Below are 72,089 nucleotides of genomic sequence, written 5' to 3' on the forward strand. Positions count from 1 at the left end.
ACCCCGACTCTGAAAATCCTGGATCTGAAGCACAACCGGCTGGATGTCCTTCCAGAACACGCACTCCGCTATCTGCCCAACCTGACCTATTTAGATCTATCCTCAAATCAGCTTACCATCATATCCAGGGATGTCTTCTACAACTGGCCTGTCTACCAGAGAAGCCAGAGGACAGAGGGGCAGATAGAAGCTATTTCCAATGCTGTTCTGGCCCTCCACGACAACCCCTGGATTTGCGACTGTCGCCTGCGGGGATTTGTCCAGTTTATCAAGTCGGTTGGCCCACCTATTATTCTGATGAATTCCTATTTAACGTGCTCAAGCCCAAAATTCAGGACAGGGAAGTTTTTTCATGAAGTGGAGCTTAACAGCTGCATGAAGCCCCTGACCTCAGCCCTTGACACCAATCTGACAGTCCCAGCGGGGCTAAACATCACCCTGACCTGCTTTGTGGAAGCCAGCCCATCCCCTGCTGTCTGGTGGACCTATGCACTCAAACTTTTAAGGGCATTTAATGGTAAGCAAAGCTTTTCTTCTTTTTTCCTTTTTCTTCTTCATTAAAAATTTATGGTCTGCTATTCTACTTACATAGGTCTGCAGGCCAACTCAGTCACCACAGCAACTCTCAGCCCCTTTAGAGCACCACAGTTATTGTGGTGGCAATAATCCAAACAATCTTAATCATCCTATGCATCTGAGCACGTCTGACCAGCATAAGAAGAGCTGCTTCATGCAGGATATCAGTCAAAGATGAAAAGAGCATGGCCTCATTTTCACACAATTATCTTATGTGTGGATTTTCAGTAGTAGTTCTTTCCTCGTGACACATGATGTAGGAACTATTAATACTATATCAGCTGTACATATTTAATAAATATGTAGTTATCTAACTATACATGTATATTTACAGTATATATTATATACTACATATATATATGCACATACTCTATATAATTGTATTTGTATGTACACGTGTATCAGCCCACACACATATACATAGGCTTGTATGTTCCTATACTATTTCCATATATTTTCTCAAGAAATACCACACAAACCACAAAACAATGCAGCTCTGTTGCCTGTCTATGTCCATGCATGTTCTACCAACTGAAACAGAGGTGGTTGTTCTCCCTAAGTGTTGTTTATTCATACTCTTTAGCGATGGCCTCATAAAATGAAAGCTTTTCCTCTTCCTCCCAATCCGTCCTCCCTCACATTTATTTTTACTAAGAGTCTTCAATAGGACAAGTTGCTATTTTCATCAGGTAAGATAATAGGCATACAGGCACTGCACAGGCTCTGTGTGTTCCTAATAAGCCAGCTAGCTAAATAGGATAGCATTAGCCCTTAATCCTGGGCTGATATTTGCTTCAATTGCAGCACTGTAGCAGCACCTGTATGCCTTTGCATAAGCACATGCTGAATTAATTACATGCAGCTTTTTCCTAACCTACACCCCTGTTTGGGTAGCTGACAGGGTTTCATACTGTTCTTAAAACTCCATCTCACTTCTAGCCCAACACTTCCTTGCTCCCTCCACTTCTTTTTGGCCTGAACCTTTTCAGTCTGATGTTTTTCCATACTCAATCCTAACAGAGGATGGAGCACGTGTCCAAAACGTATCTGTGCCTCCTCAGTGACTCTCCCTGGTTTCCCCTGACCTAAGAATGCTGATTGCACATGGCACATGGGCCTCTGCCCACATCAGCCTCCCCAGCAACTTGTGCTGGGGCAGGGGTTGGGTGCACTCCATGTCTCCTGTGCTTGGGTGTCCCAGTGTATTTATTGCCTTTCAGACAGACAACACTTTCCTGATGTGCTCTGTGTGGTTTGGCACACTGCTGTTGCCCCTCTTCCTTTTTCCCTGGGAAGGCAGGTCCTGCCAGAGCCCCATCCCACACTTGTCTCAGGGCTGCCCCAAGGGCATGGTGGTTCCCTGCTGCCACAGACAAAAGGGGCCCTACCTGTTGACACAACTTCCCTCTGCCTCTCTGCAGTGACCACTGAGCCCATCAGCGAGGAAACTGTCCGCTCTGAGCTGCTGATCCCAGCGGCACGGCCAGCAGACGCCGGCAACTACACCTGTACAGCCGCCAACTTCTTGGGTAACACCTCAGTGTCCATCAACCTCCGTGTGGTGGCCCCGTGGGCGTCCACCACTCCCCGGGGCTGGGCCCCCATCGCCCCCGCTGAGCCGGGCGCCCACGTGGAAGTGCGCATTGCCAAGCAGACGGTCTACGGCATCACCCTGGAGTGGTTTGCAGCAGCGGCGGCAGCAGCAGAGCCGGGGGAGACCTGGTACACCCTCCTGGTGGGCCGCTATGACGCCGCCCAGAAGGACACCATCTACATTGGCCCTGGGGTCAACACCTACTCGGTGACTGACCTGCTGCCCGCCACCAAATATGAGGTCTGCGTGGCCGTGCGCAACCAGGCTCCCCGCAAGGGCCAGTGTGTCGTCTTTGTCACGGGCAGCGACGTCAGCCAGATGGAGCAGCGTGAGAAGCTCATCCACATCGTGGTCATCGTGTGCGCCATGGTGCTGGCCGTGCCGGCCGGCATGTACGCCTGCACCGCTGAGGCCCTGCCCGGCTGCCTGGCCCGCTGCCCCAGAGCCTGCCCCCGCCGCCGCCGCGGGGGCCAGGCACAGGCTGCTGGCAGCAAGGAGAGCACACTGGACAGCATTCCCGCCGGCAGCGAGGACGGGCTCTGCCGCCCCGAGGACATCCGCGGCACCCGGCGGCCCCCAGCCCGTGAGGAGCCTGGCAAGACCCGTCCGCCCCACAGGAACAGCGCCGACCTCTACTAGCACAGCCCCTGCCCGCCCTGCGAGCGCGGCCACAGCAGCACCTTTCACAGACCACCTTGAGCCACAGCACGTGCTGGTTTTCTCGAAGGACCATGCGAGGGCGGCTCTGTGCTGCAAGGACTCGGGGCACAGTGGGACGCATGACTGTTGTTTGCAGCGGGCTTGGGGAGCCCTGGGAATGGAGGTGCCCGGCGTGTCCGGCCGCAGGTGTGGAGGTGTGCCTCCACAGCCCTGGGCTGCCCCTGCAGCACTGTCATGGAGCAACGCACACTGACACACCAAGAAAACCGGCATTGACAAAAAAACAACCCCCAAACCAGTATCAGTGCTTCTGGACAAAGGTCAAAGGTCTCCCCTCACTCACTCACACAGGCACGTCTTTAATTATTTGTTCTTCTTGCTCACAGCTCTGCCTAGCGCCAGGTGCCAGCTTCTCCTGTGTGCCACCTCCTGGGAATGGACAGGGGAGCTGAGCAGCGCTGTGGCCATAGCCAGCAATGAGTGGTGCAGAGGACTGGGTGAACACGATGGAGAAATTTTTTCTACTTGGAGAAAAATTTTTTTATTTTGACCAGAGGTGTTGGGTTTGGAGGTGGGTTTTTTTGTTCTGCTTTGTTTTGTGGTCTTCTTTCTTACTCCTCCTTAAGGTTTATGCAGCCCTAGGAGATTCACAGCTTTGGTTGTACCACAAACAGGAAAACTGCAAGTGCTTACCGAACACCCCAGTGTAATACAGCCACAGCACAGGATTTCGTGGGTTTTGAGTTATTTTGGTTTTGGGGTTTTTTTGTATTAGAGAGAAGGGGCGGGCTTTTTACTTGTGTCCAAACATATCTTAGAGGACTGTTTTAGCTTCAGACTAACTAGTGCACACACACACACACACACACACACACACACACACACTTGTGCCTATTGCTACACAAGTGTTGCTAATAAATTCTTTAAAGTTAGGAACCAGAGCCGGTGAAAAATGAACAATTTGTCTTTCAGAGGCAAACACTGAACTGCTGTTTCCCCTCCCACACACCCCATCACTTGCACCCTTTTTCCCAGGATAGTGCTGTGGCTGCAGGGGGTGATGGGGATGCTCAGCCTGAACAGGCTGGTGAGGCAAGTGGACAGAGGCAGAGAACATGGTGGAGCAGGGGTTTGGGAGCTGAAGGTGCAAGCCAGGCACTTTCCCTAAATGCAGACAGGTGCCTGCCCATCCCACTGCTTTGAAGCCAAAGCTTGCATCCTTGGTAGAGGCAAAAAAGCCCTAATAAGCACCTAAAAGAAACAGCTTCCTGCTTGCAGAGCAGCTTACCGCTGTGATTCTCAGGGGTCTGAGGACATGTGACCTATTATTTTTCTTGGTTTGAACTCACGCTTTCCAGCACAACCAAAGCATGTGGCCCACAGACCCACAGCCATTGTCATATGTGTTGTTATAGATTGTCTGAAAAATAAAAATCTACAGTAGGCACCCCAGCTGTAAGCAGCGATAGAACCTAATGTGAGCTTCATGCTGTGGTAGTTTGGATTTCTAGTTGTATTTTGTTTTTTGGTGTGTGTTTTCCATGCTGTGTCTCCTCAGGCCCCATGTTTCCTCTCCCAGCACCTCCTTCTACTGTAACATGCTGCACAGCTTTTGAACAGAGACCTGTTTTGTCACTGCGGACTCTTGGTGTGAATACTTCACAGGACTTCCTAGTCTTGTCAGTCTTTTAGTGTCAAAGCAATAAACACGACAGATTTTCAGAATACACAGATGTCCTCTGCTTCCTTCTAGCCTTTTACAGTTACAAGTTGCAAAGAAACCCGAATGCCAAGGAGCTCTGGGGTTTGGCTGCAGGGATGGAGGAGACCAGGCAGTTGCAGCACATGTCACAGGGGGTCTGGAGTGGTGAGGAAGGGGCAGAAGCAGCCAGCCAAGCAGGGAAACCTTGACCTGGAAAAGCTATCTGTGTAGACAGTGCATACAGAGTAAGGCATGAGCTGATGCTGGTTGAGGACCAGCGTGGGGCTGTGGATGAAGGGGAGTGAAAAACAAAGCACTGTCTGTAATGACTGGCCTTCCATCACAGTTGACACAGAGAAACACTAGTACACACTAGAGATTGGAGAGAGCTGCTGAATCACAGCGAGGGAACAGCCAAAGACAAAACATCCCATCACCAAATGTAGAAAGTTCGTAACAAATCACATACCCACTGGCATAAGGCTGAATCTGCTGCCTTGTGAGGAGCCTTCCTGCCCCCAGGGCCATGCTGCAGTGGGCTGCAGAACACTATGGGATCCTGCCCATCCCCTGTGCCACATGGCATCCTGCTTCTCACACCTCCTCTCCTTTCCAGCCTGGTGTTGTCCAAAAACCGCATAGCCCTTCTCTTGACTTGCAGCCCACAAAAGGGTCCATTTGCCCATCCTAGAAAGCCGCCTGGCTGCCCGTGCCCTTTTGGTCATGCAACAGGCAACGACAAGGCATCGTTGCAAGCAGAAGCACACCATGCACAGAAGCACCTTTTGTAGGTTTTTTTTTTTAATTTATTAACAAAAACCTTTGAAGTTGAAATACAGAGTAACTTGGAAAGAGTCTTACAACATAGTAATAAAACATCTTTATTGCCTCTTAAATATAATCTCTAAGACTATAAGCCTGTAATTCCTATTAAATCTCACTTAATTGAATGGTCTTTATAGGCTTTCCTCATTAGAGAATGCACACTGAATACTGGCTTTAAAACAACATCAGGAAGACAGTAGTATGGGGAATAAACAACAAACTTTTGGAACCTCAGGAAACATTGCAGACCCTGGGAGAGACACAACCAGCAGAAGGCGTGTGCTTGCACAGGGCAGCAAGAGAGGGGTTGGGGGCTGCATGTCCCCTCCCTCTGACCAGCTCACAGTCAGGGGATGAGGACAAGGTGACTGCACACAACACCAGAGCCTTGGCCTCAGGCCACACTGCCCCAGGGGTGGGGGATAAGCAAGAAAACAGTGGAGAAAAGGAGAGACATGACAGGAGAGGTTCTGGGTGCAGTGCTGCTGTTATGGCCCCCAGCTGGGACCCTGCTGTACCTCTTGGCTACAGCTGCTGGCTCAGCCCATGGGTAACATGAGCCACGGTCACCCTCTGGCTTCTAGGTGGATTGAAATTAAAAAATACAGGATTTTTCCTGTAAGTGGGTAACTTCTTATTCAACCATCTATCCCCTAAACTGGTGAAGTCCTACTGCAAAAAAAGGGAATTTTTCCAGCTAGTGGAGTAAGAGGAGATCTGGAGTGCCAGGTCTGCTGGTTCAACTGAAATGACAGCTGGAGAACTCTCAGGAACCCTTTGAATTAACACAGTGTCCTGTCCTGTTGACTTTGTTCCCCATCTTGATGTTCCCAGTGTCAATCCATGACAGCACAGCTTCTCTGCAGGGCCAGGGCTCAGGCAGAAGGTGCAGAGTGCCCAGCTCAGGCAGAGGGTGCAGGGTGCCCAGCCAGCCCAGTCCATTCTGCCTTCTTCCCAGCCTGACGCCCAGCTGAAAAACATCTCCTCAGAAACAAACATGAGGGAGAAACCGTGGGGTAGATCCAGTGAAAAAAGTGCTCTGCCCTCAGGGGCTTTTTACTGTCACATAACAGAAAAAAAGTGACAGCTACCTTCCCACCCTCCCCCCCTTCCCATTAACTACTGCATAATTCACTCAAAAATACTGATAGGACAAACCAGAATATTTTACGGAAACCTCATTTTGCACTCACCAGTCCCTGGAACAAGCCAGGAGAGGTGATGAAATATATTCCTTGACACCTTCTGCTAGCAGTGTACAGCACCACATGATCTTTCCAGACACTTCCCTGACCAACATATGTGACTTTCCAGCACTTGTCTATGTTTTTCACTTATCATTTGACTCTCAGTTTTACCTTGTCTTCCCTGTGGATTTATCCATGTCCTTCTCCTGCTGGATTCCTCCTTTTTTGGGGCTCAGTGTCAGAAGGAGGTAGTACTGAGAGTGCTGCTACTGAGCTTCTGTGCTCCAATCTTGCCTCAGCTGGTCTAGGGAAGGCTGAAAAGCCCCTCCTCTCTCCTCCTCAGCAGCCAAGTCCGGAGCAGAAGCAAAGCGCAGCATCATGTCAATGCACTCTGGCAAAACCCAGCATAAGCTGCAGGAAAATGAAGAACTTCTCCAAGTCTGCCCGCTTACCTTTTGGGAATGAAGGTACTCAGGCCGTGAGCACATCACTCCGCCAGCTGTTGCAAAGCTTGTTACACCCTGAGGACAGGGCAGTGTCACTGCTGTAGGAGACCTGTGCATTGACTTGGTGCTCATGCCACAGCCTTCAAAAGTCAGTCTGGGATTTGAAGTGATGGGATTTTGGACACCTCAAACCCACCTGCCAGACCAGCTCAGAAGCAGCATCTTCCAGGGCCTTGGCTGCAGAGCATCTTGTTTGAAAACCCAGGCTCTGGGTAAAGACCTCCAAACTGGGGGCAACCTGAATCCCTGTTCACTTGGGGAGACTGTGGCTGGTGTACTCAGCACTGTGGTCAGACAGCTGCAGGGAGGGAGCAGCAGTGGGACACGGGCTGAAGGAATTGCAGTCGCGACTGGACACAGACCACAGCACTTCTGTGGGTGGGGTGACTCTGGAGCATGTGGTCCTTGTGGAAGGTGAGGGGTGGCTATTGCATTGAGGAGCTGCTCTCGGTTTACAGGGTGCTGACAGACAGGGGGAGGAGCACAGCACGTAAATACATCCATGCACAGCCACAGTCTGCAGTCTCTGGGGGCTGCTGAGAGCACCTAGACGTGGGGCTCCCCGGTAGCTGCGTTCCTCTTCTCAAACCTCATTTTGAGCTCTGACACGAGGGCATTGTGGGTGCTGCTATGACCTTTCTTCTTTGGTGGCTTGATTATATGCTTGGGAGTGAGGGAGCCGGACACGGTTGGCACCCGCCACCCTGGGGCATCGCTCCTGGGAGCCAGGGCAGGGGGTGGCGGGGGCAAGGGGGCTGATGGTGGCACGGGGGTAACTTGGATGTTGTTGTTGCTGTTCTCATTGTTCTCAGGTAGGCTCTTGACATCATCCTCAACGACAAACTTCTCCGCAGCATTGCTGGGCCTCTTGAACTTCAGCCACTCCATCCTGACTGTCCGGGATGGCGGGATCTGTCTCTTTTTTATGATCCTTCTTACCGGCATGATTTTGCTGGATCGCTTGTTGCGCCAGAACATGGCAGTAGAGATCATGATAGTTATCAGCACCATTATGCCCATGACACCAGCTAGCACTCCTAAGGCTTTCATGGGGTTATCTTTAGTTTGCATCAAAAAGGCGGCCATAGGCCCTTTGTGAAGAGTCTGTAAAGGAGTACAAAGAAAACACATGACTTACTCTAGGGGACAGACAATGACCCAGAAATTTCATTTGTCCAAAATATGTAACAAGCAGGGCTGATTGAAGTTGTCTCTAAGAAACATGAGAGTCAAAGAGCCAGTCCAAGGGTGGAGAATTTAGACAGGGCTGGAGACTGGGCAAATTAATACTGTGAGGTAGATGACTGTTGAACACAAAAGCTTACAGAAGTATTGCCACTAAATTAGGACAGATTCCTGCATGTCACCATAGTGCTTGTTTAACTTGCAAGAACGGAGCACAAAAATAATTGGCTCAATTACTGAGCATGGCATTGAAAAGAATATGAGAAAACTTCGTTTTATAAAATGGCAGTGTACAAATGAATAGTTAGCAGGTATGTGCTGCATTCTGTTTTCACGTACTCTTTTACAGACATAACAAAACTCTTTGAGGTAGGGGAGATGAGTAGAGCTAAAGAGCTTTGTTTTCAGAAAGAAAAGAAATAAGAAATGACATACGCTACATATGGCATATTAAGGACAAATGAATGGTCAGTTCACTTCCCAGGTTAGCACACTGTACGTCTCGGAGGTCCCCGTATAATTTTGCGGATTTTGCCCTGCGGGTGGAGCCTGGATCTTTTCACACTTTTCCAGTACATGATGGTGGAGATCACCATTGTAACAGAAATGGTGGAAAGGACGCCACTCATGCATATTCCAAATATTGTCCATGGACGCTTCTTGAGGCCTAAAATATAGGATTTTACCCTGGACTTGATCTGGAAATATCAAAAATAAGAGAAATGGTCAACCCTCACATGGTTATATATGAAAGAGGCCAGTATCTATTATAAATACAGCTGGGGAACTAGACCGAAATGTGTATAGGATTGAGAGCCTATAAAATAAAGGCTAAGTGTTGAACTAGGCACAGGAGAAGAGGCAGTTGCAAAGATGTTGAACTGAATCCAGAAATACTAAAAGAAGTTAGGAAGCACATATAAACACCTGGCTGATTGGGGAATAAAGGGTAGCAGCATGGCACATAGATTAGGAATTGATCTGACCTAGAAACCAAAAGCAGAGCAGCCCATGACTTTGGTGGAGCTTAGATTCACATCAGCTTTGCGGATCTGCATTTCACGGATTTTTTTGTACTTAAATCCCATCAGATGACAGAAATTCTACCCTGGTTTACTTAACTTCACATGAAAGTCAGATGAATTAAGTGTCAGATAAAACCTTGTTAAGTACATGGCCTCAAATCAGTCCACTTGTTATGAGTGTTGTCAAGATTTATTTTGTAGCGAGGCACTGATGGCTGAAAAGCATAGGACCAACACAAGGAGAAAGATGAAATATATTTAAGAAGATGCTGTATCTCACTGATAATTATTCACTAGGTATTTGAAACCCTTGAATAAATGGTATGAGACAGAAGTACATGTTGCTAGTGTACTACAGTTGCAGGGGTAAAAACTGATGAAACTTGTAGGGGCAGTTTCAGCATTTGGCTTCTTTCAACCCCCTGGTCTCAGCAAGTTTGTCACCTGTTCAGAGCTTCCAGTGATGAAGAGATAATTAATACCAAAACTAAAACTATTAACAGTTAGCTGGTTCAGCCTCTCTTCTAGTTACTGGACCTGTACTATACAAAGCTTTGTCTAGAATTATCCTTGAATAACAACTCTTTTGTAATGTCTGCATAAAAACATCAGGCATTTTGTAAGCACACAGTGGGAGAATTCCTACTTGTCATGGTCGTGACACTCACAGGATAAATAGGATGAATAAGCCAGGAATTTCATCATCTTAGCCAGCCTTCAGAGAGGCTTATGGGAAGTGCATTTGTCACCAAAAAAACTGCGTTCTTGTCTGTGTCATCACTGTGGCCCAGTCAGTTAATACCTAGAACAGCTCTGAGAAAGGTCTGAGTACATTCTAATAGTGAAAGTCTGAGAGCATTTGGACAAGTCAGTTGAAGCAGGTTGGCCCTGAGCACTACCCTGTACGTTTAAAACACCTTCAGATCCTTTTGTCAATTACCAGCAGTTCCACAGGGCTGGGTCAACAAATAGTGTCACTTTGTAACTGCTGAAGCTGTTGTTTTTTCATGAGAGGCATGCTGTATTTTGAAGAGTATATACAAAAGAGCACATATAAAACAAAAGCAGATACATAATGAAATGAAAGCTGCCATATCTCTGTGGGGCAGAAGCTGAAAGAAACATTTTCTTTCTTAACAGGCATCACGAGAGTTAAAATACCACTGCTTACAGAATGCTCTGCTGGTTTTTTGATGTGGCAGCTTCTCCAGAACCTTTCCTAATGCACGAGTTGCAGTGAGCAGAGCAAGCGGGCCATGTATCCAAAAGCTGGACCCAACAGGAGTGCATGGTTGAGCTGTTCAACCTCAAGACCAGCTAAGGCTCACCAGCTATATTTAAAAGTCTAAGTAAGTAGACGAAGCTGTTAAGAGATCAAGCTATTGCAGATTATTGTACATGTGGCACTTAGGGACATGGTTTAGTGGTGGACTTGGCAGAGCTGGGTTAACAGTTGGACTTGATGATCTTAAAGGCCTTTACGAACCTAAACATGTCTATGATTCTATTACTGACAACTCAGGCTGCGTGGACTTGAGCAAGTGGATCTGTACAATGAACCAACTGGTTCTGAGGACCTCACATCCACATATTCAGCATTTCTGGGGTTTTGCTCCAGCCTTGTTGCAGGGATGGACTGCCTATTAGTGCCAAGGCACACTAAGTGTGTCCCCAAATACATTTTCATCTGAAAGAAGTCCACTTTGTGTACTTGGAGCTATCTGAGACACAGGCCATCCCACAGCATGTAGGGATGATGAGCAGATTTGCTTCAGAAGTGACTCCTGATCCGAGGTAGAACACAAGCTGCCCCTACAGTGCTTATCCCAAAGTGCAGTGCTATCACCATATATGAAAGCTGTGTTTACATCACTTTGTAATACAAACACCAGCATGGGGCAAGACTTCTCAAACCAAAGCAATCTTTTTTCAAGTCCATGGAACTGTGGAAAGAAGAGCCTAACAGCTCTGCAAATGTGGTGAAGGCTGTTTAGTTTCATCAACCATAGTTCCCATGGCTGCAGAGTCAGGATTAGAGGAGGACATCTCCGTGTTAACTCACAGAAGATTTTTGTTGAACCTTTCAATTAGGACAATCTAAAACTGAGACTCACCAGCTATATTTAGAAGTCTAAATGAGTGGCCAAAGCTATTAAGAACTACAGATTATGCTGTCTAAATATGGACTTAAGCCTCAGTACATGAACAGGTGTAAATAAACGCCCCCCTATATTTGCAGAACCTCAGTGGAGTCAAGAGGCAGAGGGATGCCCTCATGAGGCCAACCTTCAGGATCAGGAGCGGGAATCAGCTCCAGGTTTCTGAGTAAGACATAAGGATGAAAAGAGAGTGGCTTTTCCAGTAGATGTTTTTTAATCTGTTGAGAAAGAATAGAAAATAACCAGATGCCACTCAATACCAATTTCCATAAAATCAGACTCAGTTAAATTAAAAGGCCTCTGGATTTTTTTGTCACTGCATTATTCCAGGAGAAAAAGGTCCTTTTGGTGTGCATTACTGCTGAACGTAGCCACAAGGCATCCATCTCAAAGGGCACAGTCTTGTGCTAATTGCAATGGTAAATGTTAATTAGAAAATATGCCCGTTTAATTACTTACTGTGATAAACACTGCAGGAAACCTCTAGAGGGCGCATTCAAAAATACCCTCCTTATCCAAAATCAGTAATATATAAATGCCCACCAAAGAGCAAAATAAGAGCCTTTGTACAGCTGGAGCACAGGGGGATGAAATGTACATTTGTAAGAGCCTCAGAGAAAGAGAGTGTGTGTGTGCAATATCCCTATACTAACAGATGGTTTTCTTCACAAAGTGTTAGCAGTGACTGGGACACACTGTCCCTGGGACACAGGGAATGAGCAAGGGTTTTGTACACTGGCACTGCATCTCACACGCATGAAAACTGAAACCTGTTTCTGCAAAAGGATGTGATGCTGTTGGATAAAACCAAACCAAACCAAGCGAAAACAACACAAATCATTGCAAGCAATGGAAGAAGTAATGGAGACGTACAAAAGCTTAAGGAGGATGTGACATCAGATTAGTAGTCCAGATCCTGCTGAGGAGACCTACTCAAAGAAAGAAGATGCTGTTGCTATCTCAGGCTCTGTGTTGGGACTTGGCATCAAGAACATGGGAAGAAAGGAAAAACTGTATATGAAAAGAATCCATGTCTTCCCAGCCCTCTCTGCTTCCCTTTAGACTTTATCAGGAGAGGCGCTCCCTCACTTCCTGCCAAAACTGTACCTCTGGAGGGGAGAAGAGGAAGCATAGAGGGGGCTTCATATAAGACACATTCTTTCATCAGGTGCTGCTGTTGCTTCAAGCGCTAGAAGGAAATCCAGGAAGCTCTTTATCCCAAAGTATCAGCTTTGCCACCTTCTCCCCCAGCAGAGGAGGCGTGGGGCACCCTCTCTGCACTCCACACCCATCAGCTCTGTACCTTAGCCCCACAAATTAATGGAGAGGTTACCAGCTCATCCAGGAGGGCAGGAAAGGCTGAAGGTCAACAGCAGAGACAGTGCCTGGGTCCACCTGGTGCCACGCACTCCTGAAATGTGCACCCTGAGAAGCCGGGAAGCAAGGCAGGAAGGGCAAGTGCTCCCACTGCTGGCTGCGGGCGGCAGTTCTTATTTGTTATATAAACCCCACCACAACTTATGTTTCCGTGAGAAATCAAAGTGTTAAGCAGTTTTTTTCCTTTACATATGTAGGAATGGCTAAATCTCTAGACTTGTCACAGAGACCCAGCATACACAGCCCCCCAGCTCCACGTGGCAGAGCCTTGCAGTGACATGCTCTGCCCATGCCGAGCTCTGTCACCTGCAACAGGGCTGGCTGGCCCCAACAGGCAGCCCCTGCTAGGGCAGACCCAAGTCCTCTGGCAGTCCTGGTGGGACAGGCACTGACATCAGGGACCAGGAGATACTCCTGTGTTGCTGGTGGCCAAGTTTATCTTGCTGATGAGTGCAAGTGATCTCTGCAGACACCTTTTACCTTGCAGCAGGCTCTGAACTGTATACAAGAACAATCATATGAATGTGGTTCATAAGGAGTAACAGCAGAATAAGAGGAGATGGAGAAAACAGAGGAAGATTGTAACAGAGAAAGGAGCAGTGGGAGCACTGTGACCAAACAAAGAGATGGCCAGCTGCTATCTGTAGGATGAGATTAGCATCTTTGCCCAGTATGTGTGTGGTCCAGAGACTGTCAGGCTAATGATGTGTTTCTCATCTACTTTAAAGCCCATTTCCTCCCTGCTGGTACCTACTTAAAGGCATGGCAAGGCAGTTACAATAAGTAAAACTCATGCAAGCATGCGCTGCACACCATAAATCGCTGCTCGTTCTTTGGCTGACACGAAAGTTGGACTAAAAGGAGACTCTCAACCTACACAGTCTATCTTTTAGAGTCTTCTTTTTTCATCTGCTAATAATACTTCAGTTATTAAACTCACATCTGAAATTCTAAGTACTTTAAAGCATTTCTATAAGGTTTTTTTTAATTTTTCCTATGTCATTTATGTTGACTTGCACAACTACTCTGATTTATTTCATTCTGGTCCCAGCTACTTTCCACTCATTTTTGTAAGGAAAATGATTTTTTTCTTCTCCTGAATGAAAAAAAACCCCAAAAATTTAGCAGTTAGGGTTTACCTTTACTCTCAGGAGTCTATAGTCCTTAGTTTACATCTATCTCTAACAATCAGATACAAGAAACTCATCTTCCAATCACATTATGCTCCTACCTTTGTACCTTTACAATATTTCTGATCAAAATATCTTTTACATTTGTGGCTGTAGAATCCAAATTCACCACAAGGTTCTAGAAACACTCTACAAAACAGAGCTAGCAACAAAGTCTCAGACAGGGAGCAAGCAATGCCTGCTCTTTGGTGCCTCTCAAGGATTGTCTCACATGAGGATTTTTCTAAAACATTTGCTTACCTCCTCTGTGATATCGATCTTCAGAACTGCCGTGGTACTGAAGGACGGGGAGCCTCGGTCTTTGGCCTGTACCACCAATGACCATATGCAGTCTTTGTTTTTTGTGATGTTGTGGATGATGTCCAGGGAACGAATATAGGATTTCAGCTTGATTTCCCCAGTGCTTTGGTCTATATCAAACACGTTGGCTGGGTCTGCTTGCATGATGGAATAATCCACGATGTTGTTGGGTTCTTCTGCATCTTGATCTATAGCCTGGGAGGGGAAGTGTGAAAAACAAAGGTGTTATTATTTGTATCTTTGCCTGAGGACAAAAAGCTTCTGAGCATTCACTTCTGATAATATCCGTGCCATGACTGGGCTGGTTTTATTTTATCTTGGAAGCTATGCTATATTTTCTAGTGCAAAACAGCAGGACTAGAGTTCTTTTTGTATAAGTGATTTCTATTTGAGATTAAATAAAATCAGAGGAAAAACTGAACCATAACCTATCTGTAGAATGCAAATGGTCCACTGCTGGGGAACTTCTTACACAGCATGGGGGACAAATGTGAAGTGATAGAGAGCAATGGAATTAGCTCCATGCCATAAACTATAGCTGCCTTAATTTTTGAGCTGTGGTATTTATCCTACTAACATTATCTGTTGTGCAATCAGGCTTCACGATATGCATTCAAATATGTGTAACATAGGATGTTCTGCTCCTTTGCCTGTGAATTGTTATTGCAATTTTTTACCTTCTGTTCCACACTGGATCAATGAATACATTTCTACAAAGCAAAGGGAAATAAGTCGTGTGGTTGAGCACAAAGGGTGTCAGGAAGGTTAAGTATTCAAAACCCTGTACTTTCATTCACTCATCTTATTTGGACTTCTTATGATCACTATATAGTCCTCCACCAGCTGATGGTTCAAATACTATAACAGAATTTTATATTTTGCCTATAGAATTTATTTCTCCTTCTCAGCAGCCTGTAAATACTATAATTCACACTTTAATCCATTTGTTACATCCAAATGGATGTGCAAAATAAAGCTGCAGGAAAAGCCAGCTTTCAGGCATTCATCATGACCCCTCAGAATAAACAGCAGAGCTGGGGCTTTTCCAAAGAACTCTGCTCGGTGACACACAGTGCTGCCCCTCACCTCTATCTTCACCGGTGACCCAATGATCATCGTCTTTTCCTGGATGTTTTCATTGAACTCTGGAGAGTGGTCATTGACATCTAGCACAGTGATAAACACTTCTGCCAAGCTGTATTTTCCATCTGTGTCCTCTGCTTTCACATAGAAATTATACTTCGAGTTCACTTCAGCATCTAACACAGCCCAGGGCTGGGTGTAAATTATGCCTGTTGATGGGTGGATTAGGAACCTGGAAAAGAAGCAAGAAAAGACTTTTGGGTTTTTTGGTCACTTAATGCATGCTTAGAGCCCAACTTTGCCTCAGGCTGTAAACACTGAAATACTGTGCCCAAAGACTGGTTCTCTTCACCTAACTCCTGTCTGGCTGATCTTTCCAAATCCATTGCTCTACCTATTTTTTGTCTAGTTCCTTTGGGTTTGAAAATCAGAGAACTATCAGTGTCTTATGTGTTTCTATCTGTTGTGCATTAGCCACTTTAGCGGCACTTTCTGTTAAAAGTCTTTGTCCTCAGTAAATGCTCGGTGTGATGGCCTTCTCCCAGAGTGATTTCCTTGCATTAAAACATTAAGCCTATTTTTACTTTTTTTTCCCCCCAGTTTAAGAGTACAATGTATTAGATCGTGTCCTGCATAAATTAAGATTTATTATATCACCTGGATAGCTAAGGGAAGTGTGTTTCATATCATAGTTAAGCTCTTCTCAGAATGGGTAAGAAAAATGTCTGCTCTCAAATCACCCAAACTGCAGGGCAAATTATCTTCTCCAAAAATAATCACTTTTCCATAGACTGGCACTGGGATGGAGTGGGTGTTCAAATTTATCTGTTTCAAGTTCAATTCTACACATTTGTAATTACTGAGACACTGTCAAAAGTGTCAGCCCAAAGCTTGGATTTATAGAGAGGATACCAATGCAGTGCCTTTTTAAAATGGACTGCTGATGTAGGCTCCAAGCAGTAGGGCTTTTAACAGATGAAAGCTTTTATATACCCTTTGATTAATGTACAGGATAACAAAATATTTTCTGTATTCCCACTGTGAATCCAATTGAAAGTGATTATAAAAGGGGCACTTAGTAATCCAGAATCTTCAGTTATTCTCATTACCCTATTAAATATAGACACAAATTTTGATGAGAGCCAAGACCTGGAGGTGGAAATAGCTGTGCAAACTCTAGGTAGGAGACAGTGCCTGTGCTAAGTGCCTCCTTAGCACCCGACCCAGTCTAACCATGCAGAGAGTACTCTCATCACTCCCATTTTAGTGGAAAAATAGAAACACTCCCACTGCCAGCTTGGATTACCAAGATAAAATTATCAGCATAATGTTTTTATCTTCAACAGTTAACACTATTTATCTTACTCTAGTACAATTCATTTTTCTGCCTGTGTAACTGCACATCCACTGATGTAACACCCAAGACATAAAACATCATACCTCTAATTGAAATTCTCAAATTTGCATCAAACTGTGCGTTCAGTAGATCTGGAGATGCTAGAACTAGAAAATCAATCCAGCCTTTCAGAGCTATGCCATTCTGGCACAAGAAAATTAAAAAATACTTTAGAAGGAAAAAAAAAAGGGTCTTCACATTATGATTTCCTCATTCAACAGCATAAGAACAGCAAGTCTGAGCATCCCCATAATGCCAATCAAAATAAAGTTGCACTTATATTTTTTCTCCTAAATCCTTTGTCAACAACCTTCACAAGCTTCTTTGCACCAGCTGCTACATTCTAAACCTAAGAGGTCTGCCTGCATGACATGACCTTTTCTTGCTTGTCTCTCTGCAGTTAGCAGCTAGCTTAAAGACTTAGTGAAGAGGCTGAAAATAATCCATCGTGGAAATGCTCCTATATGTGTATCCTTCTGGCTACAGAAGAGGTTCACCCTTAACATCTTGGATTTTGGACTTTGATTGTGTCTCCTAAACAGCTTTCACCTTTACAAGAAGAGTTCAGCTTTAGCTCCACATGGATAACGTGCAGAGAAAAACGGATTCTGGGGATGAGTGCCTGAAAGGCTCATTCATTTCCAGTGTTCTACCCTGAAGCCCCACCACGTCCAGGAGCTGCAGGATCCAGCAGTAATATCTGTGACAGCCATGTCACTGATGCCAGCCATGTCTGGGAGCCCCAGCCAATGGGCCAGATGCTGGGATGGACCATGCTGGGATGGACACAGCGACAGAGATGTTCTCCCCCAGAACTGTCCCCCCAAAGACAGTGAGAGAGTGGTAGGCATCATTACCAAATCATGTAGGCATCAGATTTTTTTCTTCCCTGATGCAGGACTATTAGGTTTAAATATAACATCCAAAACAGTTGACCTCCAAAGCTGAAGTTTATATTCTTGAATGTCCTGTCTTCTTTGATTTATTTTGATAAGAGTTGAAACTGAACTATTTGTACAGCCATATGGACAGGGAAGAGGAAAGAACAAGGGATTTTTTTTTTCCAGAACTGACTTTTCGCAATTAGGCCAAAACCCTCCTCTTTCTCTTACAGGCGTTTTTCAAATAGTGATTGAAAAAATCCTGTATGTAGATACTTCAGCTGTCTTATGTGTCTTTGGGGGTTTGTGGATAAAATTCCTTGGGTTCACGAAGCAGATGTTTAATGATCACATTAGTTCTTCTGTTGTTGTTTTCAGAGAACTCACAAAGAACATGGCATAAATGTCCTTGGAAATGAGCAGGTCAAGAATAAGCATGTTAGTTTTTCCTAAAATTCCTTAAAACCTCTGCTTAGAGATTATGTATTTTCATTTATTTACATATTACTTACAGATCTGCTCCTGTTCCATAGATAGAGTACTTGATTTCTCCCCAAAGCCCTGAATCTGGATCTGTAGCCTTAAGAAAAGGAAAACAGAGTCATCCTTTACTGAAATGCAAAACCAAATGTTTCATTTCCCTTTTAACAACAGGCCATGAAAAACCCAAATGCTTTTCCCTCTTTTTGTCATCACACTTTTAGTGGGAAATCGCATGAGCAAATATGCACAATCTAACACTAGGAAATGTCACTGCCAGTCCCAGGAATGCTGTTCAGATGCCGCCTGTCCTTGGTGCCTGGGGGCTCTGGCAGGGAGAGCAACGCTAGATGGCCCCATCCATCCACAGTTACCTCATTCTCCTTCGATAGAGATGGAGATAATCTCAATGATGTGAACACACTGCCCGCTCTCAAGCCTTCCTAATTATCAGTTAAACATTAATGAATATTCCCTAGGCAAAATTATTTACTTTATATAGAGTATTTTTAAGCTTCTGCTTGTTTAATTGATTCAATTTAAAGTAATGCATAACAAATGTTTCAATCTATACACAATATTTCAGCTTTGTTTATGTTTTAATCACTCTTGTGCCTGTGTGACTTTTAGTAACGCAAATACTATGCCAGATGATATCTTTGTTTCATACTCTTGTTGGCTTCCTCTCTTAGCTCAGGATTAGGAAAGCTATTGATTTGGTAGCAGCTATTTCCATAAGCTCTTGCCTCTGATAGCTCTGAGAAGGTGTTATATTATACTGTTGTATCTGGCCATCAAAACTCACGGTGGCAGTGGCTGATTCATTCATCTTCCTGTTTAAATATTTGAAAACTGGAACAATGTCTTTGATTCCTGCATGGTTAACATAACACACCTGCATCCCTACTGATAGGGGTTGTTTTGTTCTTTGGCACAAGCTTGTCAGATTCTCTCACCTCACCATTTTGACCACAGCTGACTTTAGTACTGTCTAACTTTTCCTAAAACATTTGCATACTTGGGGCTTCTTCCAGAATTGCCATTCTGCGTACTTGGAGCATCTTAGTTTTTCAAGTATATTTGTGAATCTGGGTCAGGTTGACAGCACATGACTAAATTTTACACAGACTGCTCAGCTACGTTGTCCTGTGAACTTTGGCTCAGAATGGCTAGTTTTGTTGTTTCTGCAAACATTTTTTAAATTGTTTTTTTTGCTGCCCACCTCCTAGAATTTTTTATTCCTCTTACCTCTAAGATAGTGATGTTTAGGAGTCTCTGTTTTCTAAAGCTTTCCTATTAGTTTCCTCTAATAATATTTTCTGCACTGTTTATGTCCAACTTCTTTTTTGATTCTTCCATCCCTAAAATTTGACTTCAGCACTTCGTTATTCCGATTATTTAATTTTCTTTCTTACTTGTAGCCAGCCTGTGCTGGAGATCTCTGGCAACCTTCCTCCACCATCCTTACCCATGAGACCTGTGCAAGGTGACTTGCATCACCCATTGAGCCCCCAGTGGCCAGCAGCTTTTTTGGCTGTGTGACATGAGGTCTGCTTCCAGTCCCAGCAGCTGCAATAAAGAGATACAGCCCACACTGACAGCTGGAAATGTTCCTCCACCGCACAGGGCCCATGTAACACCCTGACTTTCTTTCTATGAAAATGTGAGAGAACTGGAAAATCTATAGGCATATTTTTCCCACTATGAGAAGATACATACGTATCATATGTTTGTCCCAGCCCTAAACATTTTAATGTTATGTTCCTGCCTTCATTAACTGTTTAATTATGCATTTAGCAGCCAGATTTCTCCCAGGAGGAGGAGACTAATACCTACTAAGCAGCCATGTTGTTTTCTTTTTACTCCTACTTAAGCAAGCAAATCCAGTAAATCCAATTCTGCTTAGCCGTAACTGAATCTTCCCGCTGGACACTGATTTGACTGGGGCTTTCTTAATACTCACAGGCCATGTGATTTGTCTTAAAAGCAGATGGTCTTTAATTAAAAACCAAAGTAAATTTGTTGTTCTGGAAAACGTTTGCCTAAAACCTTATTTTTTCCAGAAGTGGGGTTTTTTTTTGTGTGTGTGTATTCTGGAAAGGAATTGGAGTTCAGTCTAGAAGCTGAATAGCGAGTAGGATTTACCACTTGCCTCTGTCCACTATTTTTAAGGTACTTGAACAGTCTTCACAGAAACACAGAAAAGAGAGCATTTCTTAAGGGGTGAATGAAACTTACTGTAACAGCAACCACATTTGAGCCCCCTGGAGAGTTCTCAGGGATCCTGGCAATGTAGTAGTCAGAGGAGAACTTAGGGACGTTGTCGTTGGTGTCCAGCAAGCGAATCACTATATCAGCCGTCGAGCTGAATTTCTCCGGCGTGTTCACCTCTATCGCAAGAAGCTAAGGAGAGAAAACCAGGAAGTCAGTACAAAGCAGCTACTGTTTTTTTACTTAAGGAGCTTCCTCTGCCACCCATGGCTCACTGGTGCCTTTTAGCCTGGTTGGACCAGACAGCTCAAACCCAGGGAGATGATGAGCTAGGTCAGCATATGGCCTAGGCGTATTAGATTTCATGTGACAGATGTGACTGGTCATAACTAACCAACACAGCTGGAAAAGCCATAACAGAAGCAAACACCCATCCCTGGGCAGTTCCTAGAAATTAGGGAGACATAAGCACTGAATTATTTTGAATAATCACATAAATTTCATAACCATCCCTTGCAGAAGAAGCACAAGTTTTTCCTCAGGAAAGAAGTCAGGACAATAAACCGCACCAAACAGGGTAAAGAGATGAGAGAACCAGTGCTCTGGGATGTCTGGAAGCAGCATTCCCCCTACCCCAAATGCTAGATGGTCAAGCATCAGGCAGAATCCCACTTCCCAAGGTTTGTGAGAACTCCTACTTATCAAACTTCTTGGGACTTCTACCCTTGCTCATGCTGATTAGGACTGTATCAGATACCCACGGGGGCTTTTGAATTGCTTCTCCGTCTCTGAGGAGAACAGAGAACTCTGGCATCCCACATTCCCCTAACTCTGCTCATCTGACTGGACAGGCAACCACATACAGCTAAACGAGGGATGGGGAGAAGCCAGCAGCATGGATGTTCTGGCTGGCTGTCAGCAGAGCTTAATGCTAGTGACAGGCCTAACTGATCCTCAGCTGAGGGTAGCTGGCACTGTTTGGTTAGCAACTTGGGTTCTCACATTGCCCCTTAACGCACGGCTAATTGATGCAGGGAAGAGCAGCCACCAGAGAGAAGGAAGAGGATAACCCAGGCATCTGGTATGTGGTATTTCTCAGTAAGTTGAGCTCTCACATCCCCAGTTGAGAAGAGACCCAAGCAAGTGTTTGGTGAGTCACTTCCAAAGCCACAGATAAGCACTTTTTCATAGGACTTCAGCTACTTAGCACAGAATGTTTTGTCCCCTGTTCTTAGTTTAACACAAAAACCATGACTATTTACTCCTTACTGAGCAAAATCTGCTAGATGTGGGGAATGCCAGTAAGACACCTGAGCTGGTAGAGCATCAAGCTCAGGTGGTGTGTGGTTGAGCAAGGAAGAGCAGCTTCAGCAACAGATAGACACCAGGACCTTCACAGCCTCTGCCCCAGGTGTCTGTCCCTGTCGGGTGTGTGCATCACACAGAGTCAGGACTAGGACATCAGTCCTGGGCTCTGTCCTGGCTGCATCCAAATGACTAACACCATGAACCATGGTCTAATGTTTGGTTTCCATGACTGGGCAGAGACCTAGTTAACACAAAGCATGTGGGCTCTAGGACCCTACTGGGGACAGCACACCAGTAACAGATTGGTGAGCAGGACACTAACTGAGACATGACAGGCTCAGCTGAAAAATCTGGCTGCACAGGTTTTAATCACTCGCCGGGCCCTCAGACTCTCTCACCATGGCACAGCTCCATATGATGCTCAACAGCAGTGGCACTGCTGACTGGCCTGGGGAGGTACACACTGTGCTCCAGTCCCTGCTCTGCCAGACTCGTATGCCTCTGTATCACCTCGAGGTGACAGGGAGAGTGGGGAGCAGTTTAAGTAGACAGGGAAAAGGCTATCTCAGTATCATCTCCTAGGGCTGCTCCTGCTGTGCGAACACTTATAGTGGTTGGAAATAAAGTGTGAAAGGGTACTTGAAGAAATTAATCTCGAAGGATTGCTTGAGATTACTCAGGACACATCTGCTCTAAAAGGCGAGCCTGGTCACTGCATCTCTGTGCTAACTTTTGTGTTTAGGAGTCTCAGGTGGTGCCACAGCAAAAGAAATCTTTGAAGGGACAGTTATACACACATCAGCAAAAATCTCCTCATGAGCAATCTCAGCTCCTAAAGCAGGACAGAAATAAAATCTTAGTGCTTATTGTGCATGTGGAGCTATATCTAAATTATAATATCTGCAGTGAAATAATCTTTGCTGCTGGGATCAGCCCATCTTAGAATACCTTATGAGAGCTTAGTATTTTTACTTTGTTTTCTACACTAATTTTTATTTCCTCTCCTTTTAGTAGCCACAGTCCAGCTATGTCAACATGCTGAAAACATCTTCCTTCAGGGAGGAATTTTTGTCAGCTTACTTGCCTGCAGTATCGCATGCAGATCTGTGTTGTTTGTTTTATGCAGAGAGGAAAAAAAATAGCATAGAACTATTACTCTGCAGGACTACATATCAACTTTTAACTCAATATCCAGAAGAGCAAACTGACATGCAATCTTAAAAGTGACAGGTAAATTTTTAAATAGAGTTTGATTTGGCAATTGGAGATAACGGCAGCCTCATCTGGTCCCTCTCTGCAGGAGATGTGAGTGTCTGCAGAATATCCAGGCTCCTGCCAAGGCACAATGTACTCTAAGCTGAAGGAGGTGGAGGCAGGAGGTCTGGCCCACAAAGCATGTCAGCTCATGACAAGATGGGACAGCAATATCTGGCCCCCATGACAGAGGAACTTGAGATCTAAGAGGCCAGGCTGGAGGCATATGAATTACCATAGCTGCCATACTGCTTGAGCTCTTAGACAGCTGAAAATGAAGGAAGTCCTGACTACTAATTACATGTAAGAGCCAGCCCTAAATGGAAGATAGATTTCTCTAGTAGCCTTTGCTTAGGAAGTTTTTCAGTGCATCTCCCACTTGAATTAGCTTTAATTCCACTCTGGCATTTTACTCTTCAGAAACAAACCAGAGGAGAGGGATCATTGCTTACAGGAAAAAAACCCCTGAAAATAACTTCTCAAAGCTGCTGTAAGATACAAATTAAATAGAAACACTAAAATATTTCATCCAAAATTCTAACCAGAATTACTACATTAGCAGCTGAAACTGGGTAGGAAGAGATTTGAACTTTTCAGGAAAATTAAGACAGCAATGAGGTCTTTATAAAGTATTTGCTACCATATATTGCTACCATATCATCCAACTGCACCTTCTCCATTTGGAATCTAGACAAAGGCTGCACTTTTGAAGCAATGCCTTATGGTCTCCACTAGAAATATTTTATGAAAATCTTTCTCCAGTGGAAATAATTTCATTAAAAAAAAAAAAGTTAACAACTGCTAAAGCTACAAGAATATATATATACTTTTTCCTGGTAATTAATTCTTTTGGTATTCATGGAAATCACATTAACTACTTTGATTTCTATTAGTATTCATGAGGAGGCCATGTGTAACTCCTTTGCTGGTCTTTCAGTAGTTTAACCTGAATAAATGTGCACTTATTGTAATTAGTTTTGGTAGCACTTTATGGCCCTTTCAGAATCTTTCACTTTAATACAGTAGTGACGCCCCATATTTTTGTAGCATCTATAACCTATGAAGCTCAAAATGGCTAAGGAACGTTACAAGAGGAGACGCGAAACATACTGCAGTGAAACTTGCTAAGGACACAAAGCAAATCATATAGGAAGGGGGAAAACAAAATTCAGGAGTTTTGGCTTCTGGACCGTGCAAAAAATTCCACTTTCTGTACATTACAAAACTAGCACATGTAAATACTCAACTTCATAATTTTGGCATTTTTTTTTAAACTGATTGTCTGTGCAATTCTTTGCGATTAGAACTGAACCATCTACACTGATGTTCAGAGGCAGCTGACACAAAACCAGACTACTTAGTTATCTTGTTGACGAGCCAGAGAATCCATCAGGGAAGGTGATAATGGAAGGTTTCAGTTTTTGGATGAAAGCTGGTTCTTGCATGGCTGGTTTAGAGCATGGGTGAGCCTCAGGTCAGCCTGCAAAAGGCCATAACATAGATAGATTCTGACAAAGGCAGTGAGCAATTTTGGGAAATTATCTTCCAGTCAGCTGGGGTCTTCAGCCTGCCAACATTCAAAAGTATGATCATGCATCAAATTACTTAGCACCAAGCAGGTAAAGTTCTGGCTCCAGAGAAATCAGGATTTCATCCTGTGAATTTATTATTGTGAGAGCAGAAATAACACCCTCGGGGTTCAGTCTAGAATGACTCAGAGCCACCAACATGTACAGTTTCCAGAGAGAGATAAAAATCAACACTGTGCACTGACCAGACTAAATCAGTCCACAGATGCATCCATTAAACCTTGGGAAGGTGATGAACCAGAGGCAGAAATGAGTTTCCCTTACATGTAATATCATGTCACTGACAATGCATCAGACAGCTCCAGATGGATTAAGAAGCTAAATAACCTCAGATACAGAAGCCATCATACCCATAATGATACACTGACAAAGAGGACCTGAAAAGCACAAGTACCTTGAAGGTTAACACCTTGAAACTTTCAAAGTCAATAGCAGCAGAATTTTCCACTATTATTGTAACCTGAGCCTCATTCAGGACAGTCTGGGGAACCACTCGGAAGATGCCACCAGGTCCAACAAGACGGAGGTTGAATTTAGCATTGGCTCCCTGTGAACAAAAGCAGATACAGCATGGTTTTCAGTGAATGATGCATTTCTTACAGCCTAGATTGCTCTGATTCTTCAAACTGTACAAAACAAGAATGGGTCTTACTGCTTAGAGCCCTCTGCTTTCCATCCCTTGGGGAAGAGACTGCTAAGAAGCTTAGTTGTATAATCCCTCCAGCCCTGGTCACAAGACAGACACAGCTTTTCTTAAAATAGATTGACAAGCTTGGTTATTCTTTCAGTCATAATGGAAAAACCTGCAGCAGGATTGGCTGAGAGAGGGATCTTGTGGCAAGCAGCCTTGGGCTTCGTGCCACACACTGTGAGCTACTGCAGGTGACAGAGATGACAGCACATGCACATCAGCAGGCAAGTCCTGCCTCTTCCTCGTTCCTGTTAAGGAAAGACAACTGAAGTACTTGAGCAAGGACAATGGAACCCTAAAAACCCCAGTCTTATAGAATGGTTGGGGCTGAAAGGGACCTTATAATTCACCATGTTCCAACCCCCCTGCCACAAATAGGGACACCTTCCACTAGATCAGGTTGCTCAGAGCCCCATCCACCAGGCCTTGCACACTTCCAGTGTTTGGTCTGTGTCTAAGAACTCACAACCTGGGAGTTTTTAGGGATGATCAAGATGCAGAGTCACAAAGACATGCAATTTTCAAACAGAGGTGATGCTCCACATTTTGGACTGACTGGATTAAGCTAGCCCAGAGTTGCAGGCACTAAACCTTCTGGAAGTTGATGCACCTGGGGGTTGGAAAGGACCTCCACTTGTGCAGAATAAAATCTTACACACACACTTGTCAGCTCCAGGTGAAGTGAGAAGCCAAATCCCATGACAGAGATAAACTTTCTAGCCGGAAAGAATATGGGAAGCAGCAGTATCCAAAAGGTTACCACCACTTGTGTGCAAGTTGGGGAGAATGAGCCAGAGCCAGATGGTCAGACTGATTCTCTTAAACCAAACTGGAATGTGAAAGAAGATGAAATGGGGATTCTTATATTTCTGCCTTACAGAGAAGATGAGAAAATGAGCTGAGCCCACCACACCAAACTCTAAGTTCACCAGTTTCTCAAACAATGTCATGTTTACACTGTGACAGACAGATTCACTGCCTGGCTGGTGTCATGTTCTCCCCCTAGCATGAATCTTGAGATGAAAAATTTCTAATAATAACTTGCAAACAGGACAACTCTACTTTCAGCTCTATCCCTGGAGGGCTTGTTATGAGCAGCTCTGGATGCAGCCCGAGTTCATGTTAAGAGAAAAAGCATTCAGCAGCAGTCCCTTAAGGGAAACAAAATGACCTTGGATCCAAACTCAGTGGTCTGCATTGTTTGGTCACACAAATCCAGTCCCCAGCTACAGAGATGATGACAGGGTCTCTTTTGCTGGACACTAAAGCCAAACACACAATGCCAGAGCTCCTGAACTATGGAAGATAGTGCTGATGGCAAGAGTGGACAGTCTGACCACACAAAGTCCTCTGCACTTGGGACTGTACATGACTAGAAGAAGGGTGGCATGGGATGGGAAGAGAACTGCCTCCCTCCAATAACTGAGTGATTTCTGCCAGTGATGTCCACTGAACCCAGGTCTGCTCAGAGCAAGACAATGTCTCCAAGCAGACAGCCATGGGACACAGGAAGGACTGAAGGAACAGCAGCACTGAGCCCTAAGCTCTGCCTGTTGAAGAGGTCTGGGGGAGAAATTTCTACCTGATTTTCTTGCATGTAAAGATGGCATTTCTATCTGGCCTACACCAGACTTTGCCCACAGCTTCCTCCTCCTCACCTGTACCATCCACTCCCCCAAAAGGAAGAGTCACTAATGGCTGTGACAGAAACAGACATGTTTAATTTTTTTCCTCTCTACACACTCATCTTATGTGGAAGGGAAAACATTGCATTCTCTGCCTTAAAAGAAAAGCAACCCATCCCCTCTAGAGCAATGCCTTACACTGCACTAGGAAGCTTCTTGAAGAAATCTATACAGTGTATTTATCAATGTTTTCTGCTTATTTTACAGCCTAACTTACAGCCTGAATATTTTGTCAGCCTAGATATATATTTTGTCTCTAAATAGAAGAGATGGGTTTTGTTTCTTTCCTTCTGCAGCAGCAGCCCCTGTGACAATAGCAGGATAGACGTAGCACTGCTTTGAAAGCAGTCATTTATCTGCTTGCTGCAGAGCAGCAGAAGGGAAGGGGAAGAAACCAGTGGGTTTGATAAAGTACAATACCATCAAACCAGCACAATACTAAGCACAGTTACAGAAGAGAACCCTTTCCAATAGTAATATAGTTCTCAGAAGCATTAAGCTTTTTTTCTTGTCACTACCTAACCTCAGGCTAACTCAGATGGATGTCATTCATACAGTATTTAGGGATCCCTATAGCAACCATCACCATAGTATCTACCGGCATCACAGGTCAGTTAGACTGCAGGCTGAGATGGATGGAGTCTTCTTTCCTTTTCCTTTAACTGGATAGAGTTAGTTTGGCTCTGGTATAATTTTTAAGACAACCTAAAAGTATCAGTCCAGTGGGAATGATTTATCAAAGCATGCACTGCAGACCTTGACTGTAACATAAGGGCCAGAAGGACAACATATTGTAATAAAAACAATGTAAGGGTACAGACTACACTGTTTCCTGCAGGGGTTGGAGATGATACAAACAGCATCTTCCCTTTAGTGAAGTTACTAAAAGGATTGGAACCTCTAAGTAAATTGCCAAAGGGAGTATGTTGTTGGATATTACACTGGCAACAATTGAATGTAACCAATACTTAGGGGAAGTTCATAAGGACTGTTCAACTTCAGTTGCCACAAGAACTGGGCTGCAGGTTTAGGACCACCCTTGTCATTGACAGTATATGACAGACTAACTGTACTTCTTGGTCCAGGCTCTCTGTGATATTGGGCCCTACAACTACTGTGTCTGTCCTAGGCTTTTGGGGAATGCAGGTGAAATAGCTGAATTCCTAAAATGACATTTCCCCATCTGACAGCTCTTTCTAGTCTTTGAGAAAATAAGACAGGAAAAGTGAAAGTCCATTTACCTGATCTGAATCATTGACTGTGATCTTCAATCCCCTTAAGATTTCACCCTCTGGGGGATGTTCATACATGGTCAGTTCAAATCTGTTCTGGGGACCATTTTCTCCGTAGAACGTTGGTGGGTGGTTGTTGAGGTCGACCACACGTATAGTCACCATGGCAAAAGTGTGCTCGGAGGTGTCACCTTCCTGGCTGACTTCTGATGCCTGCAGCAGGCAGGAGAAAGAAAGGAATTATGAGGGTGTTTTCTCTTTCCTCAGATTCACGTTCAGGCATTTTCCCACATGTACAAATCACCTTAACACACTAGCTCGTACAAAGATTCACAGATTTATTTTTCTCTAAAACCTCAGTCCATTTCACACTAAAGTTTATGATGATTAGAAGATTATGGTAATAAACCAGTCCCAACAAAGCCCCAGTGAAAAAAAATCTCCTCCTAGTTTAGTGAGCTTAGTAACTCACCCTAGGTGAAAACAGTTCTCTTAAAACAAATAATCCAATAGAGGCAAGGTAATTGCTTGCCTAAAGTGTTGACAGAATAGAAAAGGAAGACAATGTTTAAATTTACTACAGTACCACAAGTAGTTCATTGTCACGTTGCTGCAAGGACTGCAGTCTTGAATATACTTTGAGAAAAACTGTACTTGGGCTATTTAGGTAAATATTTGAAAAAAGAAAAAATACATACTTTTTTTTAGACTTACAATTCTAGATGAGCTTAATTTAAACTGGATATAGTTTAGACAGACAGGCAAACCTAGCTGTTTTTCTGAACCAAAATATCAAACCTATCTGGGTTTCAACAACTCCAACATGCAGCCCGATTCACTGGATTGAACCTAAGACATTTCTTCTGCCAGGACAGAAACTCTGGCTGATGTTGTTAAAGCAACGGCTATCTCTAACATGCCTTTTTACTGGGAAATACAATACCCTTTTTGTTCCTCAGGTAGATTTTGTAGCCTGCAAAAGCTCTGGGTCACCACATAGATAATTAGGAGATCAGAAAAGCTTGCAAGGGCTTAACTCATCCTGCCTCTGAGAAGCACTAGTAGACTGCAGTGAAGCAGTGTGAATAGAGGAAGAAATGGTGCTCCAGTTTAACTGAGACCATGAGAACTCTGTGATCTCCCAGGTACAACATGCTGCTTGAGCCCACTAGCAAGCAAGGGCCCCTGGGGATGCTGCAGTGGTTCTGGCAATGTGCAAAGCCTCAAAACTGCCTTTAGACAATATTGTTCTTACCATGACAATAATATGCATTTGCTGAAGAAAACTGATTACAATTTAACTCTACACATTCCTTTACTCTCTACACTCTAGTCTTCACAATTTAACTCTACACTTTTAAATACTTTGTCTTTAGAAATTGCTTAAAATAATGCAGCCTGTCACAGGGATACCAGCTCATTAAGGTGTTAGCTCACTGAGGTGTCGACATGTACATGGCTGATCAGTGCCTCAGGAATGGATGTTGATATGATATTGAATGATCTATCCCAGTCCTATTAATAATCACAGATTTGACTGTTACCTATTTTATCATACAGAGGTTACAAGACATTAATTCCCAGTTTAGCAATAAAATCTGGAAACACAGAGAACAGGTATCCACAGATGGTAAAGGACGTTGATTTTCTAGACTCAGAGATGAAATTAGGACAAGATGACTTCATTTGAAAGAAGTAATTTGAGATACTAAATAGGCCAAAGAACAAAAGCAATTTGTTCTGTTTTATACTACCTGGCATTCTGTTCAAATACAGGAGGTAGTTTCTAAAACAGGAAAAGTCAGTTGCCTAAAAGTGGTCACAGAACATACCTGAACTTTTAGTTCATACACTTCTTTCTTGAGCTGATTTGGACTTTTTATCACAGAAATGGCTCCAGTTGTGTTGCTGATTTCAAATGAACCTTCACTTCCTGCAATAAAACCATGATGCTCTAGTTACATGCCACACTCTTTCTCTGAAACAAGCATGAGCAATCAACTGTACACTTCATTACGCATATCTTTGCCACTTTTGAAAAATGAAGCATTTCTATGACTGGTCACAGTGAGATGAAAACACAGATGAGGGCCAAAAAGAGTTTCCTCTCCTAGGAATGGCTCACTGGAGTTCTGCCCCTATGGGTAGCTGTCATCACTTTTCTCTCCCCACCCTGGTAAGGTTCCCTTCAAGCCTCAGCAAAGAGGCATGCAAATTTTTTATTTATTTCTATTATGCTGTCTTTTTTTATATGCTGGTTTAGACAAAAATAGACATTTGTCATTGTAATTAGCAAATGCATAATTAAGTCTCTGAGAAACAAGAACATTTCTCTCACTAATATCAGCTAAGGTGAGAAGTCTGACAATCTGTTACTCTTTCTGCAGACAGCATCTCTGGAGAAGCATCTTCTGGTCTTAAACATTTAGTTGTTAAAAAAACCTCTCAGCCTGTTGCAAGGCCGTCCTGAACAAAAAGGGGTTTTTGGAGTATCTGGGTAAACCCCAAGGTTTCTGCATTGAGGCAGAGTCTGACAGGTAGGATAGGGCTGCAGGCTGACTTTGCTACCACCACCTAGCTTGCATCGATCTGAAGAGCAGATCAGTCACAGGCTGCAATCCCTAGAGACTTCATAAATTTGTGCTGAAGCAAATGCCAGCTTGAAGAGAGGCGGCAGTGTCTCATCATGATATCAGGACCCATCCTGCCATCCCAGCCAAAAGCAGGCTGGTGCCCAGGAAGGGGACTGGCTGGCAGCTCAGGGGGCCCTGTCCTGCTTTGCCAAGGGCCTGTGGCCATCCCTGCACGCTGCCTCACATACAGTACTGACCACAGCCAAGTGTTGAGGCAGAGTCTACCATCGAAAGGAAAAGGGAGGAAATCCCTTCAAATGAAGGAGATCAAGACTTCGGAAATAAAGGATGATGACCTGAAGGCTCAGTCATTTTTCTTTTTCTCAGTCTTAATTCCAATGCTGATTTTTAAACCATCCAATAGTATCCTGTTTTTGCTAATACCTGCAATAACTGTAACTTCATTAAAGCTCACTAGATACAACATAGAACAGATATCGACTCATACAGTGGCCAATTATTAAGATACATTGGACTGGAAAGCGTATTCTGTCTGAGAAGAAGCTTAAGTCAATAGTGGTTTCAAGCCACCATTCTTCATGTTATTGTCTAGGTATCTCAGGGAAATTGGTAACTCAGAGTATGTAGCACTATATGTGTTCCTTTGTACAGCATTTTCAGAGGAAAGGAGCATTTTCCATTATTATCCCACACTCCCTGGACATGAAATGCTTATTAAGAACAAATAATTTCCTATTTGTTGTTAGTATTTTCTTGCTCTTTGACAACCCAGCCTGCAGATATTGAAATAATGGCTTGTAACAAATAATGCCAGTGTCTGAGGTGCAGGGCTAGAAACCTGTTGAGATCTTTTGTTCTCTTCTTCTTCAACCTTCTGTGCACTAAAGACTTTCCCTCTTTTCCATTTTGCACAAAAAAAATCCTTCATTAATGTGCATAAGGAAAGCCAGCTCCCCATTAAGTTGTATTTTCTGCTACTTATCTGTCATCCCCTTCCATCCTCGTTTTCCACTCTTTCTTGAATACTTACTTTTTTTTAATCCCAGAGAACCCTTTTGGTCCTTTTCTGTTTTCTTTGGAAATCTAATATCTCTTCACATTAAACTTATTTTCCTTTGACTTTTTCCCATTTTTTACACCTTCATTTATTCTCCTTAATTAATTTCCCCCTTGTTTATCATATTTTCATCCTACTTCATCCTATTTCATTCTACACCTTTCTTTTCACCTTTTCTCATTTTTCATCTATTGTCTTCTGCAATCTACAACCTTTTCTTTCTAGGTGTTTTCCACCTTCCTTTTACCTATCTATTCCCTTGCATTAAAGAGAAACCTCAGCATGGGTCCCATCTCACAGCCCTCTCTGTTCTCTCTAGACCTGGCTGTTTAGGCCATGTAACACAATGAAGCACTTACTCCATAGCTCTGCAACTGCACCTCAGATTTCTCTTATGAAGTTCCGGGACCCCTCACACTTGGGAACTGGGGTGCCTAGTTGCTAATGGAAGTCTTGTTTTGGAGGAAGAGGGAACAAACAAAACTGAAGTTGTAGCCTGGAATTTAGTTGAGCTAAGTTGTTGACTTCACCAGCTAATGAATCATCAATTCAGCTAAGTTTCACCATTATGGTATTAAAAGACATGCGGCAGACACTTTCAGAATAGCTGATGGAAAGCATTAATCTTCTGATAACACTGCTTTCTTCCACTGCAGTGTATGCCAGTGTCACTTCACCAGCAAATATAATTTCTTCCAAGAAATCAGAGGCTTCACTGTTTAGCCACTTTAATCACAGTATTAATAAAAATGTGCCTCTAAATTCCATGTCTGGGTCTCCCAGTAAGGTCTCTCTCTTCCCAGATTAAATGATAGAGATGCTCAGTAGCAGTGAATGCATTTCCCTTTATGCTTTCTGAAATGACAAGCAGGCTACTGATGCCTAACAAATCAGCAACATTAACAGCTCCAAGCACAGTTCTGTGAAGCAGATATTAAAAGTCACTGAATTGTATCTCAGCTATTCTCTGGTAGACAGGGCTGTGGAGTTGTTTGATGTACCTGACATTATTTCATGAAACTTTGTCTCAGTTTTATTAAGCTCTAGCGTATCCTATTCTAATTTAATGTCAGATCTAGTTTTGAGTGCCCTTCAAATTTCATACATGACAAGCCTACTCACCGTTCACGATGCAGTAATGAATACTGTTAGGCTTTCCTCTGTCTCCATCAAGAGCAACAACAGTAAGGACCTCAGAGCCCTGGGGAGAAATGGGAGATCAGAGTCTGTGTGCCAAGAACAGAGCAGTGAAATTGCAATTGCATGTTAATAAACTGAACTTCTGTAAGTTTTTCTGCAGTGAGATGCTGGGGGCAGAGTGGGTGCTTGTGCTGTATGGGGAGTGCAAAAAGGGCCATTGACTCCCACCCAAGTGCTTGGCTTTGCAGAATGCTGTTTCTTTGACTAACTCTGCCTTGTTCCTACATCAACAGTTTAAATTGTTTCCAGTGACTACTCCAGCTGTGAAACAGCTGCAGACCCCATGTGGTCACAGGGCTGGCTGGTCGCAGGAGCAGTCAGAAGCCATAGCCAGGGACACCTGACTTGAGCCACAGACTTGGACAGGGGATTTGGAGTAACCTATCTGAAACCCAAGGTTTAGTTTGGGTCACTACCAAGATTCACTCTGGTCCCTACTCTGTAGGCTCCTGCATGACTGTGTGCCCCGTGGCCACACAGTCTGCTGAGACACAGCAGCTGCCAAGGAGTCATCAGGTCACTTTGGTTCTACTTAATTGAAGTTCAGACAGGCAGCAAAAGTAAACAGAGATCACAAAGCAACTTGGCCCACAGAACATTTAGGGCATAAAATTGTGATGAAAATGATGGTGATTTAACTGCCCTTAAACCTTCATTGCCATTCTCTCTGCACAAGTAATGTGGCCACGGGCCATACATACAGAACTTGTGTACTGGGGACTGTTTGCTCATATGACTATTCCTATCAGCTCAGAGTGATGATGACTGTTACACTAAAATGCTCACCCAACTGGCAATGAGCTGTGCAATTCAGGCCTGTGAACTAAAGTGTTACTGTTTGGGGCTGCAAAAACAGGGGACATTGAAGTAACTGTCAGTTAATCACAAATGGCAACGAGGAACATTTTCATGACAACCCTTGAGTGAATTTTTCAAACGAGAGCAAGGTTTTGTTAGACCAACTGGAAATACAGAACTGTATTTATTATCATTTATGCTGGAAGCAGCAATAAAATCTGCCTACTGGGCAAAATACAGTGCAATTCCTTTGAAGGTGACAGAGTACTTGTAAATCCTAACAACTCCACCAAGGAGAAAAGAAGCAAGTTTACAAAATTAACACCAAATGTGCAAACACCACTAAAATCAGCTATTGCCTTTCTCTCTGTGGAGTTCATTCTAATAGCAAAACCCACACTGGGAAGGACCGATTCGTGCTCCCATCATTATATCATAATGGTGTAAGTTATGAGCTCAAGCTGGATGTAATTAACATTTATTGACTCCCATTTTTACAGTAAACACTAACTCCTGTGTGCACCTGATAGTTATTTCAAGATCTATATGTAACTATGCAGAATAAATCGATATACATAATATCATTGATTCTAAACACCTGCAAAGTACACAAGCATTACTTCTCTGCCCTGCTGAAATGTAACAGCCTCTGCAGTGAACTGCAGTATATTGTCATGCAAGGGCTGCAGTATACATTGGAGCCAAGGACAGAAAGTAAAGACATGATCGTTCCTGAAACTCAAGGGAAGATCAGCTGAACAGTGTGCAATCACATTGTTAAACAGATCAATAGCCTAATGCTGGGTAATTTCATGGGTAGATACTGTTTCTTGTCCTACGTATGAGGAAAGTTTTAATTAAATCTTATGCATCAGGGCAAAAGCCGATCCATATACAGCATCATATCACTGCTTATACACAGAGAAAACTCATTAGTTTGCAGCTCCAAGCATAACATGTGGCTTAAAGTCCCCAGTTGTAGCTGGTTCTCCTAAGTATATCCTTGCTTGCTTGATAATCTGGTGGGTTTTAGGCCTGGGAGGACTTCCTGGCCCGTTCTGCCTAGCCAACCATCACTGATCAGAAAGTATCCTGCATTTTGGAGGTGTCAGGTTTGCTTCTCCCCAGGTGACGCCCATGGGACAACACAGAGAGTCTGCGGTATTTGGTCATAAATTCTCCCCACATCTTACACAACCAATTGTTGATACCAGAGTGATCACAGACAGAAAATATGAGCACTGTGAGACCACACAAAGGCTTCTAGCATGATATGTTCAGGTGAGGTAACTGGAAACCTGCTTAAGCCTTCAGCCAAGTGCCTCTGGAGGTCTGAGCTATGGAAGAGCTCTTAGTCATCGTCTGTGCTTAGACCAGCATAAATGGGCAGAATCCTTTCTGACATTAATGACAGCAGAGGAAAGCCTTGCATGGCAAATTCACAATAGATGTAAATAAGAACAAGTCTGAGATTTGGTCAGCTCATTTCACCCAGGAGTCAAATCAGAGTTAAGGTCCCATTTCCAATAAAACCTGTGCTAGAAACCATAGGGCCATCCTGACTGAGATGGGAAAGGCTACACTTGTTCTCCCACAGATGAAAACCAGCACTTACTGCGAGCGTATCCTCATAGACATATCCATAGTAGGGAGTCCCGATGAACATGGGAGGAGTGTCCTGAACATCCTCCACATTGATAGTAACTGTTGTTGTGGCTGAAAACACTTTGTTGTCTCCCCTGAGCTTCCCACCACCATCCTAGAAGAGAAGTCATCATCAGGTGCCTCTGCAAATGTCTGCAAATCAGCTTATGGCATTGCATGGACCTCATGACCCTTCAGAAGCAGAGTTCCAGGAATCTTTCTCTCAACACATCAATTAATCTGTGCTGCCCTATTCCCTTCTCTTTCCTCTTTGTCCTGCTCCTTCTCTGATTAGGGAGACAGCTTGCAGTGTCTCATAAGTAATTTCTTATATTAAAAGTGGTTGGGCCAAAATATACAGTCATCCATGATATTTTATTAACAAAACAGGGGATAGGGAATTCAAATTTTTTGATGGGAAAAAAAGAATGCTAGAAACCGACACTAAAAGTTAGCGACTAAGGTCTACAGCTTTTCATCCCATATAGTGTCTTGTCATAAGCACGGGACAATGCACAGTAGCAAGGTAGTGCATTTCTAGGGGGAAATAAACCGTGCACATGCTCAAAGTCTCTTAGGGATTCTTATGTGATAAAGTGAAAGAACAGAGGAGCTGTGCAGCCAAGAACTGTGAGACAGCCACGGTGTATAAACAGTCTGTGGGGACTTGGCTACAGTCAACTCTGCATGACTGATACAGCAGAGCCAATTAGGAAGATGACTCGCAATTTCAGAAGCTTGTAACACCCTCAGTCTCAGAGCACCAGCCGGAGGTCAGTGGTCATGCTGGTGTGTGAGAGTGAGAATTGTTCAACATGTCTACTGTACCAATTCTAAAAATTCCATTTTTTGGAAAAGAGATGCTCTTTTTTTTCCTCCTTACTGCCCCAAAGGCAGCATTAAGGCAAATTTTGTTACTTCTCCTCAAACAAACCTTGACTAAATAAATACATAAAAAGGTTTATACATTTTTCATAAAATATGAGAAACTTGTAAGTAACAGCAAAATTGTCCTCTTTGAACCCATGTGAGTCTGTCTGTGTGACAGGTCCCCACAGGATCCTGAAAGACTTTACTTCAGAATCTATAAACTTTTAATGCCTGTTATGAATCCTCTGTCACAGGCACAGCACTGCTGGGAATGACAGTGGCAAGGGAGGATGTGCAGCAATATTTGCAGGATTTGAATAAGCTGCTGCCATGAGGTAAAAGAGAAGCGAAAGAAAGAAACACCCACAGATATTTCCAGAAAAGAAGTCCATAATTTGTGCTGTGCTGGGTCCAGCTGTGCCCTGTGTCTTACTGTGGATGATGACTGTGACCTGCACTGTCTGCCTGCTGGGAGTTTGTCCTTGTGATGGTAGGGCTGTGCCCTGGCAGCATAAGGGAGCCCTGAGCGTTTGCCTGCACTCAAAGTCTGCTGCTTCTTAAAGCCAGGGTTGCTCACACTAACCCCTCACTTCTATGTGACTCTCCAAACACAGATGACATGAATGATATACGGGAAACCCAATCCCAGATCCTCCAGACATTGTTCAGCAGCAGACACCGGTTACCTTTCCTCCCTCACTTTTCCATGTTACCCCCCACACCTCCAGGCGTTACAGAGGGAGTAACTGCTGCCTGCACGTACAACACTTGTATTTGAACTAATCAGTCCTACTCAAACACAACACCCCACCCTCCTCTAGTTTCAGATAAAAGCCTTATACCTTGGCTACGACGACAACAAAATGCGTTCTTGATTTCTCATAGTCCAGGGTGACCCCTGTTTTGATGCGCAGCACTCCGCTGTGACGGTCTATAGTAAACTTGTTAGCGTGGATGTTCTAGAAGAAAAGGAAAGAAGAAACAGCAAGAGATTACAGGTATGGAAATAAGATTGCCATAGGGATTCATCTTTTATTTCATCTGCTAAGGGAGAAGACTAGAATAATGATATGGTTTGGGTGAATAATGTATTTGATGAATTTCACCTCTGTGTGTTTATGAACAATTCATGAACCGACCACGAGCCTCTCATTATTCAGAATAAATCAGTTACCTCAAATGTAGATATTTTTAATCTTTTAGTGTTTCACTGTGAAATTTTGAACTTTGGTTAACAGCGTTCATGGCATGGAGAGAGGTAAGGAGGCTGAACAGAAAAAAAGATGAGGGGAAAAGGAAGAAGAACAAAAGGTTTACCCCTTAGTGTTTCAAAGTTCTACAATATTAAAAATTAAGCAGAAAGGTTGCATGTATAGATTATTGTCAATATAGTGGTGGTTTGGTGTTTTTTTGCGATATACAAGCAAATTCTAAAAGACATCTGATGTTCAAAGAGGCCTAAAAAATACCTCCCTCCTTTTTTCTGAACTGGAGGTATCCATACAAACACCTTTGTTCTGGTATCCACACACAGTGGCCACTGTCAGATAATCTTGGCCGTTTCAGTAGACACCACCCACCCACACCAAACTTGGGGAGAGGTTTTTTTTCTGTGCAACTTGAGAATTCTCAGAGACTGTGCCAAAAGACATTTTTTTTCAACAAATACACATATTTAGTATCCTTTTCACCACACAAATATGTAAACTAGACATGGAAGTTTGAAATTGCTGTTCCTTGGTTTGTAGTCTATCAGCCCACTGGAAAAAGCTCTATGCGAAACTGAATCCTGCACAGACTGTATTTTAAATGGATCATATTTGTGAAATCAAAGCTAAATTTCATAAGGTACTTAAGGTGTTCTTTCACAGTATACCCAAGCTCTTAACAGGATTAGCTTTAGTGCTATGTAAATATCTTCTAACTTGCTTCTGTATTTGTGTCCAAATTAAATATTAAAACAAATTTACTTTTGGTTTGTTGTTGGTTTTCTTTTTTTTTTTTTTTGTTGTTGCCTCTTGAATAAGGGGAACTGCAGCTAATTTGATTGAAGCTTGTAGGAAGAAGGAATATTAAGGATATAATGCAAAAAGTTGCCCTTTTGGAATTCAGATCTGTAATACAAAAATTCAGCTTTAAATACGGAGCCCTTTCAATTCTTCAGCAGTGGGCAATAACTTAAAGCTGGTGTCAAGCAGTCCCAGCTTTGTCAGTGAGAACACTTAGTACCTCATATTTCACACTGGGATCCAGGTATCAATTATGCACCAGACTGCTACACTAAAGGGTATATTTGGGTTTCCAGTGCGTTTTGCTTTCTAAAGAAAGCCATTTCGTGCTTTAGAAATCCCATAAGTGTACAAAATTACTAGCTGATCTCGCTCTCCTTGTCACTCCAAAGGAAGGGCCCTGCCATGAGAAGTCCTGCTGGCAAGCACAGGAGTATCAGTGACAAATCCAGCTCCCCCTCCTGCCTGCTGGACTGCCCTTGGCTGCTTGCAGTCAAACCACATACGTTTTGTCAATGCTTGTTTTCTTATGCACAGTACAAAATTGGTCCAATTGGCACTAGGACTGGCCCCACCCTCAAAATCCATTTTTAATCTGCCTTCTGAGATCTCAGTAAATAAGATTTTTGAAGGTACAGACAATACCTTACCTGCAAGAAGTAGGTGATACTTCCTCCAGAACCCGTGTCTTTGTCTATTGCCTCAATCTTAAAGATACTGCTGCTGGAGGGAGTGTTCTGTGACCAGAAAGAGTTACCAGTGACACAGAAGCAGAAAACCAGGTGAGTTAGAAGAAGTGAAAAATGAGCATGCAAGGAGGCAGAAAAAGAGAGTGATGGTAGAAAGAATGTAAGAGCACTGAGGGAAACAAAGAGCAGAAAGCAAAGAGGGAAGAGGTGGAGAAGTAGAAGGAAGAAATACTTTGTAGAATAAAAATAACAGAAAATCTTATCTAAGACAGAGTGTATCCTATTCCCATTGTAGTCCACTCTAAAGTTTCTCAGTGACTCATATCTTGGACCTTACTCCAAAACCAGCACACCTTAAGTACCTACAGACTTATTCCCTAAGTTTGAAGTGAATATTAAATATCTACCCTAACCCTAAACCAAAAGAATGCAAGTTAGTCCTGCACATCTTGTTGTTTTGCTGAAAACATACTAGCCCCTCTTTACATCCTGTAGAAATACACTTCCATTATGCAAAGGAACTTCACCAACCTCTGGGACTCCGACTATGTAAGGTGTATTGATGAACTCTGGGCTCTCATCATTAGCATCCATTACAAGGATCCTGACTTTTTCAGAAACCTGGAGTAGAATATAAAGAACACATTTATGGCTCAAGCTGTTTTTCAACATGTACCCATTTATTTGCCTGCTAAGCTGTAGTCAAAGGCAATGACAAACTGTGTTGCAATAGAACATCTGTGCACTACCAAGACTGAGCACATGTAAAAGAATACAGAAAATCCTCTAATCCAGAAGAATTTCCTTTGTGGAAAACACTCAGATACCTCAAAACTAAAGAATAAGCCTCAGAGTATTTTATAAATTACAGATTGGGTCTGATTTTCAAGGATTTTTTTGTTTCTTTATGGCATTCAAGATACCATGACACATTTTATGGTATACATAAATGACTGTAAAAGTTGGTACTTGAAAGCCATGAGCATTCATTTATGCCTTGTTTGGTATCATGATATTAGGCTAATAGCATGCATAATCTGGATGTACAAATACATGCTACTAAAATGTAACAAGCCATTTTAAACAAAACCTGTGTTTTCCTGTAAAAAATTCAGAAGCAAATGTATTTGACTAACAAAGCTTCCTAGTTATTTGCAAGTAGACATGTGGATGCAATTCCATTATTTCCTGTTTACAGAGGTTGCCAGGGCAGTTTTGCCTGTAAGATGCTGGCACCTCCCAAACATTTCTAGCAGTTATCTCAATTAATTTGTTTGAGATGAGGAGGAGTTCTAGTGTTATCCAGTCTTGTGCATAGTAAGAAGGTCCTGCTTTTGTGGCACCTCTAGTAATGAAGCCCATGTCCTCCTATTGGCAGACTACTATCCTGACTGTAACAGCATCAGTCCACAAATTGAAAATGAAGTAGGAATGGATGCTTGTGCAACGCCTCAGATAAATCCCTAATGATTAGACATGATCAAAGCTTTATCCAGCAGCAGACAAGAAAACTCCCACCACCTTAGCCTAAGCAAATCTTCTTAATGTCATGCTAGAGAAACACTGTGGAGGTGGAAGGACAGTCAGTTCTTGGGTGCCCAACACTAGTTCCTATAATATCATGCATTTCTCCAAAAAGCCTACGTATCTTAGGCATGAATCCTATTGCAGTGGCAGGGAGACCTCATAGGAAGCTGCTGCAATTCTGCAGTAATTCTGCAGGCCACTAAGTTCATCTTTCAGCTCACACCACATTGTAATTATCCTCAAATAGCTGAGCAAGGAGATGGAGTGACACTTGAGTTACTGTGAGTTCAGCTGCTCTTGGAACAGGAAGTAAAACTCTGATGACATTATGTTTTCTGATAAAATGAGATAGTCCCTGCAAGGTAATTTAATAAGAGGAGGTATGTGGGGACAGAGAGTTTGACAAGCTACAGCATAAATACTTACTGTACTCATGCCATCTGAAATACTGACAATAACTTCAATCTCATCTTCCTTCTGTAAATCAAGAAAGTTCCTTTGTTAGAGAGATGGTGTTTGCCCTGATTGCAAAAGGGACTGCAGATTTAAATGTGTCTAGGCAAGTAGATGATAGTAGCAACTAATCCCACAAAGCAATCACAGCACAGGCTTGGAAGACCCCTCAGAAACTCCACCTCTGGGCTCCTTGGACCTTCTGTGGCTACTGTCCCAGAATGTGACCTGTTGTCACACAACAGATCTGGGAATCCCTGTTGTTCTGTAAAGTGCTAATGAAAATCTTTCATCTTTCCCAAGAAACATTCCCTTAAAAAGGCATGGTTGGTTCAAATTTTTTCTGTCTCAGCATGCAGTATTTTGAAGGGTTTACCAAGTACTGTGTACCTTTCTCTGTGAAGGAGATGTGAAGGATTCAATGCCTGTGTTCCCAGAATAAGGCTGCCTTTAGGCCACTATTGCTGGGAACATCTTTAACCCACATAGTTACATTGATTAAAGGGCTGTGATGAACTAGAGAAGTGTCCTGGAACATTGCTTACACAAATCTCTACTTACTCCAAATGACAGGAAAGTCCCCTGTCTGAGGATTTGAGGACTGTAACTGCCCCTAAGCTCTTGATGGGGTGTGGGTGGGAGAAGATAGAAATAAAGAATAAACTTCTCTTTTGACAAAAGCTGGACAGATAGCAGCTGAAAAATTTGATAGCAGTGTTAGTGGTACAAGTCAACTGGAAAACTACGTGATGAGTGAAGTATCATGTCTTAGAATTGCAAAGTGTATTACATGATTCAGATGAAATGAGCTGGCATTGTCCCTCAAAGCCACAGATCAAATTAAACTGAGAAAAGCTCTACAAAAACCTAGAGTGGTGCCATTTGACTGTACCTCTCTGTCAAGCTCCTCGATCAGCGTAACATTTCCAAGGTTCTTGTCAACAGAAAAGTAGCGTCTTGATCCAGCTTCATAGGTCAGGTCATATGTCACAGGATCCCCTTCTGGATCAGTTCCATTCAGAGTGTACACATGGGTACCTGAAAAATTGACATTCAACAGCATTTCCCTGTGGTTACTTCAATCAGTGAATATTTCACTAGTCTGTTCCTTAGGAATTTATCTACCCTGTGGCAGGCAAAAGTTTTGCAAATCAAATCCACCTACTGGGAAGTATGGATAAGCAGACAGTTCAATAGTCCTGGTGACCACCTTTTAGCCAACTGGTTAAATCAAATTTATGAGTGCTGGTTTCTGTCCCTTCAGGCCCTTTCCTGTGGAACTGAACCTACATCAATACTGCTCACATACAAGTGTTTACATAGGTGACAAGCTCTCGACTAACTCTTGGCCCAAGTGAGCCAAAGTGATGCTAATGTACAACTGGGTGACAATCTCAGCAATACCAAAAGGTTGTCACAGATCTCTGCTCTGTGGGAACAAGAGAACTGCAAACTAGCAGGCAGAGAATCTGGCAAATGAAGGGAGTGCTCCTGCAGGACTGGACCCAAGCTCTAGAACTCTGGAGGCGCAAGGACATTTTTAGACTTTCCCACTTTCAGAACTAATAGATGTAAAACTCTTTTTTCCTACTTTACTCCCCCTCATTAGCCTTCTCTTATTAAATTCTCTACTTGATACACCCACTCATGCTCATACCAATGAAAAAGTTTTTCAACTCATCAATGTACTTCCTTCACAACCAGGGGGTAGAGATTGTTATTTCTATTTCTAAACATTTGAGAAGCTGGTGCCAGTTTTTCCAGTAAACTGACTTTGTGTATCATAAATGATACTTCCTGGGGGAGTTATAACACTCATGTTTTCAAAACATGGTAAGAGTGTTTATTAGTATTATTTTTTTTAAATTCCATGTCTGTCATCCTCCTGTGCATTAATACCTTCATTCAAATAACTTCAAGCACTTTACAAATACCAGTTAACTAAACCTGAAATATAAACCACTGTCGTTGTTTCCTTTCAATCCACTGTGCCTTGGGTAAATTACCTGAGATATTCAAGTGGTAGAGGTTAAGCACAGAAACTGTGCTTTACATCTAATGAAGTCCTCTGCACTGGAAATACTGTAGCCAAGTGACTCACTGGTTAGTAGTGGGTTTTGTTCATGCATGCAAATCAAATATAAGATGGAAAGATCCCTGCTAAGAAAATCAGCACAAAGCTAAGGAAGAACACTTTAAAGGGAACCCAGAAGACTCCAGTTTTAAACTGCTCTGGCCCTGAGTTTCAGAGATTTTTAATTCTATACTCAAAAATCACAATCTTTTTCTTGTCTCCTCTCTGCAGTGGCAGTGGGGTTTTCCCCTGACCTGATCCACAAGCTTCTGTTTAACTCTAGGGCTTTGGCTGATGTGCCCATAGCACTCACAGGTCAGCTTCTCAAATGTTTCTTCACTTTTGCAAGGCAACTTTTCAGATCTCATTTGCTTATTCCTTGGCATGCAAACTGTGAAGCTGCTCGGTGCTTAATGGACATGCAACATCGGGGCATCAGTGGTGATATTTAGAAAACATGGTTGTCATGTTGGCATAGCAAAAGATTATGCCAAGTCATGTGGAATCTGTTCTCACTTATGAGCAAACTCTCTTATGATAATTACCAGGGCAATATTTGGGCAACTTTGTACAGAAAAATGTTCACATTGCAAAAATCAGTGAGCCTACAGGAGCACAAACAACAGATCCTGTTACGAGCTGGTTCAGCTGGCCAACAAATAGTCAAGACTTGCAAAAGAAGTTCACAAAATTACAAAACACTTTCTACATTTTTCTTTCACTTTTCCCACAAAACAGAGTAGAAAACAACAACACACTGTAAGTGTGATCTCTGAAAATTATTAGGGAAATACAATGAGCAGTATGGTGAGGCTTCTCTGACTGCAACAGCTGAACTGTGTAAGTACAAGGAAATGCAAAGAGAGGAATAAATTGGGGCTAATTTAAAATAGTGTCCTGAAAGGACATCTGCCTCCTGATATTGCTGTCTACATACGAGACAGATATTTGAAGACTTCTGAAGGTTCTACAACACCAGCATTGACTCATTTATTCTTGTTTTCCAAAAGCTTTGTCTTAATATCTCAGCTGGGGGCCAAAGGGAGAATTCAGGTGTCAACTGTCAGCATCTGAGTGACACAGTTATCAATACACTGCTTTTCTGCAGCCTTTTTTGGTCATTAGTTGTTTCTACTTCTTACTTGCTTTTCTGCCCTTCTTATTAGCTTTTCCTGTGCCTTTCATTCTACATACCTCTGCCTATCCTGCCTGTTTCTAGCTCACACAATTGTCTTTGGTAGCTGCTGACCAGTGTTGTGCGGTGGAAAACCAGGATGGACATCACATCTGAGGTCTCTTGGAGCCTGTGAGCAATGACCAGGCACAAAGTCTAGTGCTGTGGCTGCCCTGAAATACCCATGCTGGTAGTACACCTACTATAGACCATTCCTCAGGGATTGCAGGGCTGGAGAAAAACAGACTCTGAAAGTTTATGTGAACACATTTGAACCAGGGCTTGTTCTTCCAATATTACAGTTTTCTTTCCTACATTTTCTATGAATCGTCTTATAAGCAAGACAGGATTTTTCTTGCTGTTAAATGTGAGAAAAAACATTAATATTGATACAGACTGAGATTACTGAGGTTTTTGAGCAAGTAATGATGGACATCATTGATCTTTAAACTGGACCATTTGCTTTTTAGCTAAAGCTGATACTTCATTTTTCATAGTACAGAACACTTCTGTGCCTTTTCATTGTAGATCAAAATTTATTTCTAACTCATTATAATTCCTTATTTTTTCCAATTTGTAATTTCACTGCACAGTACTCTCCATATCATTAACACCCCCGGGAACACTTCTCAGCACAGTGTTAATGCCAATTAAAAATCTCTTCTCAGTGTGCTGCCTCTGCTTGCTGAAAAGGAAAAAAACGAAGAAGACAGATAAAATCTAATCAGTGAATACCATGTAAACAGCCTCTCCCTGTCAGAAACATATGGGAACAGAAGAGTCTTTATTGGGGATATGGCAAATGCCATGTAAGGGCCCCAGCTGGAAGAGCAGGATGGTCTGAGTACCTAGGGGATGATGCAGCAGGCTGAGAGAGGGGAGTCCCGGGGAGCTACTCACTGCTTCCTGCTATGGCTGCTTCCCAGGAGCAATGCCAGGCTTTCACTCTGTTTTCCTATTCCATCTTAAAAAGTCATTTGCTCTCTGCTCCTGCCACTCGGGCTAAATGGCTGTCCCATGATGCCATTGCTCCATTTTACTTCAATTCTGACTCAAATTTAATCACAGCCAGCCTCTGCCCACAAGCTCTGGGGCTGGTTTTACCCTCTCACTGAACACACACTCTCCCTTTCTTGCTGTGCAACACTCAGCAATCAAATCCCCCTCATCAGTTAAACAAGACAAGCACATTTTGGACTCATGCTTAGTCCTGCCATTGTCCTTGCCACCACAGCTGACATCTGTTAACAAGATGCTGACAGGGATATCCATGGCCACGTTCCCAGGACAGGATACCTCTGTTCCCAGTGTCACAGCAAATACCATCTTGCCTGGGGTTACATGCCTGCTCTCCACCTGTCCTAGCCAAGGGTCATTTCCCCATCAGGAAAGGAAGTGGACAGTTAACACAAAGCCTACAGACGGCTATTTTACACTCCAAGCTCATCCCAAGCAAAGAGGAGCACAGGTTCCTGGAGGACATCGACTACACACCATGGGTACCTCAAAAATGTCTCCTTTCTCATTCACTGCCAGCTACTCCTCCTTCCAGAGCATACCCAGGCAACTCCTGCTCCCTCCCTGCACCCTGGTGCACCAGCTGGCTGGCAAAGTGGCGACATGGCCAGGATCAGCAGCTCAAAAGCCACAGATGCTATAGCAGCAGTTGAAACAGGCCTTGCAGCTGCAAATGCCTGCCGTAGGGAGAGGGGATATTGCAGCAAACACTCAGCATGGGGCCTGAAACTTCACCCTACAGACAACAACGTGTCCTTGCAGCACCCACAGCAACCAACTCCAAGGAGAAGTCATTTGAGGGCAATTTTCTGATGTATCTGCAGTTTCTCTCACAAGACTTAAAACAACATTGGAGGCTGTAACACTTGCAAGTCCTCATCACATCTCTGTGCAGTGCTCAGCTTTGTGGGGGGCTTTGCTCTGTGCACTGGCTTGCTTTGCTGCACTGGTGCAGAAGGCAGGCTGTGCCTAACACTTCTGTTCTGGTAGCCTCCCAGCTTTCCTAGGAGTGGATCAGGGGGATAAAAACAAGGAAGGAATGGCAGATACCCGAGGGGACAAGGGGATCTCTACCCAGTGAGCTGTGACTGATGTGAAGAAATGAGATCAGGAGCATGTAGGAACGGGGTAAGTTTGAAGGATGGATGGAACTGAGGGGGTCAGTCAGCCAGTGATAGGTGGCTGGCAGCTGTAGCTTTGATCAAAGAACTGCCACTGCAAACTGGCTTTTAATGGGGGGGGGGGGCAGTGCTCACTTTGGGGGCAAGGGTAAAAACAGAAAGGAAAATTCAAGGATAAGAGGCATGCAGAAATCTCCAGAGCACTGATGATGGTTGGGCTTTGAGAGAGTAATGAACTTAGGCCTTCTGAGCATGCTTCAATCCCCTGCCCTGCAGCTGTTCCCAGCCCCACTCTGTCCCCACAATGAGGTCTTACAGGGATTAAGAGGTAAGATGAAACAAACAACCTGAAATAGCATCCCACTCATGGCTTAAGACTTTGATTAGGAGCACACACATTTTGCATGTACACAGGCAACTCTCCACAAAGAGCTAATTACCCACCTGCCCTGCCAAACAGCCACAAACTACAACTGCTACTGCAGTTCATAACTTTTCCAATTCTTCTTAAGCCTGGCACTGGAGGGGGCTGCTGTCCTGGCTCTTCTTACCTTAAGGGGTCTCATGCTCTGCAGCAATAAATAGCACCTGGAAATCTGCAGATACGTTCAAGCATTCGCACAGAAATAGTATTTGCTGGTTTTATGATAACATGGTACATGGTACAATGTATGCAACTTGGTAGACAAGTATCAACTATCTGTAAATAAGCAAAATTGGACAAGGGAAAAGAAGGTCAAGTTAGGGATGATATGAGCATGGGAATGAATTTGATGTGTCCATGCAGCTGCAGCACTGCAATTTCTTTTTCTACAGTCACACAGAGAATCCATTGTCTCCTTTCAGTGTTCCAAAATGTTGCATGTCCCTTGCCTGCACATGCCTGGGAATATAACTAACACGTACCACTTTGTAAACTGCTTGCAATCTGAGCAGGGCCAAAGACTGTAAAATTTCTGGAGGTTCATTAAAGCTGCTGTCCATGGCATTGCTCAGATCAGACACCAGCTGCTGCCAAGAAAAACATCCTGCCCAATAACTCCAATTTTTATGTAAGGACAGAGAAGACCTAATAGCAACCTGCCCATTTTTGCAGAACATAAGCCTGAGTGAAGCCATCCAGAATCAAACATATGGAAGTTTTAATTCCCCTGTTTTGTCACTGATCATCCTGCTCAAAATGAAAACATGACTCCTGGAGTGTGGATGCCTGGGACTACACATGGACATGGGAGCCCAGATTCCTTCTCCTGCTTCTGGAGGAGATTGGGGCAGAGTGCTGAAGAACAACAGCCTCCTATTCAGTGCGATACCCTTCACTGGGGCCACAGAAAAGGGCCAGCCTGGTAGACATTTAGCAGGGGCAATGTGTGAGCCCTCCTTGAGCCCCAGCACAAAGCTGACTGTGGTCTCATGTGAACGCTGGACTGTTGCCCTGTACAAAGCTGAATGCACACCCAGCACTGCAGCACCGAAGTGTCAGTTCCATTTGTACCCTCCTCTGGGAGCCTCTCTGCCAAAGCATTCCCGAGGAGGGGCTGTGCTGGCACGGGCAGCAGGTACCAGCAGCAGTTTGCATTAAGCAAACCCCAAGCAACCACACTCCCATGGAATATGCAAAAGCGCTTTCAAAAGAGAGGACTTTGCAGTACTCATAGCTGTTTGGCAAAGTGTTCTGGGAATTAGCCCAAAGAAGCACTGGCAGCTGCGTGGCAAAGCAACCACACTTGAACTTCTCAAAAGTAAGGCCTTATCTCCCTTTTCCAAGGGTTTCTACAGGCCCTTTGGAGCTTTCAGCAAGAAGCTGCTTCTCTCTTGTTTTTTAAACCACACTTATACATCAAATTAGAAGTACAAGCCAGCCAATTTAAACACATGTAAACATATTCTGGATGAAGCCAACAGGCATGATGCACAGTAGGACTGAAGACAGAGCAGCTTGAGCTTTATCACTGCTGCAACCAAAGCACAAACTCTTCAGGGACGTCTGTACACCCAGTCTAGTTGCTAACGTTACAAAAGCACATGCAGAAGCCCATCAGGTATTCCTCATTATTCTTACTCTGGTTAGTTACAGGAGCACTAACACAGCTCTGATCTCTCACACTGCTGTTTTCTACTGAGGCATGCACCCTCTCCTTTTTTGGCTGATGGAGCCCCAGTCAAAAGCAGTGGGTGGAAATTAGTGCTGTACTTCGCTGCTGCAGGGAGTGCTGTCATCTGAGAGACCATGTAGCACTGCAGTCCTGACAGGAAGGACATTTTGACTGTGTTGTGGCTCTGTGCCATCTTTAGCTCCCCATCCCCATGCAGGTGGCTGAAGGCTCCCAGTGGTGGCAGGGAGAGGCTGATGCTCTGTAAATGTCTGTGAGCTGGCACCACATCAGGGAGTGGGAGTTTGATGGCAAGCAAGTTGCACTGCCTGCGGTTTCAGCGGTGGAGTTGGCAAGCACCACCCCAAACAAACTGAGCTGGGGTCCCATTTTCTGGCTGTCTGGCATTACAAGCGTCAGCTATGCTTAGACAAGTGATTCCACTGGCTAATCTTACTCCAGAAATCAGCAGAACTGTAGGGATTGCCAAGACTGAGCAAGTGTAGTTTCCATGTGAATCCAGGCAGAAGTACAGCAAAAAATGCAGCTCCTTGGTCTGCCTTTGGCTCTTACAAGTGCCACTACATTACTCTTGGCCTTCAGCTGAGGTTTCCACTTGAGCCTGACTAAGCAATAGCAAATTCCTGCTGCATCATAAGCATGCTCTTTTCAAGTTCATCAGCAAGATGTGTCACTTCTATGCTACATGCTGCCTTCTCTCCCTCCTCTTCTCAAGCTGAGCAGGTAAAGGAGAATTCCCAATCACCCTCTCCCCATGCTGTAGAAGGCCCAGCACGGTTCTTGTCTGGCATTAACACCACTGGGTCAGAAATGGAGACTTTGAGCAAACCCAGGCAGCTGCTTCCCAAAGCAGTGAGTGACCTTGGTTTTGTTTAGAAAGGTGTGGGTGGCAGTGTCAGGCTTCCACAGGAGGCTGTGCCCTCTGATCCCTCCTTCATCCTCACCTCTCTCAGCTGCTTAAGCCCTGGGAGCACTCACTACAGAGCCATCTCTCTCCTCTATGCATGAGGCAGCTAGTAAAGGGGTCCTCTGGTACTCAATTTGCAATAAGTAAATATTTTTCTGATTTAGCCTGTAAAAGCTACAAACAAACAGTAAAAAATTCTAAACAAAACCCCAATGCAAAGTTTGAAGAAAAGGTGGTGTTCACCACTGTAATATATTTTACCTGTAATTTTTTAAATGTTAGGAAATTATTCTTCTCCCATGCAAAATAGGGATTATAAATCATCTTTTGTTCTTATTTTTTCTTAATGCAACTACAGTTTAAAGAAGATAGACCTGCATCAAAATGCTGAAATCTGAAAGCTGTATCAATTTTTGAATTTTCTCTAAAACAAAACTAAACCTTTTTGAAAACCATCAGTTGTTTAGACAAAGCAATTTTCACTGCAAGTGGAAACATTTTCTACCATTTGTACTGTAAACATGAAAAATTTGATAACTGTTTAAAGAAAATCGTGGCTCTTACTTTTCAGTGTACAGATTCAATGTACAGAAGCATTTGCAGGATTGGTAAGAAGCCTCTCACCACTGTGAATTTATTTCTTTCCACAAAGGTTCTGTGCTGTGAAGTTATGAATAGATTGGTGGACCAAAAAAGGGAAGCTAAAATTCGTGTTTTAAATTGCAGCTACAATTCAAACATGTCATTTTAAATTGAGGCCAATTAGAATCTAGAGAGAAAACCATGTAGGATCACGGATTATAACAACAATCTACAACAAAATATATATGTTAATCATAAGAGCAAGCAACTCCAGTTTCACAGTTTAAACATAGTAATTTTAATACTGACCAACAGGTGTGTCCTCTGAAAGGCTGAGAAGTGCCATGTTCCCGTTCGTGCTTCTGGCTCCATTATCAAAGAAATAGGGGGCATAATTTGCCTGAACTGCAATTAAAACAAAACAGAAGCCAAACAAAAGTGTTTTATAGGTGGCAGTTATTTGGCTGACTCAGTTAATTACTTGACTCTCAGTAAACATGAGCTGTTTTGGGAATACTATGAGTGCATAACACACCCAGTTGCTGCAATGGACTCTCAGAACTGTATCTGTATGGATATTTTTACTTCTACATGCCACTGTGCCAGTATTCACATAGCAGGAAATCGAGAGCGTATCTTAAAAAAAAACCCCAAAACAAACAGAAATAAAACAAGTAGCAAGATCTCTCTAAAAAGTCTCACCCACTTCCAGACAGCTTCACTGAAAAATGAACCTTTTCAGCTTGTCATGACTGCACACCTCTCTCCTACCCTACACATACAAGTCTGAAACTCTCCGGTGCTTTGGTACCTTAGCCAGTATTCTTACCCAGTGTTCTAAGCACATTCTGTCTTAAAATTATGCCTACTATTGCATGAGCAATTAGTCATAATTAAACAGTTACTTACTTGCTGCCAGACAACAGCAAAGTTAAAAAAAAAAAAACAAGAAACAACAAATTAGTTGTCATTCTACTGACTGACTGTTAGAGATTCAAAATAGCCCATTTGAAACAAAACTCCAAATATATAAACACAGAGGGTAACATTTGCACAGGGATCAGTTGCCAAGGAAAATATTTCAGGACAACGTTACCACATCAGTAAGGATTACTACAGGATTTAAGGTTATGTTTGTATTCTCCTATATTTTTACTTAACAAACTGATTATTGTACTCACCCAGGCAAACATGCACCAAACTGAGAAATAAGGAGGGGTTGAAATGCCTTACATGCTTCATCCCACTGAAAAAAGAGCCGATTTCTTCTCTGTTATAGGGGCTTGGGGTTTTTTTCTCTCTGAAATGTCCAGGAAAGTGTCCTTCAGACTGATGTAGTGCAGAAATGTGCAAGCGGCAGTAACAGATGCTAAGATGTTAAGCGGATGACACGTCTTAATTTCTGAGGAATTTAAAGAAGCTCCTTCCTACCACCTAATTAGACCAATTACTTTGCAGGGAGCTGTGGGACTCATCTCTGAGACAAGGTTTGGAGGAATCAGTGTAACTCTCATAGGTTCTGCTGTTAGTGCTGTATTTGTGCTGACCAAACACAGAAGTCAGGGAGAAGGTAAAGTAGAAATTTGTTTTCTTTCTAAACTCTGTCTTTAATTGTCTAAGCCAGTCCTCTATTTTTGAGAGCTAAAAGAGGATTCTTTTTATTTTAGCTTTGGCAATCTTGAGAAACTACAAAAAAAGAAAATCTAATATTAGCAACAAACAGTAGACATGATTGTTGCCATTTTAAAGAAAACAATTACATTTATGATAGCAAAAAACCTCCAAACACAACATTGCATAAATTGCAATTAAATGCAGAAATCAAAAGGTTCTTCTCATGAGCTGGCCTGATGATTTAATTCTTAAACTGCACGAATTGCTGAAAGCACCTCTTACTTTCAGCAGGCAATTTTTAACCAATATACTGAAAAGTGCATTTAAACACAACACATCAGAAAAGTTAACAAAGTATCTTTTTTTCATTGCTTGTTTTGGCATATAAAAGGTGTTTGCACTAACAAAATATATATCATCCAATATATTATAGGGCTAAAAATCAGCCAGTTTGGGAAGGTGTTCACAGATAAAGTTACTTAAAAGGAGCTCCATTGTGGAAATACATAGCTTCTGAGCAAGTATATGTTTACATCATGGCTTAGCTGTTTAAACTTGACCTGCAGTAAAGCACTTGCCCTCTAAGGATGTGTTAATGGAGTTTTCTGTTTTTTTAATTAACAGCCAGCGTGGTAGAAACGTCTAAGAAATTAATTAGCCACAGAGTTCCCCATTGCAATGCTTTAGAACGTGGCAGAAGCTGCACACCCTGCCTGGCAGTGGCCCCTTGGCACTGGAGTGGTGGGCGCAGCCGCTGGTGCCCCTCAGCCTGTCCCCACAACTTGGGAGATAACCCTACACAGAGTATCCCCTTCCAGCCCCTGCCTGTGGGGTGCAGAGGGGAAGGTGGGCAGCACTGCAGGGAAAGCTTTCATCACACAGGGAGGGGAGGGACAAGCTGGGCAGTTCCCATATATCTGTCCTACAGAGGGAGCTGGCAGTCAGATCCTGTCACACATTCCCCCTTGACCTTTGCAGAGGGAACAAATGGTGGAGGAGGCCATGGGAGAGGCCTTTGTGTAGTGCTGTGATGCTCCTGTGCTGCGGGCAGGGCATGTCTGCACCTGCAGATCCCCATGGATCTACAGTGCTGCCAGAAGGACACCTCTGCCTGCAGAACAAATCAGGTGTAAGGCTCCCGCAAGGGGGAAAGTAAAACGCTTGAGCCAGTATTAACAAAACTTGCCACCCATAACAGAACTTGCCAGAGAATGGTACAGAGAGCAAAAGACCAGATAGGCTCCAAATGAATCAGACAAAATAATGAAGGTTGTGTTCATTGATAACTAGCAAATGTGATGATACAGATGCAAACCCTGGCTCAGCAAGGCATTACATTACCCCCTGCCAGAAGCTCTTTGTCATCGTGAATGAGATTGGACCTTTGGTGTGACTCTGTATGACTCTTCCTGTAGAGCAGTATTTGCAAAAGCTCTATGTTGAACCAATGTGTGACTGAAGCAGAGGCCTGTAAAGCTGAGGGAAACCTGCAGCAGGCAACTAAGAAAAACAAATGTATTTTTAGTGCATTTAAATTCATGATATGGGGATCCAAAGCTGAAAACTGTGTGGGAGCAGATACACATTTAGAAGATGGATATAAGTTTAGTCCCTGTTACAGATTTAATCATGCCACCTCTGTCAAAAGTAGTATTAAACCACTGATAAAATCACAGAAATGTACCTGCATGGTGCCCAAAAGAAAACATAAATAGCACCTGAATGTCCTCTCAGCTGCCTCCTCAATCCACAACTAACAACATGCTGTTTTTCTACAAAGTATTTTCCTAGAATAAGTGATGGAGAGCTCTTGTCAAAGTTAATAGCTGTCTGTTCCCCTGGTTGCATCCCCCGGGGATCTAAATCTCTTGGGCCTGTATCTCCAAGGAAGCAAAACATCTCACTCCTGAATTTCAATGAGTTTGAGCTCTTAATCCATTTACAGTTTGGAAACCCAGCTAATATGCATCTATGCACAGTCAGATACATACCTAACACAGCAACATTAGATAGAAATATATATGCGTCAGAAAATAAACTTTGATTGCAGGCAACACAACTCATGGATCCAGGCTTATTTCGATGAATTTTCTCCTTTGGAAGAAGAGGGGCAGCAGAGGGTTTCAGGAGAGCAATATCTTCTGTTCCAACGTTTTTTGGGAATGGAAGGATCCCTCTCTCTGTGTAGAAGAAATTTCTATTTCATATCTTTCTAGCATATCAAGTAGCAAGAAACATAAAAGAAGAATGAAATATACCCATCTGATATGAATAAATTAGTTTCCCAGAGTGCTGTGCGTTTAGTATTCAGCACAAAAAAAATTCAGAAATATCCAATATTTTCAGAACACAAGTTTTGGGTTTGGGTCACTGATCAGCAATATCTACAGGAATCTTTTAGACAACATGCACTTTTACGCAATAAAACTTTAAATGTTGAAGGATGCTACAATAACACAATGAAGGTTTTTGCAGATTTCTCCCATTCTGACAGCAGCTGGGGTGTACTGGGGCCAGTGCAGCACAGTTGTAACTGCTGGATGTGCATTGTAAAACCCTGGGGATGCCCTGAGCTATGGGATTTTCCCCCAGAAAAAAACCACTCCCTAAACCAAAATTAGAAACTTCTTGGTCACAGGGCTCAGACATAAAACCAGCCACACACAGTCCTCTGCCAGCTCCTACCCTCTTATCTCTCTGAGCCTCTGAGAATCTTGGAAAAACCTGGGTCCCAACATGTTCACTTTTCTTAGCCCTAAACCCCACTTTGAGCCCAAGACCAGTAGTATTCCTTAACCAAGTCTGGTTGACAAGAAGTGGCTTCCACCAGTACCAAGAGCTGCACTTTTTCTGTTTCCACATTCCCTGAACAGGGGAATCATGGCCCCCACCCAAGACAGCTGTTCTTGAGCCCAGTCCCAAAGCACAGCCTAAAATGTTGGCCAGACTAGAACTGGCAACAGATGCCAACACTAAAACAGCACCTAAACCTCCCCAGGAGCGCAGCAATGCTGCTATGGGCTCAGGATTCTCCCTGCAGGGATGAGGGTGTGAGAAGGCCTGTTCACAGCATAACCAGTGAGTGCCCTACTGTGTCACTGCCATCCCAGATGGCACTTGCTGCCACCCTTGCTGAGCACAGAGGGCACAGGCTGAGCTGGCACAGAGATAAATTACTCTTTCCATATCATGGGTGGTCCTTCCACCTCAGGGTGATCACATTAGAGCTGCCCACCTGGGGAATGCCTGCTTGGCATATAAATGCGAGGTTTGCATGAATTGCATTTCAGTCAGTTTTCTTCTGCTTACATCGCATTTGTGATTTAAAAATAGCGAGAAAAATAAAATTAAAGAAATAACTATATTATTTTCCACTGTCCTGCTTTGCTTTATAATAACCATGTACCATCTTCAGATTTTATGTCTGTTTCCGTTTTCCTCTGTTCTAGACTCTGGACAATATGGATAAGTAATAAAGTTCTCACTCATATAACAACAGCTCAAGCTACTTCTTTTACTATGCTCATCCTCCAATTCTGGGTGCATATGACATAAAGTATTACCTTGGAGAGGAATGGTCAGCGTTTTTTGTGTGCGCATTTGTGTGTGTAAATAAATTCAACATAAAAAGTGCTGCGCACTTTACATAAACCTCAGCATGTACAGAAAAATCCAAATTACACTCTGGCCTTCCTGTTGTAAATCACATACTTAGGGGGGGCTGTGGAAGTTACCATTGGTACCTGGAGGTGTGATGCACAGCACAATTCAGTCAGAATTGTTTGATGCAATACCATGAAGGAGAGAAGTGGAGCCTCGGTCATTTTCAAGACCCTCTTAAAACTCTCCCTATTCTCACATCTTTGAATGTGATACAGAAGTTCTTATTTATCCTTGAAAGCAAAGGAACAGGAGCACGATGGGGCTGTGACATACACTGTAGGTGAGACAGACATTCTAACAACACTGAGTCTGACACAGCTGTAACCACAGCTGGGCTGTTCCTTGCCCACCAAAGGGTCAGTTCAGTAGCAAGTCCCACAGAGTGGTGTGAGCAAGAATTGTCAAAGCTGATCTCCAAACACCTTGACAGCAGCAGGACTTGCTGAGGTAACATAAATGTAAGAACCACACCTGTCTGGGTGTTTGCTCTCTGGCTGGGACCTGGGAGGGGTCATAGAGCTCTTTGTCTCAGCAGAGCTGAGACATAGTTAAACATGAAGTTTCCATCACAAACCAAACAAAATTCTCTTGCCTGCCCAAACTACATCATTCCTCCCCACCAAAATCTCCCTGCAAAGGACTGCGAGATGACTTATAATGGGGCATGTCATTTCCATTACTACAGACCACAAATGATGCTGAAAATTCAGGAACAACTGTTGGTGACCATGTCAGATTGGTTTTGGTGGTGAAGAATTTTACAGGACCTATCTTTTGCATTTTCCTAGCACAGCACCATACCTTCTGTTTGGCTGCTGAGAGAAACTATACAAAGTGCTGGGGAATCTGCAGAAACCTGGGCTAGTCTGATGGCAGGACAGAAAAGACTGAAGTCCCTCAGAAGTCTTCACTGTCCATCTCTGTGTTTTGAATTACCAGCTATGGGAGAGAAACAGACTTGCAGTACCATTGCACAGTAGGAATGGCAAAAGAGAAACAGATCCGTGTTTTGGTGGTTAAATCTAATCAGAGATGTGTGCTTGGCCATGATCACCAAACTCTGATCCTCCCTGTTGCCAGAACAAAAATGCCACCTCCTATTTGAGAGTTTATGCATCCCATCATTTGGAATATGCAAATTTGCTAAAATGACTTTGAATTTTTTGTAGTCACAACAGATTAAAATGCAAACCCAGTAAACATCTCCTTCTCCTTCTCACTGGTATTCTCTTGTTATTAATTAAATAACTTCTACATCTAAAAGGAAAATGAGCTGCTTGTTACAATTCTGATTCATAGGGGTCTAAGTTCAGTTTTCATATCTATCACAAAGAGCTGTAAATAATCAGCGCAAGATCATTAAGTTCACATAAAAGCAATCGAAAGATAGTGATGTGATCATTAACGCTCTTGGTCAATATTTATAAATGTCAGCTCAGTAATACAAAGCTGAAAGTGATACTGTACTGTTTGTTTTGAGGAGTTTTAAAGAACAACATGAGTTATAACTCAGCTGTCTACACATAATTTTTCATATTGCAGCCCCACTGAGCAGCTCCATTAAACCCCAGCAGTCTGCAGGAGAATTACAGAATGGTTTGTGTTGGAAGGGACCTTTAAAGCTCATCTAGTCCAAACCCCCTGCAATAAGATAGATCTCCAACTAGGTCAGCTTGCTCAGAGCCCTGTTCAACCTGAATGTTTCCAAGGATGGGGCATCTACAGCTTCTCTCCACAGACTGTTCCAGTGTTTCACCACTCTCATCATAAAAAATGTCTTCCTTATGTCTAGTCTGATAAAACAGAGCATGAAGAAGACTTTGTAACTCAGCTGATTCAGGAAGATACACCCCGCAAAACAGAAGAAGAAAAACACACCTTATTCATGGAAAGGATAACCAAGATTTAGAGGGGTGACTACAAGTATTACATCAATTTGAACCCCTTGGAATGTCCTCGTTTGGAAACAAGAATGGAAGCACCCAGTCACGATGTCCTTATCTCCAGAGGAATTAAGAAATTACAATGGCACAAAACCAGGGAGAACAGACACCAAATACCCACTAAATTCAGCACTTCCACAGTGACTTCAAAACACACAACAAAGTGCTATCCAAACAAACTGGTGGACATTTTTTCCACACAGGTAAAGAGGTGGCACTTTCATCCCATCAGAAATACTCATCTACAAAACAAAAATCTCAGAGCACTTGCCTGCATGATTTATCATGAGTTATTGTCATTTTCTGTGGGTGGCAGCAGAGGTTTGGGGAATTCCTGGGGAAAAGAAGTAACTTCATCTCAGATACGGCTTCTCCTGGTTTTAGTCTGCCAAAGAGTGCTTTATAGCATTTGCAAAAAAGATGCTGCAGGTAACTGGGGAAAGGGGAATATTTTCTGCAGCTGCTAAGTAATTAAAGTTCCTGCTATCCATTTTACTAGCTTAGAGGCTTTTAAAGACCACTGCAAAATCCATTAAAATTCAGTAAATTTACTTCTTTGGAAGTTACAAATCACTCTCCTCATTTTCTTTTGACAGAGATAGAAAATGAACAAATATTCTCTAGAATATCCAGGTATATTTAGATAGCCTACATTCACTTCAGCAGCGTGATCTGTGATGCATGTGGTGCTGTGGAGCATGACAGAGATCTGTGTGAAGGATGCCATTTAGCAGCAGCCAGACAGTCCAAGTTATTTATGAAAGAACTAGTATTGTTCATTGTTTTGCCTGTAAAAATTATACATATAACTCAAGAGTTGGGGTGTGAATAACAAATAAATCAAGATTTTATAGTTTATTCAGTATGGCTGAGAAAAATAACAAGACTTGTCTAGGCAGAGCAAAGAAACACTTGTGTTCTCCCCATAAATCTCCTGACAGCTGTATGTGCCGTGGACATCCCTATATAGATGCCCTGCTTACAGGAGAGTAAAATGGCTTGTTGAATCAGGGAAAGTATGAAAATTAAACATGCTCCTTTTGCTGCCATGTATAACCAAACTCAGCTGTCCAGGAATGTACAGGAGTGGCATGAATGCAAAGACTACAGGTGAACTAAAGCCCTCGATAGTGATCAGCTCTAGACCACAGCAGCACTTTGGCCACAGGGGCTGGATTTTACTCAGGTAAATGAATGACACTGTGGTTGCAGATGGAACTTCCTACCACCCCTCTCTTGGAAATGCAGGGGTATACCTTAACCATTCTCAGAAGAGAATCCCAAAACTCAGCAACTCTCAGACTGGACTAAGTGCCAAGGTAGTTAGCTTTTTAGGATATGGGATATCCAACTGGTCAGGGCATAGCTCAGCCTTTCCCTCTGATTGTTGTATCAAGAGGAAACCTGAGTTTTCAGGCAGCCCTAAACCAAAGTGGTGCTAGAAACCTAGAAAACAACATACATTTCAACAAATTTTCTATTGTAAGAGTATTAAATATGCAGCTCTGAGGTAATTTATTTTACCTATGAAACATGCAGAACTATAATTCTATTCCCACTTTCAATTTTCTATCAACTATCTAGTCTTTGCCTGGAGAGAATTTTACAGTCAATAGTCCTGCACATATGCTGGTTCTCAAAACAAGTCGTTTAACCTGGTTAGACCCCAAAGATCAACTCTATGAGCATTCTGCTCTTATTGCCTCCTCCCACACTTTCTAGTACTTTATCTCAAAATACTATATTTATTTGCCCTTTTTTTAAACAACAATCTATCAATAAAAGGAATCAATAGAACTATATAGCAAGAATCTAAACAATAGATATTAATTTGAAGAATTAATAAGATATTTGAGACTTCCCCATCTGCTAACTGAGATTACACGATCCAAAGTTATTGCAGTGAGATACAAATTAAATAACAGAAAAGTCCCTTCCCATGCCGTGGCTTCAGGATGGTTATATGGTGCCTTGAAACAGAGGTGCTCCAATCCTGTAACTGTCCTTGGTACAAAAATAATGTCTGAAAACAACAAATGCAATGCAGCACCATTTCATACCATATCTTTTTTATAAGGTAGACTCCAGTCAGACTCATGGACAGAAATTCATGGAGACAAAATTGTTCAGCACAAAGAGAAAATCTTGAGGGAATTCAGACAGCAGAATTTCTCTGAGATAAGATCCCACATAGACAAAGAATAGTTGGGGGACCATCAAGCCAAGAGACAAAAGATTACTTTTCTATTCAGTGAAACAGACAAGGAGGAAGACTTGGCATGGAAAACTGTAAAATCATGCCTAGTAACAAAAGAAAGTACTGAAAGAATGTTGAGGATGGAAGGGGAAAGTTCTGTTCAATGGACAGGAAAAAGGGCAAAGCACATTTTTAAATAAAATTACGAAAAGCAGATCAACTTCACTTCTGAGACTTAGGGATCTGTTTTCAAAAATGCTGAGTCTTGACTTAAATGTAAATTTAAGGGCAGTTCCTTTCAAAGACTATCAAAGGTGGAGCTTATGAGGTTAAGGTCAATGACACACATAGGGCTTTGGCAGACAAATCTTCAGCTCAGATTTTTTTTTTCATCTCTGCTTTCTTCACACACCTGAAGATGTTTGCAGAATAAAGCAGCAGTATTGGTATATATTTAACTAAGTAAAAGGAAAACGCTGAATTGTTTAACCTTAGTACATTCAAACAACTTCAAGATAAGAGCTCAGTGACAATTGCTATCATTTATTGCTTCCCAAGAAATGAAAACGAGCAACTGGAAAGCCATTAAAAGAACACTTTAAAGAGGGACTTGCAGACACTGCTGCATTATCTCAGCTCAAACAGAATCTTGTTTTCAACTATCTCACTGTTTCTCTGATAGCATTCGTAAACAGATGGACTTCTTCACACTTTTTTCTGTATGAAAACATCTTTCTTCACAGGCATATTGATCTCTTGGGGAAAATTCTGGGATGCAAATAGGTTTTAGCATTGCTCGGTGAACATGCCACAAAACTGGCACTGATTGTGCCACAGGGCTCTGTGACAATGCAAACAGGAAGTTTTGTGTGGAGAACTCACCTACCAAAGACAGTGTTTTCCAGTGCACTTCAGTCTTGGGAGGCAATTGTAAGAGCATGCTACAGAGACGTGATTTTCAGAGACCAGGCGAGCACCAAGTGGCGCCTCAGGAACATGGCTTTTCGCCCCCTGTGGTTGGCATCAGTGCTGAAGACTAAACAACATGACAGCAGAAAACCACTTCTCTTCACTGATCTAAACGACATCTTGCTTGTCAGGTGAGGGAAACCCTGTGGCTGTTTATCTTTTGCACTAGGACACCCTACTAGCCAGGATAGAGTAGTTGCTATGACTGCACTACACTTCTCACAAATGCACGTGCACAACAGTATAGGTAAACAATTGTACAAGTGCCTATCAGGCAGTTAATGAACAGGCAATTTGTGTGCATGGAACTTCTGAATGCTTGGGCTTGAGTGCCTCCCAGACCAGGTTTAAATCATCACCTGTGATTGTCTGTGCTGTACTGCCAGCTGGGAGGGATCAGCTCTCGAGCCAACATCCTGGATGCAGCCTGAGTCTCTGGCAGTAACTAGGCTTGGTATGACAGCTTCCTGCGACAACACAGACTGCTATGATTGGGTCAGGTTGCAGAAGTCAGACAAGGCATGTCCAGTTGAGGATCACTCATAGGCACATATTGACCTCATTTCTCTGATCGTGTTCAGAAGCTGACCAGATGGCATTGGAAGCGTAAGGTGCTTATCCTACAGCAAATCTCTATCCTTAGCTCCCTTGTGGAGCATCAGCCTGAAAATGTGGAATTAAATCCCCCTCTCCACTTGAAGATGTTCAGAGACAGTGCATCTGAAACACACAAACAAATGTGGGCACAAAGGTTGAATGACAACTTGAACACATCCATATCCAGATGCCAAACTTTTCTAGAAGAGACCCCCATCATTAAGACGTTGAAAACAGAAGTAATTTTTGGACATTCCTTCTGTACCAATAGCCCTGCTCTAAGATCAAACGACAAAGCATGATGGGATAGTTATGTGTTCAAAACCAAAGTAGGTTACCCAGTGGCTGCCAAAATAATATTGAAGGGCTACTGGGAACCCCAAACATACATGGGTTGGAACCAACACCCTTGCCCACATCATTTAATGTAGCACAAGGGTGCTCTCTTTGCTCCCCAACAGCAATTAAACAAAAATGAGTCCTTCAGAAAAATTAGCTATGGTGGAGACAATTGCTTACATCCAATAGGAACTGATTGATCTGAGGTAAAAAAAGGTTGATGTGTAAGAGGGTTTTCCCCTAACCTTCAACCTACAAGAGGAAAAAGTGCCAAACTTCGGATAAATTCTTTTCAGAACAAACTTGAGGGAAAACCTGATCTGCCTCCACTGTCTGACAATATTTTCCTAAAGCTGCTCATGAGATAGTAATTAGCAACAACTTTGGACAAAACAGGATCAGGCAGCAGGTCTTCAGACTTGATCCAATGGATACCAAAGCCACCCACTCAGCTTAGGCAAGAGTTAGCTCTATATCTACAACAGGAAGTATCTATCCTTCTGTTTTTATATTTCAATCGAGTTTATTATTTAAGATGACATTGTCCATGCAGCATTTTAGTTTTTCTCAGCAAACAGAATCACAAGAAATTGCCTCTGTTGTCCATACTTTGAATAAACAGAACTTCTACATAGCCAAAATCCTGAATTTTTAGAGGATGCCCAGGCCCTTGCATCAGTTGTGGGCCACACAGTCTAAAGGGCTGAAAAGCCAACATGAAGAGCCCCCATCACACCTTTTGGGATCATATTTTGTATGAAGAATACCTATTTTTATTTCTTCTACTACCCACTTAGAAAAAAAAGAGATCCCCAAACCTGCCTCTATAGCAACAGATCCCTCTATAGCAGCAGGGATCATTTCTCCTGTGCTCCTGACAACTCACAGTCACGGTGCCAAATAAGACAGACTGATTTGGTGTTAGCTGGTGGTATTAAGCTGTAAACAAAGTGAGGAGCCACCTGGCTCACTTAATTGACAAGGTCAGACCAGGATTCAACATCTGTTCTGTCAGGCATAGAGATACTTCAGAAACATCTTTATTGGAACTTAAGGGCTGTGCAATTTTCTTGCCTGACAGCCAAATGCATGCAAAAACACAAGATACAAAAAATGCATTTGTCAGCTTGGATAAGCTAAATTTACTACTTTATATAAGCATACAGCTTGTGTACTTTGAAAAGCCACTGAGCAAATATGTTTTTCCTCTGGTAATGCCAAACAAATATGCACAGCACTGAAAGGAAAACAAAAGGAAGAATAAATACCTCATGATCAGATATACCTCTGTTCTACCACATAGGGAAATGGCCTGGTACATAAGAGTCAAACTCTGCTGAGGAATTACTTCACACAAGATCCCGATACCTCTAGATGAAGTGAAAAAGCATTTGGGCAGCAGTCACAATCCACGCTGAAATAATTTGGAGATTCCTGCTTTAGTTTGTTCAGCCAAGACTAGGACCTCACACAAGTGGCATCTTTAACTTGAATAGCCCTCAACCTGGGGTTGAGGCCAATCTGGTAACTTAGAGAAATACTTAAGTGCATTAAATTATGTACTGGGATCTCTCCAGAGACCCAGAGTATTTCTGTAATTGTGTTAATGGTCTTTGTAGCTTACGTTTCTGTTATCAGAGGGAACATTTTGCCTGAAGGAGGATTGGAGAGTGTGAAACACACTGGCTGGAGGGTGTAGGGCAGAGAGGAAAATCATACAGCATTTTCAGATATAAAAGGGCTTAAGTTCACATTGGAGAACAAAATCTTCAAACCTGTTAACAATGCTTTATACAGAGCTGTAAACACATAGCCATATTTTACAGAGTAAAACCCTACTGCAACCAAATTTAATACCAAAAAAGCTTTTACATTTACTTGTCATTTATATTCTACAGATTCCTTCTGCAAGCTATAGAAGACAGTAGAAATAAAATATGTTGGCCCCATGACCAGCAATAGAAAATGAAACAGTTCCTTCACCAACCTCCTGATTCAGAGATCTTGTGAGGAGGACTGGCAGCTCCTTTATCCTTGATATAAAAATGCTATGCATGGTCAGCTCTTCAAAAATAGGAAACTGAATGTCAGATCTATCTAATCTCAAAACCAATACAAAAATAAAGTAATAACAAGCACACAGAAGACCCAGAAATAGGCTCAATTGATCAGTACAATAGAAACACTGCCAATGAGAGCAGGACCATGAGTAAGGGCCCATAAACTTGACCCATGGGAATTGCATTTGTCTGTGTGGGTTACGACACGGCTCTGACTGTTCCCATTCAACTCCCCCAAATTGTGAAGGGCACTGAGACCATTTCTATCATACTGGCAATTATGTTAAGAGAAAGAGTAGTACTATGAGTACTGAGGGAAAAATTACTATTTGCAATTTGCCCAGAAGCAGAAAAGATTTCTACTCCTCCTCATATTCACTAGAAGGAAAACCAGATTTATGAACAACCAAGTAATTCTGTTTTAAGGACTCTCCCCCGGGCAGAGAAATAGCAGCATATGCAGAAAACAGTTAGGAAAGGACAGAAGATACATGAGAGAAGTGTCAGAGGGTGCTTCAGTTTCTCTATTATTCAGCCCTTTGGTATTATTCTTAGCACTTATTTCATGCTCCAGTAAGTTTTGTTTATTGAGTTGATCACACAACTCAGGTGTCTTAAAAGAACAGCTGCCTTCTGGCTTCAGAAGAAGAGATAAAATCTGTTTAGCTTTAACACCTTTTCAGGATGCTGTTTAATAACCACCTGATGACACTCCATAGGAAGATAAAGAACAAGCCACTTTGATTTTCAAGTCAGATTTAGCCTCAGAAGACGTACTGAACAGCTTACTTGAATCTGGTCTGTTACCATTATTTTAGCAACCTGCTTATCCAATTTCTCAGCCCTTTCTAAATGATGAGATCTTTCTCATTTGTAGAAATCTGCTTCTAAGTGGATTGCAAACACCATGTGCAAAGGCTGGACGAAAAACCATCATATGCTTACATACAAGCAAACCCCTTGGTTAATACAAAATAAATAATTCATAGAAAAGGTTAAATATGCATGTATACTGATAACTAGAAACAACAGCATCAGCCCTTTACCACCTTTTAGGTAACCCAGAAATGCAAAACAACATGATTTAGCCACCTCTTCAACCAGCTCTTCTCCTCCTGGTACTCGAGGAGCTAAATCCCTGTTTGGTGTGGAGGAATATGCAACTGATACAAAGTCTGGTGGCAGCCAGACAACTGTGTTGACTCTTTAAGTGCCAGGTTAGTATTAATAAAACAAAGGTGCCTGAGTGAAGGAATAAACAGTACTGAAGCCTTTCCCAAACAAAAAGCAATATACACGCATGTGCTGTCTGTGAAAGGAGGGCCCTCAATCAAGTGAAGCACTGTGAGATGTGTTGATGGGCAGATGCCTTTCCCTCTCCTCTCAGTCTTCTCATTTTAGCTGTGGAAGGGGTCCAGGAGGCACCAGAAACTGAGGACAAGGCCTGCAGTATTTCTTTATTTTCTTCGGAGTCATTTTGGAACTTACACCTAAAAAACAAAGATGGAAAAGAGAGAAAATGGAGATATTTTTTTAATTGGGGGTGTGAAAAATGACACAAAACTTTAATACATGAAGCTCAGCCATGTTTGTATGGGCAAACTTAGATTAGCAGTGATTTGAAATAAAAAGGGATGTGACAAAGATTTGTTTTCCTTTCATTAGGTTGTTGAGGATACACAATCACTGAAAGTTAGGCTGCTGCTGCTGGATGTTTCCACAGTCAGACAGAGGTCTTCATAAACACAGAGATGGTACTACTGTCTCTCTTGAGCTCAAATTCCACAACTGACACATTAAACAGCATCCTCCCCTTACTATCATCACATTCTCCATCTTTCCTGGACAGAAGCCACAGGCTGACATTGGCTTGAAACATTTGCTTTCTAGGACAGTAATTGTTACTGATGGAAGAACAGCATTCTAGGAAATTGGTGCTTTTACTTCAGAAGTAGCCAGTATGGTTAAATTAACTCTCTCCTTAAGGCACACTGTTATCCACTAAGTGGCTTTACAGCTTCCCATGGCACATGCCCAGCACAAACAGTGCAGAGCAGTGCTGAAAAACAGTCTATGCACTTTGCCTGAAGACAGAATAAACCAAGTGACATGCCCCTAGAAAGGACAGTGACATGGAAGCACAAGTCACCCAGAAATCCCAGAGCAACAACACGAAACAAAGCCAACATCGTACAGTTCAGGTCCAGAACTGCACATGAAACAAAACACTGTTTAGCTTTGGGCAGTTGCTGCATTAGGCACAAAGTTTTACATCTGCCTCTCAGTAAGAGTAGAAACTGATTCGGATCAAGCACTGTCATATAAGCAGATCTGAGGAAGTCATTTGCAGCAGAGAGGTGCACCCTATACAGAGGCAAATAAACAGAAATCCCTGACCTAAAAAAGGCTTGGCTGCAGGTAAGGACAGGAGATAGTTAAGATGTTGTAGCGCTCAGAGAAACATGGCAGAGTCTAACAGGGGGCATGCAAAGATCATAAAGTATTATTGGGTCTGCAACAGAGGAAGGCATTTCAGATTCCCTTTGTAGGAGATCTTTGTGGTGAATTCACGTGTTTTGACTGAGTGCTTCCTTTGTACTCCTTTCTTCCCTTCAGCAGAGGACTTTCCATTGCTCCGTGAGACCAGCATCACTGTACTCTATCCACAGGAAACAGCGGCCTGCTTTCAGAGGAACATTCTCTTTGGATGTACTTTTTTCATGGAGATTTCATGCCTGTTGCATGTAAAGAAGCCTGAAACACCTACTTCTTCGTCAGATAGCAGAAGGTATCTCAGATTGAAAAGTAACAGCTCTGCTCACTGCATGAAGTGTCAGTACCGTGGAAAGGGTATAGGTTCAGCCAGGCAGCATATGTGATCCCTCTCAGGCCAGGAGTGACAGGAGCCACCTCTGTGCCTCCAGCATTGCACTCCAGTCTCTGTGGATGGGCTGGGAACCTGCTAGTGCTGTGGATCCTTTATAGCTGAAGTCCTCAGTTGCTACTACACCTGCCAATTAAATAAGAAGGAGCCCCAGGCAGCAATAAACCCCTGACCCACAATAACTCCACAACGTGTTCACTGCTTCTGATACCAGTGAGACTCTGTCTATAAAACAGAGCCCATGAGTCATCACTGGGAGACTGGAAAGGAAGAAAAGGCACCAGCTAAAGGAAAACTGTAGAGAAAAACAAGGATTTCCACCTAGGTTATCAAAAATACAAAAAGAATAAAGCATTTAAGGTAATTTATCAGCTAGAACAAATTTGCTCGGAACTTCAAATTATTAGTAATTTTAAGATGAAAAGATGAGAAATAGGAAATAGATGATTTTAAATCAAATTCTGTATCTTTAGAGTTTAACAGAAGTTATCAGCTAGATATTTTGCTGAATTTAGAAACATTAAGGTTTAAGATACCATTATTCTAAAGACTATACCTAATCCTTTTATCCTGGACTTTTCATGGCTTAGCTTTTTTTTTTTTTAACTGGGGTCTCACTGAAACGAGGGATACTGTGGATTTTTACTTGGGCAGTCTTTACACACACGTATTTAGGACAAATTCAATCTCAGTTAATTTCTGTTTCTGGTAGAGCTGTGGGTTCAAAAATTGGATTTTTAGGAATTTACAGAATCACAGTTTGGTTGATCTCTAAAAACATGAAGATGGATGCAGGTATATATAGATGGTGATGGAATACCGCAAAGCAAAGCCACCATAATACTTCACTTTTGCAACCTCTGTTCTTATCAGAGGAACTACGTTATGATACTCCTCTCCTTTAATCACACCAGATCATATTTCTCTTGATTATTTTACCACGTGAGCATTAAATGGATTCTATTGTAACTTATTTATTTCCAATCCAAACACTCAGTAAGTTGCCTGAGAAAAGATTACCTAGTACTAATGATTACCTAATTAATGTAATGAAACGGCAAACCTTTTTACCTTTATGCGCTTTTTTGTTGTGTTTGGGTACTACTGAGCAGCAGACTTTTCTAACCTCCCGACCTAAGGGTGAAAAATAATTTGTTACCAGTGGAGACAGATAATGCAAATAACTGTACATACACACTAAATGTGTTAGAGTCCACAGACATTTTGATTACTTTATTTACCACTAAAATCCTTGTATGAAGAGATCTGTAAAACAAAGGATTATCATGACGGATCTTTAAATCTGTACATAGCTTTGTCCCTAGTGTGGAACAGGAACTAATTTGTTCTTTTCCATCATTACTTATATAGATATACACACATATATATTTATATATAAGATACATTGCCAAGATTTCTTTATCCTCTGAAATGTCACGTTGGCAGACAGTACAAGTAACAAATTCCAGCCATTTTAACCTAGGGAAAAGACTGCACTCTTTTAGTTACACCACTTAATGAAAATAAAAAAGACTCTCAAGAGGAAAAAAGAGCATCTCTGTTCAGATGAAGAGGAGTGTAGTTTAAATTGCTTTGGGTGAGCAAAGCCATTTAATAATTCCCTCCCTACTAGACCTATATAAGTGAGCTATCAATTGCACTTGACACAATAGGTGCTGGACACAGTAAAGGGAAAAGAAGGGTTGACTCTGGAGCTGAGGTGGAGCAGAAAGGACAGAGGTAGATGATTTCTCATCAACAAAATCTAACATTTGCTCAGTGTTTCTGGAAATCCCTGTGGCAAGTTCTACAGCCAAGGTGATCAAGCATCAAAATTGAGGTGTCTCGTCACCATAATTAAATTCTGATGTAACAGGTTTTACATGAAAAATACATTCATCTTGCACACCCAGGTACTTCTACTTGCGCATCAGGGCTTACAGATAAGGAACAGTGTCCTTTGTACTCTTCCTCCCACTTTCTGCCCTAATGAAGCACCAAACCCTTAGGGTGCACATCAACAAAAGGGGAACATTATCACAGGATCTCGCATGTATTCATTTGCATTTTATTGGTATTGCTCTCTCTCCTGTCCTTCCTGGACAGGCTTCTTTATGGTCCTGAACACACATCTAGAAATTCTTCAACATCCTTTGCACTGTTCCTTAAGTTTTCCTCAAGGGGCATGGAGAACCTGAATAAACAGAAGCAGAAAAAGCAAAGGGAGCAGAAGGACTTCAGGTACCACCACTCTGGCAAATAGCTCTACCATTCAGAGCAGACTCCAGTAAGTGAGAAAACTGGGCAGCTGATTTAACCAATTAGAAAGACATCTTCCATATGTTTCTCCATGCTCATATTTACACATAAAGTGATTCTTACAAGGTTTCTAGAAAATATCAGGCATAGCAAGTCTGCTGCTGCTGACCTTTGAACATTTAGCTTATTTGTTTTTCCTTATCTCATATTCATTCTCTACATCTTGTATAAAATACACACTATGAAGAACCATGGTAGGTCTGAGAGATTTACAATGTCAAACATCAAATCTGCACAGGTAACTCTAGAAGTTACACCTTTCAATTTAGAATTTCTACTGAACTGTCCTCCTGAAAACACAGAATGACATCTCCAGAGATGTGGCTACAGAAAGATGGAAAATCCTCTGTTTTTAAGATTTCAGCTGCTCTCTGAATTTGGAATACTGCAAAATGGTAACTAGGTGCCACAATGTAATACAACAATTAAAGTGTGGAATATCAGTGGTAAAAAAAGCCCGAACCAACAAAAAAACAAAGGGGAAAAAAGTCAAGATGGATTGAAGGTCAGAAGAGCTACTTTCACCTATTTCACCGTTTTATAAAGAACTTCTCATTTACTCCAGTTCTAGTGACCTGACCAAGTCATGTTCCCTTGTTTCATAAGGGTAGAAACTTTTCCCATTAACACATTTCCCCCTATTCAGAAAATACATTATTTTTACATTGGCAGATGGTTATCTCCTGGAAAAATGTAACAGGAATTTTTTTCAGAGGAGTGGGTTTCAGAACACAGATTAAAGTAAAGGTTAATCGCACTATACTACAGACAACAGGCAATAACAGAGGAAACACTACAGTACAAACCAAAGCACTGATATGCAACCACATTCTGCAATCTAAGCCCTTTCCTAAATTCAATCCTCCTTTTCCGTCAAGCTCTGTTTGTTTCCTTTAATTAAAAACAATATAGAGAATAAGCATTTTACATCAAAAAAGGAACGAACAGGAAAAGGGACAGTTGTGTTAGAAGAATATATACTGTACCTTCTGCAGCAAAGGCACTGAGGCACAGGAGACATACAAACAAAAAGCCACAAAGTGCCAGGAGCTTCATCCTTCTGACTGGTCACAAGATGTTTTCAAGGAGGCTGAAGGAGTGTTCTAGTCTCCTTTGGCACAACTATACCTTTTTATAAGGTAGAGCAAAAGGAATGCTCTGCTCAGAATGGGTGGAGATTTGGCCTTTGTATTGGACTTCAACAGATGTAAAAAAACAGCCCTTCCTATTACGAGAAGCAGTTTACTCAAAATCAGGCAGCAATTGGCTGCATAGTGTCCTACCAGTTAAACAGGAGAAGCTGCTGTGGAATATTGGAGTATACAGGGATGCTCCCATGCAGTGCTTGTCCTGTGCTTCACAGCAGCCTCTTTAGGTGACCCGGTGTGCTCCTCTACATGCTTGGAAGGACAGAGAGAACAGCTGAAATTAATCTGCACAGACAGTGAACTGGGCCTGAAAAGGCAAGCCAAACCCAGGGTGTTTTAATCAAAGCGATTGCCAGTGTGTTGTTAACATAATTAACAAGACAGCTGGTTAAGCAGCAGATTTCTGAGTTTATTATGAACTTCTCAGTATCTGTTATATCTAGATAATTAAATTACAGAGACTCCAGATAACAATCAAGATTAAGAAGTCACCAAATTCAATGTGGTATCAAGGTTCACAGAGTGTGCTTTTAAAAAAAAAAAGGTCCTTCAAGCAGGGATCCACTGCAGAGTTGAGTCTTAAAAACAGGCAAAAGTTCAGGTTTGGCAGCATCTGATTCTCACAGCTTAATCTAATAAGATTTGAGTCTCAGATAACAGACTGTGCTATGACCTATGTAGCCTTAAAAGGTGGAAGCAGTATCTACAAGCCACCTGGACGGGAATTACAGAAAGGCTTCACTCTGGTGCACATATATTGTCCTGCATTTTCAAAGGGTTCATATTTCAGGTTTGGGATTTGGCTTGTTTCTTGCACTGGATCAGCAGCCTTCCAAACTGGGTCACCCCTTTATCTACCAAATTTAGCCCTGAAAGCTTATTTCTACATTCCTACCTAGCAATATCCAAATATTGTGAAGCTTGCTAATGCCTGACAGTCTTTTTTGTTTGCCAGGGCTGACATTAGCAAGGTTCAAGAATCAGATCACTAACAGCACTTGCTACAGACAGTATTATCTTCAAAGTGCTCTGTGAAAGCCCTGCCTCACCACTGGCACACCTCAATTGTTCAGACTGCAGTAAGGCTTTTAGTTCACATCACTGCTAAGCATCTCAGGGAGGACTTCTATAGTTCAGTCGATGCAGAGAAAAATGAATGGAACAGAGCAACGATGTTGTCTGGTTTTATAATCTCAGGCTTCTTTTGAATACTGAAACACATGGATGTAAGCCCTTTTTTTGTACTTTTAAAATCAACATTTTTGCTGGTTAACACCCAAGCAATACTTTAATTTGTAGAGAAGTTCTATATTTCCCTTTAGAAGGAAAACAATCACTAGTATTACCCAACTAGATTTTGCCAGTTTGATAAAAAGACTAGTTACATAAAACATATAAACTAGAACTAGTTAAGTAAACTAGAAGCATAATATTTGACATTAAAATTAACTTGCTGTTAACTGAATAAAAATTTACAGCTTCAGTGTACCAACAGAAATGTTACATTGCTTTGGATGAACTCTAAATGGAGAAGAAAGTTTGGCCCAAAGAGCTTTGAGCACATGATGAAATCTAAGCCAGTAACAGCAGAACCTCTTCAGCCTGGCTTGCCTGAAAAAATCTTTTCCATTCCATCACCAACACTTTTCATATTAGCAGACTGTGGCTAAAATTTACTGAAGAATTTAAAACTTGCAGTTGTACCAGGTACGTGGCACAGGCTAAATGGTAATTCAGTGTCAGCAAAGCTACTGCAAAACACGAGAAGGAAAGGTATAGGCAGGCAAGTTGTGCGGAATGACTAGTACAGCATGCAGCCCTTGAAATCCTCTTTTTACTGGTGACTAAAAAAGATAGATAAAGACAGTTTTCTGCTGGTTTTGTTACATCTTATTTTTTCAAATAACCAATGAGAGATTTTGAGCAATGCACGGATAGGGGAGAATAAGTAGATGCGATCTTTTTCAAGAAAAAAAAAAACAAACCCAACTTAAAACTATGTGTGTAAAATGGAGCTGGAAAATTCCATGGGCTACTCAACCTACTTACAAAAGTCTGCAGAAGATCTGCAATATCAATAAGGCACATGAAAGGGTTGGTTGGAGAGTCATTTTTCTGCAACATTCAATCAGGCTGTCTGAATAGTGGTAGCACTGAAGCAAGTATCTTGGTGACTACAGTATTTTATCTCCATTACACTTTCTGAGAAAGTTCTAGGCAAGTTCATGTACACATGATGACACTACACAATACAGGACAATAATTATCATTGAAAAGGGTGTCTAGATATAAGCAGTTAATAGAGATTCTCAGTATGGCTGTGATAATTAAGATAGTAAAAAATTATGTATTCCTAATTCCATAGAACTCAACCCACTGCACATTTAAATCTTGAAACAAATATCACTTAAATCTTGAAGTCTTTAATTG

The 72,089-nt window shown here is 42.5% G+C and overlaps 2 protein-coding genes across 2 annotated transcripts in view; one reads left to right on the forward strand and one right to left on the reverse strand.

Annotated features, from left to right (window-relative positions):
* Positions 1-2,809, forward strand: part of LRIT2 (leucine rich repeat, Ig-like and transmembrane domains 2) — a 3,074-nt gene extending 265 nt beyond the window's left edge. Inside the window, exons 1-2 of the mRNA XM_017806858.1 lie at positions 1-517; positions 1,998-2,809. The exon at positions 1-517 is cut by the window's left edge and continues 265 nt beyond it. Coding sequence (XP_017662347.1) covers positions 1-517; positions 1,998-2,809 — 1,329 coding nt within the window. The remainder of the gene's footprint in view (positions 518-1,997) is intronic.
* A 4,479-nt stretch (positions 2,810-7,288) lies between these two features.
* On the reverse strand, positions 7,289-51,284 carry CDHR1 (cadherin related family member 1). The gene is made up of 17 exons (XM_017806922.1): positions 51,108-51,284; positions 50,236-50,331; positions 41,830-41,975; positions 40,911-40,961; positions 39,489-39,578; positions 38,919-39,005; positions 37,102-37,218; positions 35,361-35,504; positions 32,870-32,948; positions 29,929-30,029; positions 28,106-28,309; positions 24,883-25,035; positions 20,365-20,529; positions 18,159-18,226; positions 15,373-15,601; positions 14,227-14,481; positions 7,289-8,154 (listed from the first exon to the last, which is right to left on the reverse strand). Exons 1-17 carry the CDS (start codon positions 51,166-51,168, stop codon positions 7,597-7,599), a joined length of 2,604 nt encoding a protein of 867 aa, XP_017662411.1. The 5' UTR covers positions 51,169-51,284; the 3' UTR covers positions 7,289-7,596.
* Between the last annotated feature and the right edge of the window lie 20,805 nt (positions 51,285-72,089).

This window comes from Lepidothrix coronata, unplaced genomic scaffold, assembly GCF_001604755.1.
Source record: "Lepidothrix coronata isolate B3197 unplaced genomic scaffold, Lepidothrix_coronata-1.0 Scaffold17, whole genome shotgun sequence".
In the NCBI taxonomy this organism is placed as follows: Eukaryota; Metazoa; Chordata; class Aves; order Passeriformes; family Pipridae; genus Lepidothrix; species Lepidothrix coronata.

Coding starts and splice junctions, on each gene's coding strand:
- CDHR1 (XM_017806922.1), bottom strand. CDS start 51,168: ATGAAGCATGTAAGGCATTTCAACCCCTCCTTATTTCTCAGTTTGGTG. Junction 40,962..41,829: donor TCGAGGAGCTTGACAGAGAG/GTACAGTCAAAT, acceptor CTTGATTTACAG/AAGGAAGATGAGATTGAAGT. Junction 20,530..24,882: donor TCAAGGTGTTAACCTTCAAG/GTACTTGTGCTT, acceptor TTCTCTCCTTAG/CTTCTTGCGATAGAGGTGAA.